We start from the raw sequence: 70,196 nt of genomic DNA, 5'->3' as shown, positions 1-70,196 counted from the left end.
CATGAGAAGAGAGACTTTCCAGAGCGTGGGCTGGGCTTGGCCCAGTGGCAGACGAGCCTGCTCGGGAGGGCCGAGAACACCCCGAGTGATCCCCCGTGACTCCACATGCATAACATGAAATTTAGCTGGGAAATCGGGGTGCAGGCTCGGGGGAGCACAACCTAGAGTATGCTCGTTGGAAGTGACGTATGCCATGGCCAGCGGGCACCGACCCCGGCTGGCCCAGGAGGGAAGGAAAAGGAATGAGTCTAAACAGCCCTACCAGAGAGACTCCATTTTCACACGGAGAGAATCACGGATTGTATCATCTTTACACTAGAAAGTAAAGAACGGCACGTGGGAAGGAGCAATAGCACAGTGCTGGGGAGCGGGGGGGAGGGTGTGATTTGCCTTGCATGCTGCCGACCCAGGTTCAATCCCCAGCATCCCGTAGGGTCTCCCGAACACCACCAGGAGTAATTCCTGAGTGCATGAGCCAGGAGTAACCCCTGAGCATCACTGGTTATGACTCAAAAAGCAAAGAAAGATCTGCCCAGGATGGGAGAAGCATGCTCAAAGTAGACTATAGACCGAACATGATTGCCACTCAATGCCGCTTTTGCAAACCACGGCACCCAAAAGGAGAGAGAGAACAAAAGGGAGTGCCCTGCTACAGAGGCAGGGTGGGATGAGGGAGTTGAGGGGTGGGAGGGATATTGGGATCAGTGGTGGTGGAAAATGGGCACTGGTGGAGGGATGGGTACTCGAACATTGTATAATTGAAACCGAAGCACAAAAATTTGTAAGTCTACAACTGTACCTATTGGTGTTTCACTAATAAAAATTAAATAAATAAACAAAATTTAAAAATAAAAGCAAAGAGAGAAAGAAAGAAAAAAAAAGAAAGAAAGAAAGAAAGAAAGAAAGAAAGAGGAATAGTGTGTTCCTTGGCTGCGGTGGGGGGAGGGTCATGTAAGCATCACATCCCATAGTGCTTGGCTTGCTTCTGTCCAAACTTCTGACTTTCGCCAACCCCAGGGTGATTGGGGAAATTCTGCCCACGGAGGGTTGAGATTGAGGTTTGCTGAGCCAATGGAGGAGCCAGTCACGGGGACTGCAGAGGCAGACTGAGCTTGCAGGCTGAACAGATCTTCGGGTGGGAAGGAGCTCCACAGGTGCCCCCCAACCCGGCCCTCCAGTGAACCTGGGAGGCAGTCGTGGTCTGACAGATGCCCAGAGACATGCACACACCTGCACCCTCAGGATTCTGGCTCTAAGTCTCAGCGTGGTCATTTCAGAATTCATTCTTCTGAGCTCTGGGGACGAGGCACTAAGGAAAGACGTGATACGGCCCTGGGCATATGTTTGAAAAATAAAATCACTGGAGAGAGAGCTGGGGGTGGGGGGAGTGAAGGGGGCCCAGAGTATGGAACTGCAGAGACCAGTGAGGGGGGAAAGTACTTGCCTGCAGAGCTGAGCCGAGCTGAACCACAGCGGGGCCATCACAGAGCTGCCCACGTGTTGGAGACAGAGACGGGTGGGCACAGCTGATGGTGCGGGGATGCAGGGAAGTTGTGGCACAGACCCCTTCCAAAACTGGGGGGGGTGGGGGGGCAATAGGAACTAAGGTGATTACACCCCTGAGTTTGACCCTGCTGGGTGGAGGTGCAGTGGAGAATGCAGGAGATAGGGTTTATGAATTCACTAATACCTGGCTGCATCTCACCTAAGAGTAAGACTAGGGGCTGGAGCGATAGCACAGCAGGGAGGGCGTTTGCCTTGCACGCGGCCGACCCTCATTCGATTCCCAGCATCCCATATTGTCCCACAAGCACTGCCAGGAGTAATTCCTGAGTGAAGAGCCAGGAGTAATCCCTGTGCATCGCCGGGTGTGACCCAAAAAGCAAAAAAAAAAAAAAAGTAAGATTAGAAACGTGCTTAAGAGCACACCATAGGAAAGTCACCAAGAAGATGCTCACAGTTCACCGGTAAGCCCAAATTGAAACTCAAAGCAATGTTCAAAGCCCTCACCTTTTATTGTTTTCTTTGGGGGCCACACCTGGTGATGCCCGGCAGTTACTGCTGGCTCTGCACTCAGGAATCACTCCTGGCAGTGCCCAGGAAAACCAAATGGACTGTCAAGGATTGAACCCAGGTCTGCTGCACGCCCAGGCAAGCGCCCTACCCACTGGAGTATCTCTCCAACCCCACAGCCATCACCTTTTGACATTCTAAATCTCCAAACTTGTGTGACAGGACCCCTTCCTTTGGGATAGGTCTTGATTTCATAAAGGAGTTCAACCACATCCTTATGTCAGTCAGTTAAAGGAATTGCTATGTGGTGGTACCAGGGCCTCGTTCACAATAAGGAGCACATGCTCTTACCCCCAGCCGAAACCAATCCTTTCACAGAGGCAAGGAAACTAGGGCTTTCGTTTAAGTACCCTGCCTGCTCATCCGGCCTGGGAAAAACTACTAGGATGCTGAGGAGACCAGCCAGCTCCATCCAGGGCAGAAGGGGAAGCACATGTGATCTGTTCAACAACCAGCTCCGGCAGAGCCTGCTGGCACAGAGAGGATGTGCAGAGGGTGAAGCGTGTGGCCAGTCCTAATTTCATCCCCGGCACATATGAGCCCCCAGCATCACCGGTGTGGCCCAGTCCCCACCCCCCAAAATACATGCTGCATCGAATCTGCATAGGAAGTTCGAAATCAGGAAAGGGTGGAATAGTGCCGTATGGCCGAAGGAGGTGCTTCCCACACACACACTTTTTTTTTTTTGGCTTTTTGGGTCACACCCGGCAATACTCAGGGACTACTCCTGGCCATGTATGGGGGCTTGAACACGGGTCGGCTGCGTGCAAGGCCAACGCCTTCCCCGCTGCACTATTGGTCCGGCCCCGGGTGCCCCAGACCCTGCTGAAACAGTGAGGGTTGACAGGTATGCAGGACCAATGACTGAGATCTCTAAGCTTGCTCAGAATGAGACGAGACAGGGCCTCCTCCCCCCAGCTCCCCAGTTTTCCAAAGGCTTGGCAGTCACACCCACAAACTGCCCCCAACGCCATATAATCTCATTAATGGCCAATATCCAGAGACTATAAACTAAAGCTCCCGGAAGAGAATGACCCAAAATGCGGCCGCACGACCTCTTAAACTGTAGCCCACTGATGTAGCAAAAGTAGCACACATTTGTTTGGGTTTAGCATACATGTTTGTAATCTCTCAGGCTGGAGCCATAGCACAGTGGGTAAGACGTTTGCCTTGCATGCAGCCGACCCAGGTTCGATTCCTCCGCCCCTCTCGGAGAGTCCGGCAAGCTACTGAGAGTATCTTGCTCGCACGGCAAAGCCTGGCAAGCTACCCGTGATGTTTTGATATGCCAAAAACAGTAACAACAAGTCTAACAATTTGTTGTGAGACATTACTGCTGCCTGCTTGAGCAAATCGATGAACAACGGGAGGATAGTGCTACAGTTTGTAATCTCTTATACAAATGGCTCCAACAATCTTCACACACTTTCCTCTTATGGTGATAGGAAACAGCACGGTGTTGGGATTGGTGTTTGAATATCGTCTGCAATGAACTATTGTGAACAACCTTATAAAAATAAAATATTATTAAAAAAATAGGGTTAGGTTTGGTTTTGGGGTCACATTCAACTTGACTGTGACCCCATAGCATCCCGGGGATCCTGCAGTGCTGGGGGTAGAACCAGGCCTCCTGCCTGCACTCACCCCACCCCAGCTCTCCTGCCCCCCAGAATGGTGGCAGGGAGGCCAGGAGGCCGGGGTCAGTGGGCTCCACAGCGGGTGTGCCTTGATGGGTGCGGTTCGTCCATACACAGAGGGGCTGTGCCAATGCCCCCTCACCACAGCCATGGACTCCTGGGTCTGGAAGCCCCGGCCGGGCTCATTCTCAGTGCTCCCCACACACACCAAGAGCCTGCACCCAGGGTTATAAAGCTCCGCCCTCCTGGCCAAGCCCAGGCCCTGACCCCCTGGGGCGAGCCCTTTCCCTGAGTCACTGCTGGCGTCAGGGTCCTGGGGTCACACCTGCCCCCACCTTGGTTGCCCTTCAGCACACAGCTGGGTCACATGTTCCACTCACACCACCAGCTCTAGATGTGGTGTTAGAGGTCGTACACAGCAGCTCTGCCAGGACTCCCCCTGGCACATGAGGAGATGCCAGGGATCGAATTCGAGGTCTCCTGCCGCCTAGGCAGGTGCTCTTTTCCTCCTTCTTCTTTATTTTTTTTATTTTTGGTTTTGGGTAGGGCATTTGCCTTGCACGCAGCCAACTTGGCCAACCTGAGTTCGATTCCTCCATCCCTCTCGGAGAGCCTGGCAAGCTACCGAGAGTATCTCACCTGCACAGCAAAGCCTGGCAAGCTCCCCGTGATGTATTCGATATGCCAAACACAGTAACAAGAAGTCTCACAACGGAGATGTTACTGGGCCCGCTCGAGCAAATCAGTGAACAACGGGAGGGCAGTGCTACAGTGCTTGGGGATCATACCCAATTGCTCTGCACTCAGGAATTACTCCTGGTGGTGCTCGGGGGACCATATGGGATGGTGGGAATTGAACCTGGGTCGGCCGCATGCAAGACAAACACCCTCCCCGCTGTGCTATCACTCCAGCCCCTAGACAGGTGCTGTTCACTGAGCTCACCAGCCCCAAGCTGTGAGAAAGGTTCTGGTCCCCATGTCATCCATCCTCTCCTCCCTGGGCCAGCCCTGCAGCCCTGGGTGCGGCTGAGGAGGAGACTTTGCAATGGGGGCACACAGGGCTTTAATCCCCTGAGGTGCACACTACACTTCTGGTTCATTTGCAGGGTGGGTGTGGTGGGGGGAACTCACCGAGCTGGGCTGACTCCTAGCTCTGGGCTTAGGAGGTCACTCTTGGCATTTTCGGGGATCTGCCTGGGGCCGGCGCCAGGCAAAGCAAGTCCCTCAACCCGGGACTTCTCCCTGCCCCACCTCCACCATGCTGGCATCTCCAGACGACACATCCTGCTGCTACCCACGTCGTCCTCTTCCCTCCATGCTGCAGCTGCATCTTCAGGGGATCCCATCCCGTCTGTGCGGTGACGCACAGTGGGGAGAGGTCAGGGTCACCCCTTCGGTGCTCAAGGCCTGCTCTTGGCTCTCTGCTCCGTCTTTGCTCCCAGCAGTGTCTGGGGGACCAAGGAGTGCTGGAAATAAGAGCCCCCCCCCCCACACACACACACACAGTAGGTACTGCACCCATGAGGCTGTGTCTCTGGCCCTGATTCTCTTTCATTTTGGTGGTTGGGCACCTGGAATATTCAGGAGCTACTCCTGGATCTATGCTCAGGGGTCACTCCTGGCAGCGTTAGGGGTTCCATATGGGGTGCCGGGGATCAAGTCGAGGCAGGCTGCGTGCAAGGCCAGACCCTAACTCCTGGGCTATGTCTCTGGCCCTCTTCCTTTCTGAAAAAGAGTTGGGATCTCTGTGTAGAGTGGGAATCCCAAAGAACTCTTTGGTCTGTGTGGATTCTATTTAGAAATTAAGACAGAAAAAAATGTAGTCTTTTTTTTTTTTTGGTAAATAATGCATTTACCGATACATTCTAATACATTTAACAGTTTTTAAACACTAGTTCTCTGTCTAATTTTTTTCCAAAGGGACACAGCGCAGAGAGCCCAGTGGAATTGTTCCACATTCCTGCCCATCTCTTTCATGTCTGGCTTAATGGGAGACAGCTGCTTCTCAGATCGGCAAGCCACTGTCTGCTCCCATACCAGACGCAGGCTCTGGAATATTCCACCGCACAGCCCAGAGAAAATGAGAGTGAGCGGAGACCAGGAGCCTCTAGGTGTTACCATGGAGATGGAGTCGCCCTCACAGCCCCCGCTGCTTTGAAACAGGGTCTGCAGGCCACGCGGTGAAAACCACTGGCTTGGTGCACCTCCCCCAGCATCTGCATGCATGTGTGTGCGGGCCGTGTCTGCATGCATGTGTGTGCGTGCTGTGTGTGCACATGTGCCTCTTGCAGTGTTGAGGGTGCTTGCATCCCCCAACTCCCAGTCGCTGGGTTCTTATTCCACCCCCGAGGTCACCGTGACCAGGTGGGGCTGTGCGGGCTGAGGTGTACCTGGAAGGCGGGGGGCTGCAGGCCCCCGCGTGAGTCACCCTGGAGCCCAGGCGCCCACACACGTCAATGTCCCTGAGCTGGTTCTGAGCTCCTTGAAAGGGGGAGTGGGGGGACCAGCAAAACGGGAGCTGTGGTCGTCATAGCAACGGTGCGGGCCTGATGGGCCTGACGCACGGCCTGGCCCTCTGCAAAGAGCGTCCTCCACCACCTCCTCCTCCTCCTCCTCCTCCTCCTCCTCCTCCTCCTCCTCCTCCTCCTCCTCCTCCTCCTCTGCCTGCCCCTGGCCTCCCGCTCCGCTCCTGGCCTTTCTAAACCAGCCGCCCACACAGGAGCCTTTGTCAGGGGCTCGGGCTGTGTACAAAAAAAAAAAGTTGCTTCGATTATGGGGCCCAGCTAGTCTACCGCGTTTCCTGTGGCTCAGCGTCACTGAACAGTTTGTGCAGGAAGTCCAGAAAATGGTTTAAAAGGCTCCAGTGGAAAATGCCAGTAAAATGTAAATGGTCCCAGTTTGGAGGGTTGGTTTGGGTTGGGGTTTTGTGTAGGGTTTTTCTGTTTTTGTTGTTTTTTTTTCCTTTTTGGGTCACACCCGGCGATCCACAGGGGTTACTCCTGGCTCTGCACTCAAGAGTTAACTCGTGGCGGTGCTCAGGGGACCATATGGGATGCTGGGAATCGAACCCGGGTTGGCCGCGTGCAAGGCAAACACCCTACCTGCTGTGCTATCTCTCCACCCACTTTGTGTAGGTTTTTAAGGGTATTTTTTTGAGGGGCAGCACCCCTGGCAGTGCTCAGGGGTGACTTCTGCAGGGCTCAGGGGACCATTAGGGGTGCTGAGGATGGCACCCAGGGCAGTGGTCTGCCAGGACAGGACCCTGTGGCCAGTTTCTCATTGTCTTTGTTTGTTTGACAGCACCCACCCAGCACCCCTCATCTTCCAGGAACCCATTTTCAGCGAGCGTTAAATAGAAAATCCAAATATGAAATCATCTAAGTGAAAAGTCAGTCGAAGTGAGGCAGTCTGTCCGCTGTGGCTCACTGTGTCCAGGGAGGGGCAGGGCCAAGCCTGTGACTGGGGCCTGTGGGGTGGGGGTGGGGGGGCTTCCCACACAGAAGACACTCTCCAGGGCTCTTGGTTCCTCCCAGCCTCTGCTCTGGATTTTCAGAACCAAGCACCTGCCCTGCGTCAGTGCACAGGTTCTGAAGCCAGTACCAGGCGGAGCTGCTGGCTCGCCTAGGTTCCAAAATCAGTGGTACCCAAGGTCCTGGCAGAACCTGGAACCCCAGATCCAGACACTGCTTCAGCACCCCATTCAACACTGTTCAGAATAGGGATCCCTGGGCGAACCCCCTCCCAACCCCCATTCCCAGCCAGCATTACACAGCAGCTTGGACGGAGGCAGGGAAAAAAGTAGCCAAGTCCCTGAGTTGGGACTGGAGCGATAGTACAGCAGGGAGGGCACTTGCTTTACACACCGCTGACCTCGATTCGATCCCCTATGGTCCCCACAACACCGACAGGAGTCATTCCCGAGCACAGAGCCAGGAGGAACCTCTGAGCATGGTCGGGTGGGGCCCACAGATGAAAGACAGAAGGGAAAGGAAGAGAAGGGAGGAGAGAGAGAGGAGGGCGTCCCTGAGTTAACTGTCTTCCTGGGACCCTGCGGGGTCCTTATCAAGCTTCCCCACCGCTGTGAAGCTCAGTTGGCTTTGCCACATCAGGGAGAGCTTGGGGGTAAAAGCGCCATGGCCTCTCACCTCAGAGCCAACAGGCACCCATCAAGGCCCAGGCAGCTCTGTGGCCCGGGGACACCTCCCCCCGCACCTCCCCCCCCCCCCGCAGTATTGCAATGGGGTGCTGTCTCCAGCACACAGCATTGTATGTGAGCTCTGAGTCTAGTGCAGTGCCCCCAGAAGCGTGGATGAGCCCCACAATGACAGGGGTGCATCCCGGGACCAGGAGTGTAACTTGGGGTGGGGATGAGGCCCTGAGCTCAATCCCCAGCATCACAAAAAACAGGAAGAAAGGAAAGAAGGAAGGAGGAAAGAAGGAGAAGGGAAGGGAGGGAGGGAGGGAGGGAGGGAGGAAGGAAGGAAGGGAGGGAGGGAGGGAGGGAGGGAGGGAAGGAGGGAGGGAAGGAAGGAAGGAAGGAAGGAAGGAAGGAAGGAGAGAGGGAAGGAGGGAGGGAGGGAGAGAAGGAGGGAAGGAAGAAAGGAAGGAAGGGAGAGAAGGAAGGAAGGAAGGAAGGAAGGAGAGAGGGAAGGAGGGAGGGAGGGAAGGAAGGAAGGGAGGGAGGGAGGGAGGGAGGGAGGGAAGGAGGGAGGGAGGGAGGGAGGGAGGGAAGGAGGGAGGGTCAGTCCTAAATGTGGCTGGCGCAGGTACCATAAGTGGCTCTGCACATATCCCCCAGCCCTGTTAGGAGAGGTCCCTGAGCACAGAGCCACAAGGGACCCCTGAGCACCATTGGGTGTAGCTACACACGACCCTCCAAAAAAGAGAGGTGTAAATATTTTCTTGGTTTGGGTTTCGGGGGCACAGCCAGCAGTGCTGAGGGCTTCCTCCTGGCTCTGTGCTCAGGGCTCATTCCCAGTGGGCTCCAAGGACTCTGTGAGGTGTAGGACGACCATATGCAAGGCGAGTGTCTTCTCCATGGCACCATTGCCCCAGCCATCTTTTTCTTGTTTTGAGCAGCAAAATCATTCAAAGACCTTCCAAGTATCAGAAGTGGGGCACTTCCTTACTGCCAAGGACCGCGCATGGCTATTTATAATCCCCCTCAAGGCCGTACAGTACAGAGAGACAGACAAACTGCGGGTAGCCAACAAGAAGTCTGAGTGTCTGTCCCATCACGTACTAAGACCAGACCCCATGATTTCACTTAGATGCCCCTGGTGGATGGTTGATTGATGTGAAGTTTTTTGTCGTTGTTGTTGTTGTTGTTTTGCTTTTTGGGTCACACCCGGCATTGCACAGGGGTTAGTCCTGGCTCATGCACTCAGGAATTCCTCCTGACAGTGCTCAGGGAACCATATGGGATGCTGGGAATCGAACCCGGGTCACTGCATGCAAGGCAAATGCCCTACCCACTGTGCTATCACTCCAGCCCCCTGTGAAGGTTTTTTTATTGGCTTTTTGGGTCACACCCAGTGATGCTTTGGTGTACCTCCTGGCTCTGCACTCAGGAATCACTCCTGGTGGTGCTCAGGGGACCCTATGGGGGCCGGGGATTGAAGCCAGGTCAGCCTTATGTAAGGCAAGTGCCCTCCCCAGGACTGAGGCTGGGCTGGGGTTGGGACTGCAGCGGCTGCTGGTTCTGGAAAAACCCACAGAGAGGATCTAAGTGGACCGGACAGGCCGGAGCCGTTTGTTTCCTCAGCGAAATGCCCAGACCCCCCACTTCAACCTTTGCTTTGCCATCAGAAGTCCATACTGAGATGACCTTTACTTAACCTTGAGAAGCCCGGCCTCCTGCCAGCCCAGCACAAGGAATGTGGGTCAGAGGCCTGTGGCCGATCATTTGCAGCCGTTACCAAGGGCCTTGTCTAAGCCCACGTTCACGCTGCCTTTTTGAACCTTATTTCACAAAATACATCTCGCTCCTAGGCCATCTTGGAAGGCCACACACCTTAGACGGAAGTGAGCTTTTTTCAGAGGTAACTATGATCCGTGTAGCTTCAGGTTTTTGTTCTGTTTTTGTTTTCACTGGGCGTTCATGTGAAAGAATAGAGAGGAATCACCCAGGTTCATCTTAGCCCTGTTCTCCCCAGGAGACAATCTACTTTCCTTCCTTGAGGTATTTGGGAAATGTTTATTGCTGTCAGCAACCCCATAGATAAGTGACTCCAAAACAAATCCTAAATCAAGGGCTGCTTTGAGACTTAACTCCTTCCCCACTAAGCAAGCCCGGGAAAGATTTGTTCAAAGATCTGAAGGAAACAGCTTGGATCCGATATCCAATCCCTCAAGGAAAATGGCTCCAGTAAGTGAAATCCCCAAACTTACCCTCGAGGTCACCTCTTCACCCCGTCCTTATCTGCAGCTTCTTGTCACCTGGGAGATTAGTGGCCTTTAGAGCTCTGGCTAACTGGGATTTCTCCTGATAGATTAATCATTTAGCCCAGAGCTGAATGGCTGAAGCTAAGGAAGAGCTTGTAGGCGCTGGTGTCCTGGACCATGACCAGAAATACCTGAGAACAGAGGCCAGGATTTTGACAAATGTCATCCCAGGCTCGTGGGAATTTTAAATCTATGAATATGTATCTAATGATCATATTTAAAATGTTTTCCTGGTTGTTTTTGAATAAGTATCCCTTATTTCCAAAGTACAACGGGTGCATTGGAGAGATTATAAAGACTATAAGAAACAACCCATAATCACCCAGAGATAATGATGTTTAGTAATCTTGTATTAACCCTTCCTAGAATATGTGTGTGCACAGTGTAAATGCAATAATTTTGTGTCTTTTTAAAAATAACATCCTATTGTGAGCATTTGGCAATTGAAGAATAGTGTGTTATGTATTTGCACCATGATTTAATTTATAAGTTCCCTCTTATCTGAACTCTTTTTTAATTTTACTTTTATAAGTCCAGCAAGCTACCAAGAATATCCCGCCTGCACGGCAAAGCCTGGCAAGCTCCCCGTGACATATTTGATATGCCAAACACAGTAACAAGTGTCACAATAGAGACGTTACTGGGCCCGCTCGAGCAAATCGATGAACAACGGGAGGACAGTGCTACTTTTATAAAGTTGTTCACAGTAGTTCATTACCGATAATATTCAAATACCAATCTCATCACCGTGCACCTTCCCACCACCATAAGAGGAAAGTGTGTGAAGATTGTTGTATTTCATCCTGGAGTCATTTAAGCCCTTGTATAAGAGATTACAAACATATATGTTAAACCTAAACAAGTGTGTGCTACTTTTGGTACATCAGTGGGCTAGAGTATAAGAGATATGCTCTGTGTTGCTCTTTTCCGGGAGCTTTATTTCATAATCTCTGGATCTTGGCTGTTGATAAGATTATATGGTGCTGGAGGCAGTTTCTGGGTGTGGGAAAACTAGGGAGCTGGGGGAGGAGGCCCAGTCCAAGTCCAAGTGAGCTTGGAGATCTCAGTCACGGGTCCCGCATTAACTGGGTTTTCTGCAGGTTCACTCATAGGTGAGGCTCGTCTGAGCCTGGGGAGAGTGACTTTGAGTATGGCTGTGCAGTTGCGTTCTGGAGATTTTCGGCTGCCAGGGTTCTGCTGGGGCGGAGAGGGAAACTCAACCCATTCCCCTCCAAGTTGCCCTGGTGAAGACAGCCTGGCGCAGGGTCGGGATAAAGTTTTACGATGGTTCTTATTCCTTTCTTTCTTTCTTTCTTTCTTTATTTATTTTTGTCTTCAATTTTTGGCTATTTTTGTTTTGTTTTGGGGCCATACACAGCGGTGCGTGGTCTGTGCTCAGGGGTCACTGACAGGAATTAGGGGACCATCTGAGGTGCCAGGGATGGAACTTGGGTTGGCCACATGCATGGCAAGTGCCCTACCCACTGTACATTCTCTCCAGCCCCTCTGCTTTCATTTATTTTCTTTCCTTCATTTTAATAAATGTTACTACAGCAAATATTCTTATTTTTGCAGAGAGTGGGGCAGACTACACCCAGCTATGCTCCGGGCTTGCTTCTGGCTCTCCTGGTGGGCTCAGGGGGATCATGTGAGATGCCCAAGGATGGAACCCAGGTCCGTGTAAGACAAGTGCTTTGCCTGGCTATTGCTCCAACAATAAAAATCCACTGATTTTTAATCTTTGTATAAAAATTATGGTGCAGGACTGTGATTATATCCTTAGGAAATAATTTTTTGACTTTTTTTTTGGTGGGGGGGTCGCACCCAGTGATGCTCAGGGGTTACTCCTGGCTCTGCACTCAGGACTTACTCCTGGCAGTGCTTGGGGAACCATATGGGATGGTGGGGATCGAACCCAGATCAGCCGAGTGCAAGGCAAACACCCTCCCCACTGTGCTATGGCTATATGTTATGTGCTATGAAATTTCTAATGCTTTGGGGTCAGAGTAATAGTACAGTGGGTAGGACATGAGTCCATCTTGGATTTGATCCTCAACATCCAGCACCCAACCTGGTCTCTTCAGACCCATCAGGAGTGATACCTAAATGAAGAGCCAGGAGTAAGCTCTGAGCTCCTCCAGGTATGGCCCAAAAATAGAACAAGAATTCCTGGAAAAGCGAAATAGAAAAAAAACAAAAGGGAAAAATAAAACAGGGAAAAAAGTAAAAAAGCAAGGGCTGGAGCGATAGCACAGTGGGGAGGGCATTTGCCTTGCACACAGCTGACCTGGGTTCAATACCCGGCATCCCATAGGGTCCCTGAGCACCACCAGGAGTGATTCCTGAGTGCAGAGCCAGGAGGAACCCCTGAGCGTCACCGAGTGTGACCCCAAAAGCCAAAAAAAAAAAAAAAAGAAGAAGAAACAAACAACAGAGGCTTGTTTTTTCTTTCTAGAATCAAAATGACTCTTGTGCATTTGCTGGAGAAGTTTCCAGAAACTTCTCCAGCCTCTACCACCGCTCCTAGCCTGCAGCGGCCTCCCCCACCCCGCTCCCCCAAACACCAGGCCCTGGTCTGCCAAGAGCAGGGCATATTGGCACATTTGCATCAGGTGATGAGGGCCTGCTGCCGCACCCCACACTCCAGAGCCCAGGAGCAGGGGTGTGGAAGGAGGGGGAGGCCCAGGGACTGCAGGCTCACTGCCCAGCACAGGCTGTGCCCACTGAAGCCGCAGAGGGACTCAGGGGTGACTCTCTCCTCTCCAGGCCCAGGGAGGTGGGGGAAGGCCCAGGCAGAACAGCCCCTCAGCCTCTGCTCCACCCCTGCAGGCTACTGGGCTCCAGAGTCTTCTGGGGAAGCCCCCTGCGTGGAACCCTCACTTGAAAGCCTTCGGCCTGCAGCCTGCCAGGGGTATGTGGGGGCGGGGTGCAGTCCCTGAAGAGTTGAGGGTGTCAGGCTTCTAAGACTGACCCAGCCCTAGGGACTCTGGCTTTTTTTTGGGGGGGGGTCACACCCTGCGATGCACAGGGGTTACTCCTGGTCCTGCACTCAGGAATTACCCCTGGCAGTGCTCAGGGAACCATATGGGATGCTGGGAATCGAACCCGAGTCAAAACGCCCTACCCGCTGTACTATTGCTCCAGCCCCCAGGACTCTGGCTTTGAGACAAAGTGCATGCCCCACTGCAGACACCCTCAGGCCCCCCCTTCACCTCCATTCCGCCCCCCCCCCCCCCCAGGATCTCCAAGACTTGGCAGTGCAGGAGGCCAGGTTCCCTCTGTCCCCAGCACCGCGTGGTCCCCTGAACACTGACGGCAGGCGTATTCCAGGAATGAAACCCTCCCCAAAATCCCCCCATCCTCCCCCTCACACATTTCCCTCCACACACACACACCGAGCAGGTGTGACCCAAAGTTAACATACGGGAAGAGAGGGAGCCAGAGTAGGAGATAAGGAAGCCCCGGTTTTCAGAGAAATGTTGTGGGCAAAACACAAGTAGAGAGAGACCGGCAGCTTGGGGGGTGGGGGAGCAGGGGGCTGGCACCCCCCACCCCCACCCCGCAGCCTGGGGAAGGGAGGAGTGGGTGAGGCTGAGGTCAGACCTGAGCGGGGGAGATTCCAGCTTCCCGCAGCTGGAGGGTGGGGGCGGGGAGGAGGCCGAGCAGAGGCAGCAGCTGCGCCCGGGACGTCCAGCAGGGAGGAGAGGGGCGCGGCGAGGGGCCGATGGGGGATCTCTGAGGAGGGCCTGGCCGCTCCCCTCCGAGCCTCAGTGTCTGGGCCCGCGTCCAAGGGAGAGCAGGCCGCGGCCTTGGGGGAGAGCCGAGTGGGGGTGGGCTCTGGATTCCGAGGGAGTTTGCCGAGGCTGCTCCACGCCCTTGGATCCTGCTGGGGACCCTGAGGGTCTAAGCTTGCGCCCCTGCTCCGGCCCCTGGCTTAGTCTGGGCACGTTTTTTCTTTTCAGAAGCGCTAGGGATGGAACCCAAGGCTGCACATAGGCAAGACAAGAGTTTATGGCAAAGCTGCCACCCCAGCCTTGTATTTTCTTCGAAATATTTGCAGGGGGAAGGTGGGGGACATCAGTGCTCAGGACTTACTCCTGACTCTGTTCCCAGGGGTCACATCTGGTGCTGCTTGGGGATGTCTCTGCAAGGAGACAGGAATGGGACTGAGGGCCCAGCCAGTGCAAGGCAAACACTACAATCTTTGCACTGTGTCTGTCTCCCCGTCCCTGTTGTTGTGGGTTTGTTTTTTGGAGACCCACCTGGTGGTGTTCAGAACTCAGGGATCACGCCTGGCAGGGCTCAGGGCACCAGATAAGGTGCCAGGGATCAAATCCGGGTTGGCCGCATGCAAGGCAAGCGCCCACTCTTCCTTCAGGCCTCTCTCATCCTTCTTTTGCACCTTTTTGGGTCTCTCTGGAGCCACCAGGGGAAGGGGCGGGGGGGGGGGGGGGGGGGGGGGGGGGGGGGGGGGGGCTATTCCCAGGAGAAAGGCCTCCAGGTCTGAGGGGCAAGGTGATCCCATCTGGCAGTTTCAGGAGGGGTCACTCTCCGAGTCCAGGACAGAGAGCAGGGAAGGGCCAGGAAATAGAGATCCTCCGGCCAGTTCTGGGGGTGGAGAAAAGCAGCCCTGGGAAGGCAGGAAGGAGGAGGGGAGGAGGGGAGGAGATGGGAGGGAGCGAGAGAGAGGAAGAGGAAGAGTGGAAGATGGAGAAGGTAGAGGAGGGGGTGGCAGAGAAAGAAGGAAAAACAATCTCGGGAAACCATTTGCCTGTCTGTCATCCCAAATGCCAAGATCTGCAGCTGGGAGCATCGGTCTCTTTAGAAAATATTGGCCTCCGGTATTGCCAAAGGAGTCCCCCAAATGTGCTTGAAAATAATTTCTTTCCATTTCATAAACCTGAGCAAGTAGGCGGTAATTGCCTTGCATCCTTTTTTGTTGGGAACATCAGGCTTTTGACAAAATAACAAGTTTTTCAGAAAACGTGTCCTGGAGTCTCAGAACCTGCAGTGGTGTGTTCAAACAGGAAAAGCGAGACGCAGGCTGAGCCCCGCAGCCAGGCTGAGGAAATGGAGGATGTTATACAGCATGACCCTTTTTTACTTATTTATTATTATTTTGAAGGGGGCCAGACTCAGCAATGCTCATGACTTGCTCCTGGCTCTGTGCTCAGTTTGGACAAACTGGCAGGCTACCGAATGTAACCTGCCCACACGGCAGAGTCTGGCAAACTCCCCGTGGCGTACCCAATATGCCAAATACCAGTAACAATGATGGGTCTCATTCTCCTAAAGAGCCTTGAATATGGCACTTTTTAAAAAAATCTCAGGGCTAGGACGAAGAAGACCTTACTGGGGCCTGCTCAAGGCAATCGACGAACAACAGGATGGTCGTGATCGTGATCGTTATTATTATTTTGAAGGGGGGCCAGACTTGCTCCTGGCTCTGTGCTCAGGAATCACTCCTGGTGGGAGTCAGGGGACCATATAGGGAGTCAGGGATCAAACCCGAGTCGGCCAAGAGCATGACAAGTGCCCTACCTGCTATACTGCCTCTCTGGCTTCTAACCCTTTTCATTTATTTTCATTTTCTCCCTTATTTTTTTTAACACCATCGTTTACAAAGCTGTTCATCATGCATTTGTTACAGGCATTCAATATTCCAACACCAATCCCACCATCTCAACACCACTGTCACTTTTTCTCAACCGTTGTCCCCATTTTTTTCAAGCACCCCTCAAGCCTGTCCCCTTAGCGGGCACAAAATAATGTGTGTGTTTTTTTTAATATAGTGCTTGTTACAACTAAATGGCTAGTGCAATTATCAAAAAATACTTCAGTAGAGGCTGGAGAGATAGCACAGTGGGTAGGGCGTTTGCCTTGCACGCGGTCGACCCAGGTTCGATTCCCAGCATCCCATATGATCCCCTGAGCACCGCCAGGAGTAACTCCTGAGTGCAGAGCCAGGAGTAACCCTTGTGCATTGCCAGGTGTGACCCAAAAAGCAAAAAAAAAAAAAAAAAAAAAAAAACCTTCCACAAAAGAAAATTTATGAAAATGATTATTTCTCATCATGGGGTCATTAAGTCCTTCTCTGAGGGTTTTACTAAGCTGTGTTGCTCATTTGATCCCTCTGAGTTAATGGTTCTGTTTGTTGTGCTTCATTACTTTCTGTGTTACTTTCCCATCTAATTTGGTGTCTCCTGCTGGCTGCAAGTTTTGTAGAGTTTGGAGGTGTCAAAAAAGTGGTGTTGCAGAAACTCCGAATGTTCAATTGGGCAGTGGACTTACATGGCAGCAGTTGGGGGGGGGGGAGTGGCTGCCAGGGCTTCTGGATGTGTGTGAGTTGCGGGGAGGCTGCTCACCCCCGCTCTGAGAAGACCCTAGAGTTCTCAGCTGGAACACTTGGGTACCTGAAATTTTCAGCATCTGGCGTATCTGCAGAGCTCAGCCGTGAGTCAGTGCAGTTGGGCGGAGGGCGTCATGGCAGCCGTAGGGTACGGGGTACTGGGCAGCAGGGACCCAGCCAACCCCCTCCCAAAGGAGCCATAGAGTTTGTTTGTTTGTTTGTTTGTTTGCACAGGGGTTACTCCTGGCTCTGCACTCAGGAATTACTCCTGGCGGTGCTCAGGGGACCATATGGGATGCTGGGGATCGAACCCGGGTCGGCCGCGTGCAAGGCAAACACCCTACCCGCAGTACTATCGCTCCAGCCCCAGGAGCCGTAGAGTTTGTAGCCAGCACACCGGGATAACCGTGAATGTTTGCAGTTGGTTGATCTCGTTCAAGATTTAATTATGAGTCTGTAAATCTAGATCTATAAAAAAAAAAGCTATTTTCATTTTCTAATTTGTTTTGTTTTGGGGGTCACTCCCAGTGGTGTCAGGGATCTCTTCTGGCAGAGCTCCAGGTCCAAGTACCATGTTGCAGAGATTGAATAACCCAGGTCGAGGACTTCAAGGCCAGTACCCACCCAGTTGGACTCTCCTGCCCCGTGACCAGGTTTAACCAAACAAAAGAAGAGTTAGAGCAGTTTCCTCTCCAGTGTTCTTCTCCTTGAGAATAGATGCGTCATCGCTTATCTTCCAGATCCAGAGGTCTTCTGGACACTGAGGGTAGCCCAGTGGCCCAAGACCAAGATCAAGCGCAGAGAAAGATTCCAGATTGGGGGGGTGGGGGGGGGAGCGGGGGCATGTGTGAGAATCTGACCCCTCCTGCATGGGAGTTTATGGCAATTAGACAAGGTGGGGGGTCGATTCCATACACAGGTCATTGGTCCAGTAGGAATGTTCAGATGGAGCCCTGAGATGGATAAAATGTTACAGATGAAAGAAGCAAAGTTATTTCACTCAAACTTTAAATAGAGGGAGTTGTGAGACGATGAAACAGGGGGGCCTGGAGTGATAGTACAACAGGCATTTGCTTCACTTGGGGCTGGTCAGGGCTTGATCCCCAGCATCCCATATGGTCCCACACACCCTCCAGGAGGTACCCCTAAAGGCAGAGCCAGGAGTAACGCCTGAGCACTGCACTGGTGTGGCCCCAAAGCTAAAAAAAAAAAAGAAAGAAAGAAAGAGGGGCTAGAGCGATAGCACAGCGGGTAGGGCGTTTGCCTTGCACGCGGCTGACCCAGGTTTGATTCCCAGCATCCCATATGGTCCACCGAGCACCACCAGGAATAATTCCTGAGTGCAGGGCCAGGAGTAACCCCTGTGCATCGTGGGGTGTGACGCAAAAAAGCAAAAAAATAAAAAGAAAGAAAGAAAGAAAGAAAGAAAGAAAGAAAGAAAGAAAAAGAAATCAGGGCTGGAGAGGGAGCTCAGTGGATGGAGAACATGCCATGCACTTGGTATGGGGGAGTCCACTCCAGTGCCGTGGTTTGAGTCAGCCCTCAGCCCCCCACCCCCTTCTCATTGAACCGCTGTGAGATACACTGTTACAGAGCTGTTGACCATTGGGTTTCAGTCATACAATGTTCCAACACCCAATCCTTCACCAGCGCACAACTCCTTCCACCAATGACCCCAATTTCCCTCCCGCCCCACAACAGCCTGCCTCTATGGGCCACTGCAAAAAATACTCTCTCTCTCTTCTTCTCTCACGCTCCCCCTCTCTCTCCCTCACTCCCTCCTTCTCCCTCCCTCCCTCTCCCTCCCTCTCTCTCTCTCCCTCTCAAAACCCCTCCTTCCCTCCCTCCCTCCCTCTCTCTCCCTGTCCCTCCCTCCCTCCCTCCCTCCCTCTCTCTTTCTTCCTCTCTCTCTTCCCCTCTATACCTCTCCCTCCCTCCCTCCCTTCCTCCCCCTCTCTCTCTCCCTCTCTATACCTCTCCCTCCCTCCCTCTCCACCCCCCCCCCAGCACTGTGATTTGCAAGACAGTTACTAAAAGGGTATCTGCCTTTACCTCCTTTCAGCACTCAGTTCTTGTCCAGAGTGATCATTTCCAATTGTCACTGTCATCCTCCTTTCCCTTTGTGGCAAGCTTCCTCCTTTGGATCAGTTCTCCGTGCCCTTGTTTCTACTGTCTTTGTGTATTAGTCTTACACACACACACACACACACACACACACACACACACACACGCTACAAATGAGTGCAGTTATTCTATGTCTGTCCCTCTCCTTCTGACTCATTCCATTCAGCACGATATTTTCATGTCCATTCATATCTAAGTAAATTTCATGGCTTTATTTTTCCTGGCAGCTGCAGAGTATTCCACTGTGTAGATGTGTCATAGTTTCTTTATCCAGTCGTCTGTTCTCGGGCACTCGGGTTGTTTCCAGATTTTGCCTACTTTGAACAGTGCTGCACTGAACATAAGTGCTTTTCTGCATTGTGCTTTGGGACTCCCAGGTATATTCACAAAAGCAGTGTTGTCGAGTCATATGGAAGCACAAGTTCTAGTTTTTTGAGAAATGTTCATATTGTTTTCCAATAATGCTGGGTTGGTCAACATTCCCTCAAGCAGTTAATGAGAATCCCTTTGTCCCTGCATCCATGCCAGCACTAGATGTTTTGTGTGTGTGTGTGTGTGTGTGTGTGTGTGTGTGTTTTTAATGTGTGTGCCAGTCTCTGTGGTGTGAGATGATATCTCATTGTTTCTTTGATTTGCATATACCTGATGATTAGGGATATAGAGCCTATTTTCATTATGCCTTTTGCCCAGGCCCTTATTTTATATTTTTATTTCTCTTCTTCCCTTTTGTGTGGTTATTGTCCCACAGACTGGGGGCCGCACCTTTTTGTGGCAGTGCACACACAAACACACACACACAGTGGTGGCAGTGAGGGGTGGGGAGAAGCATGTAGGGTATTGTTGGGGTGCTGGGGATCAAACTTGCTGCCTTATACCTGTTCACACATTCTCTGTCTCTGAGCTACTCCCTGGCCTTCCTCCCTTGAATCCCTCCCCCTCCCAGTTTGGACCACAACCAGTGATGCTCAAGGCTTACTTCTGGCTCAGTATCCAGGGCCCACTCCTGGAAGTGGTTTGGTGACCATATGCAGCACTAAGGATCAAACTGGAGGTAGCCACATGCGAGGCAAATGATTTACTCCCCCTGTAATATGTACCCCCCCCTCAGAAATCCTAAGAATAAGCCATAAAGATAGCATAAAGATAGTTCAAAAAGTTGAGTGCAGCTCAATCCCTGGCACCACATGCTACCCCAAACACCATCAGGAATTTCCTGAGCACAGAGCTGGAGTGCCCGCCCCCAAGCAATGCTGAATATGGGCCCCACAAAAGAACCCAACAATCTAAGTTGATTTTCAGCCACTGCTGGGGTAGAGGTACAGAGAAAATCTAGTTCTTCTTGCTTTCTTTGGAACCAAAGCCAAGAGTCTGGAGAGACAGTGCAGCAGGTAGGGTGCTTTCCTGGCACATGGTCAACCTGGTTGGATCCCCAGTACCCCAAAAGATCTCCCAATCCCAATCCCTGCTCCAGAGTGACCCCCCGAACTCAGAGTCAGGAGTCAGCCTTGAGCATTTTCAGGTAGGGCAAACAAAACAAAAAAATAAACCAAACCAGGGGGCCAGAATGAGAGTACAGTGGGTAGGGCATTTGCCTTGCACACAGCCGACCCAGGTCTGATCCCCAGCATCCCATAGAGTCCCCCAAGCACTGTCAGGAGTAATTCCTGAGTGCAGAGCCAGGAGGAATCCCTGAGCATTGCTGGGTGTGACCAAAAAAGCAAAATAAATAAATAAACCAAGCCAGGGTCCAAGCTACGGCATCCAGGCTTCACACTCTTCATCCCACCCCAGGCCCGAACCCACAGGAGTTGATCGTAAGACATGGACTCCAGGGACCCCAAGACGGTTCCTCAGTGGTCTCTGCAGGGACCGTTTGCTCAGGTCAAACCTGAAGAGGAACATGCATGCCTTTCTGTTTAGGACCTCCCTGCTTGTAGGAAGTTCCTCGTGACTCACTTTGTATAACTTTCTAGATTTCAGCAAAATGAAATGATTTCTACCAAAGCTCGTGGCTCACGTGTCCCCAGACCCAGAAGCCACGTCCACTCCCTCCTGGCAGAAGGTGGTACAGATGTGCATGGATGGATGCAAAAAACTTGCAGTCAGTTACTGTCCACCACCAGGACAGCTGGAAGCATCCAGGTGTCCAGCAGCAAATGGAGAATCTGACTCTGGAAGCAAAGAAGGTAGACAGCAGGGCCAGAACAAAGTACCACGGGGAGAGCACTAGCCTTACACATGATGGACCTGAGTTCAATCCTCAGCATCACATATGATTCCCCGAGCACCGCCAGGAGTGATCCCTGAGCACAGAGCCAGAAATAAACCCTGAGCACTGCCAGTGTGGCCCACAAACAAACAGAAAAGTAGACACCAGTGAGTACCAAAGTATGATTCTGTTTCAATAAAGTTCAGAATTGAGCCAAGTGAGCCTGCAGTGTTCAGAGTCACAGTCAATATTGCTTATGCTGGAGAAGGAACTGAGAACAGAATCAGGGAGAGGTGCAAGGGGTTCAGGGTCAGGGGGGAGGGTTGTGACCACCCCTGGAGGTGCTCAGGGGCCTATTCCTTTGTCTATGCTCAGGTGGTTCTGGGGACTGGAACCAGGGCTGGCTAGAAGCAAGTGCCTTACCTCCTTCACCGTCTCTCCGAACCCATTTTTTTTTTTTTTTTTTTTTATTGAATCACTGTGAGATACAGTTACAAAGCTTTCATGTTTAAGTCTCAGTCATACAATGATCAAACACCCATTTCTCCAACTGTGTGCATTTTCTAACATCAATGTCCCCAGTATCCCTCCCCCACCCCCACCCCATCCCACTCCTTGCCTCTGTGGCAGGAACTTTCCTTCTTACTCTCTCTCTTCTTACTTTTGGGCATTATGGTTTGCAATACAGATACTAAGATATCATCGTGTTTGGTCCTTTATCTACTTTCAGCACACATCTCCCATCCCAAGTGACCCTTCTAACCATCATTGACTTAGTGATCCCTTCTCTATCCCAGTTGCCTTCTCCCTGAGCTCATAAGGCAGGCTTCCAAATCATGGAGCAATCCTTCTGACCCTTGTCTCTACTGTCCTTGGATGTTAGTCTCATATTGTGTTATTTTAGATTTCACAAATGAGTGCAGTCATTCTATGCCTGTCCCTCTCTTTCTGATTCATTTCACTTAGCATGATATTCTTCATGTGCAAGCTCATTTTTGATCATGTTAATGGGATTGGTAAATATTGCTCTGAGCCCAACTATTGTTGAAGTAAACGAAGGAAAACTTGTGGGACTGTCATTGCTGATTGCTGGTGGTGATAAATGCGACCCCAACACTTACAGCAAACACATCTGGGGATTGGTATGTGTGGCTTAACACATCCTCTGAATTTCATGTATTTTCTTTATTTACTTTCTGAGCAGAGTCAGAAATTTAACTCGGGGCCTCTTCATGCCTGGCAAATGCTTCAGCCCTTGAAACTCTGTTCCTACCTGTTCCCAGGACATCTTTGCCTTTAGGTGAGGGATGGCTCAGAGGTCACTGCATGTGTCCAGAAGCCAGTGTCTGGTGAACCCAGGACAACCAAGCCCTCAGGAGAGTCAGGAAGAATCCAAGGATTTCTTTAGAACTATTTCTTTGAGCACGGCAGAGCCTGGCAAGCTCCCCGTGACGTATTCGATATGCCAGACACAGTAACAACAAAGGCTCCAGTGGAGACGTTACTGGTCCCACTCAAGCAATCGATTTCTTTGAGGGTTTTTTTTTTTTTTGGCTTTTTAGGTCACACTCAGCAATGCTCATGCTCAGGGGTTACTCCTGGCTCTGCACTCAGGAATGATTTCTGGTGGTGCTCAGAGGACCTTATGGGATGCCAGGGATCAAACCCGAGTCAGCCGCATGTAAGGTCAAGGTCAATGTCTACCTGCTGTACTACTGCTCCGACCCCTTTTGGGTTACTTTTGAAAATTTAAAGGTTGTCATGCCCCAGAGAAAAACTGTTGTCTTCCAGACTCACAAATAAATGACAAAAGAGAGCGGCATGCCACCGAGATGTCTTCCTGACTCCTTGCCAGGCTGATTTCACCAGGGCACCTAGGTGGGGAGCAGGTGTGTCCCCCCACCTGCCCCAAGTGAACCCCGGCAGCTGTAAACCTACAGAACCCAATCACCGTCACACTCAAGGCTGACTTCACAGACTCATCACGAGGTCCCCCTCACATGAGAATGAATCTTCTGAAAAACTCAGGAATACAGGACTTGTGACTGAAACCTCCAGGCTTCAAGGAGTTGGGAATGGTCTCCTACTCCCATCTCCCCACCCTTCTGTTCCTTGGCAGTCATACCCAAGAACTGCCTCTGGGCACCATTTAAGTGCATTACCGGCCATGATCCGAGACTCACAAATGAATCTCAGAAGAGAGCAGCATGCCACCAAGATGCCTCCGGACCCCAATATTTAAAATTTTAGAACTCCAGGAGTGTTTTGCTACAAAAGTGCTGCATGATATCTCATACTATTCATAATCAGCAATACAGAGTAAATGATTTAGCACCTGCCTATGGGGCAGGCTTGGGTGGTGGTGGGAAAATTCAAAATAATGGTGGTGGGAAGGTGTAATGGTGGTGGGATTGATGTTGAAATATTTAATTTAAGCAATTATTGTGAACTTTTTGAAAATAAAATTTTAAAATATTAAAATATTAAAAATAAACTGTTGTCCTCCTTTACTGGCTCTACAACTAAAGAAAAAAGCACAAAAGAGTTTTATTTTCAGATTTGGTTGCTTTGTCGGTGTTTGTATTTGTAATGCTGGAAATCCAACCCAGAGCCTTATGTATACAAGACAAAAGTTCCATTATTTGGGGAGGGGACAGGGGCCCTTGCACCACATTCAGCAGTGGTCAGGGGCCACTCCTATTTACTCCCTTTGAGGCATCTTTCTGACCCTATGATTAACTTTTCTGTTGTTGTTTTATTTGTTTTTTGGGCCACACCAGGGCACCTCAGAGCTTACTTCTGTCTCTGTGCTGAGGGATCACTCCTGGTAGGGCTTAGGGAGCAACATGGGGTGCCAGAGATTGAATCTGGGTTAGCTGAATGCGAGGCAAGTGCCCTACCCACTGTACTATCTCTCTGGCCCCCTATATTTAACCTTTTCATGAAACTGCTAAACTGTTTTTCAAATAGTCGCATCCCCACAAATACTATTTGAGGGTTCCTCTTCCGCCACATCTCTGCCACACAGATCTGTGAGAATGATCTCTGTTACCTGCCTTTGCAAGGCAGTGGTGCACTCTAATTGGAGATTGGAGAGGGAGTTCCCTGGGCTGGAGCACATGCTTTGCACGCAAGAGCCCTGGTTCGATCCTGGGCACTGCCAGTCTCCCGAGCACTGCCAGGAACAACTCCTGACCACTGAGAAATCTTTGGTCAGCCTCTAAAGTATGGTCAAGATCTTCAACTTCGAATGGGTGAAAAGGAAATGGAAGGGAAAAGCTGTAAGGGAAAGCTGTCCTTTTTCCCGAAAACACCAAAGTGCATGTATTTTACTTTGCACCCCCAAGTACTGCTGAGTATGGCCCCCCAAAGAAAATACAGACAGATGAAAGATGGTAGTGTACTAACCTATGCATGATGTGGTTGTCTATAGTGCATGTATAAATGCACTATAAATGTGCATGTCTATAGTGATAGTGAGCATATTTCTGAAATATTTAAAACCATAAAATAAAATCTGCTTAGAAGCCATACGATGTATGTTTTATTGAATAATCAAATAATACAGTAGTTTAGATTTGCCCAGTCCCCTCTATAGCAACTGAGATTATTTTTACGAACATCCATCATCATTTTCATGATGAATAAAAAGTACCTTTATATTCATTGGTCCTTTAATAGCCACTCCACTGAAATGAGTCAAACCAAAGATTTCTTTTAAATAAAAAAGATGAGTCATACTCAATGATTCATTGCCCTGCAGGAAAGTAAAATACATGCACTTTGGTGTTTCCGGGAAAAAAGACAGATTTCTCTTACAGCTTTTTCCTTCCGTTTTTTTCTCACCCATTCAAAGTTGAAGATTTTGACCATACTTTAGAGGCTGGAGAATCAAAAAATCTGGGAGGACAACCAATAACTTTGGAACATCCCAAGATGAGAAGGAGCCACACAAGGCTTTGTACTCAGAGGTCACTTGTGGTACGTGTTTGGGGACCACATGCAGTGCCAGGATTCAAAGGTCTCTGTATTTCTCTCTTTTTCTGTTTTGGATTTTGGGTCACATCCAACAGGGCTCAGGATTTACTCCTGGCTCTGCTCTCAGGAATCGCTCTTGGTGGGTTAGGGGAAGCATATGGTGGGTTAGGGATTGAACTTGGGTGTGCTACATGCAAGGAAAGAGCTTGCCATGCTGTACTGGCAGGCCCTCTCCAGAATCTCAAGGAACTGAATGTCCCCAGTTGTCTCCTATGCCCCAACACTCATGAGGCCAACTCCAAAGTCCTGTGACAAAATCCCAACACAGAGAGGACCAACACACCAGCGCCAGGTGCCCAATAGCGCCCTGAGTTCTAAGGAGAGAAGCTCAGTATAAAGGAAGAGGCTGCGAGTGGCCGGGAAACCTCACTCTCCTGGCCGGCTTCTCTCCATCCATGTCCCCCTCGCTCCGGTGGTTTTTGTTTGTTTGTTTGTTTTGTTTTTTTTCTTTTTGGGGTCACACCCAGCGATGCACAGGGGTTCCTCCTGGCTCTGCACTCAGGAATTGCTCCTGGCGGTGCTCAGGGGACCATACGGGATGCTGGGAATCGAACTTGGGTAGATGGCATTCAAGGCAAACGCCCTACCCGCTGTGCTATCGCTCCAGCCCCTGTCTCCGGTTCTTAAATGATCATCTGGCTGGAGACACCCAGGTGAGTGGGGAGCTCATGCAGCTGAAGACGCAGCGCAGTGGTTAAGATGCTTGTTCTGCACACCCCTAGCACCGCATATGGTCCCCTGAACACTGCCGGGAGTGCAGAGGTCTGAGCCCTGCTGGGTGTGGCCTAAAAACTGAAGAGAGGGCGGGAAAGGAGGAGGGCAGGGAGACTAGGAGGGTGAGGGGCCTTACCTCGCACACAGCCAAGCTGGGCTCAGTCCCTGACACCCCAACCCCCCCCTTATCACTGGACCAGCAGTAAGCCATGATCACCTCCAGATGTGGCTCAAAAATATTTTTTTTTTAATGGAAAGCTCATACTTTCTCCTAGATGTACACACAATGGAATCCGTCCAGGTTCCTCAGTGGCGCCCCAGGAATGGCCACAGCCCCTAACCAAACACTGACCAACTGTCCAGTGGCAGAAGGGAAGGGGAGAGGAGGTAGGTTTGGACAAAGGGCCCCATTCAGCCTTGAGGATGAGCCAGCGAGCTGCACACACGTGACGAATGAGCCTCTCCAGGGAGAGGCCCGGCTCCAGCCGCGCATGCGCTGGGATTCCTCTGACGTCAGGCAGACGGATGCAGGGGCCGGGATTGGGGGCGCTGGGCAGGAGGCCCCAGGCTGGACTGGGGACTGAGCGTCCTGTGTGTGAGCTGGCGCTCCGGACACAAGCACATGAGCTCTGTGCAAATTCCTCAAGCTTACTATAGTTCATGCTGTTTTTCCATAGGCACATTATTCTTTTTTGGAAATTTTTATTTTATTTTAGCTTTGAGGCGAGGCGGTACCCGGTATGGGTGAAACTAAAAAAAAAAAATGCTGTGATTTAGTTATTACCAGATGTACAGAGAGATTTTTTTCACTTCAATCTATGCTTCTCTGTGAAATGGCTTAAGTATGAATAAATCTAGATCATATTACATGCACATATTTTTATTTAATAAGCAAAAAATACAATTTAAAACTGGGGCCAGGCCCAGAGTGATAGTACAGCAAGTAGAGCACTTGCCTTGCATGTGAAAGACCTGGGTTCGATCACCAGCATCCCATATGGTCCCTTGACCACCTCCAGGAGTTATTCCCAAGGGCAGAGCCGGGAGTAACCCCTGAGCATTGCTGGGTGTGGCCCCAAAACCAAAAATAAATTAAATCAAAACTGGAGCCAGAAAAATAGTATGAGGATTATGGCACTTGCCTTGTACAAAACCAACCCAGTTCTATCCCAGAACCCCCAGGGGGGACCCCTGACTACAGATCCAGGAGTAAACTCTCAGATGTGACCCAAAAACCAAAACTAGAAACATATTTTTGTTGGTTTGGGGGCCACCCCAGCAGCGCTCAGGGGGTACTCCTGGCCCTGTACCCAAAAATTGTTCCTGGTGCTGCTCAAGGGACCATATGGGAAGCCGGGGATCAAACATGGGTCGGCCACGGGCAAGGCAAGTGCCCTCCCTGCTGTACTATCACTCCGGGCCCCCAAAACAGATCTTGGCGCCATCTTCCAGCCTTGGAATTTACTACTATTATTGGCTTGTTTTGCCATGCTGGGGGGTTGGCCCAGGGCCTCATATGTGCTATTTGAGGACTATCTGGACTAACCCCCGACCCCAGACTCAAATTTCTTAGATGGATGTTTAAAGGTGGTGCCTAGGGGCTGGAGTGATAGTACAGCGGGTACAGCATTTGCTTTGCACCCAGCCGACCCGGGTTCGATTCCCAGCATCCCATGTGGTCCCCCGAGCACCGCCAGGAGTAATTCCTGAATGCAAACCCAGGAGTAACCCCTGTGCATCGCCAGGTGTGACCCAAAAAGCAAAAAAATAAGTAAATAAATAAATGAAAATAAAGGTGGCGCCTGGCTCGGCCTTGATTTAGCCAAGCTGAGCAGTCCCACCCCCCTGCAAGAACCACAACCACCAGCTCTGACTCCCCCTCAGGGACAAGGGCCCCACAGCACCCGGCCCCGAGCCACAGCACGTCCTTTGCTTCATCTGCACTTAACAGGCCAGTTCCCAGAAGCTGAAGCAAATCAGTAAGAGCATACTCAAAATGCTGATGACTCCGGTCCAAGGGGTATATGTGTGTGTGTGTGTGTATGCATAATGTGTGAACGCACATGTGTAGTATGTGAGGGCATGTATGTATGGCTCTATGCGTGTATATGTGAGTGGTTGTATGTGCACGCATGTGACTACATATGTGTGTGCATGTATGTCTGTGCCTGGATGTGCATATGTGTACGCATGTAGTTTTTGAGGGGACACTGTACCCGGTATGAGTGAAACTGCTGGGTGTGGCCTAAAAACTGAATGGGTGTGCATGTGTGTGATTGTGCATGTATGTGAATGCACATGTATGTGTCTGCACGTGTGTGTGCATGTGTGTGTGAATTCGTGTGTACGTAACTATGCGTGTGCATGTACGTGTGTGTATGTATGAGTGTATGAGTGTGACAGTATGTGCGTGTGTGTGCCTGTGTGCAAGGGTGGGTAGAGACAGTTGCTTCTCACAGTACTCAGGGATCAAGCCCTGACTTCTCGCATGCATCGAGTCCTCCACTTGGTTGAGCCCCCTCCCCAACCTGGGGCCCCTATTTTTGAACCAGGAATGGATTATTTGGACATGGAAGAAATAATCCCAGGTGGGGGCTGGAGAGATAGCATAGTGGGTAAGGTGCTTGCCTTGCACGCGGCCAACCCAGGTTCGATTCCCAGCATCCCATATGGTCCCCTGAGCACCGCCAGGAGTAACTCCTGAGTCCAGAGCCAGGAGTAACCCCTGCCGGATGTGACCCCCCTCAAAAGAAAAGAAAAAGAAAGAATCCCAGTGTTTTCCTTTTTCCTGCATCCTCAACAATAAGATACTGGGGTGAAAGCACATCTGGGGTTGCTCAGGGCTTAGTCCTGGCTCTGCATTCAGGCATCAGTCCTGCCGGGCTCGGGACTGGACCCAGGAGGGCTATGTGCAAGGAAGGGCCTCCCGCCCAACTGCTGCCCCGTCCCGCAATGAGCAACTGAAAAGAGGGAAGGGTAAAAACATCCTGATAAACATCTTCAAAGCAGGAAAAAAGGACATTGAAGAATTTTTTAAAGGTGATTATAAAACACTTTTTCTTTCAAAATATTTATTTCAAGTAGAAACTGACATAATATACTATATACAGGAAGACAACATATAGGATCCTTAAGTAAAAATACAGTATTTGATCATAACAACAAAAAAAATTCTAAATAATTTGACATTAGACCCTGTGAAAACTTTTATTCTATTCAAGTAACAAGCACAAAACAGGCCCAATTCTGAGTTAAATCTCTTCTTCCTATAAATTTACACAAACACGTACGAGATAATCATATGTACTTTAATCCAGGTAAAGGTAAAGGCCCTCCCGTTGATCGTCGATTTGCTCGAGCGGGCCCAGTAACGTCTCCATTGGAGACTTTGTTGTTACTGTGTCTGGCATATTACCTTTACCTTTTACTTTAATCCAGAATTGTCCTAAAAGCGGGCTCCTTCACATAGCCCTTTAGCCATTTCCTGTTCCTGTTAATTCTGACAGAAATTATTCAGTATCTTGTTTATTTGGGGTGCAGGCGGGTTGCACCTCAGGATTGGAACCAGGGTCAGCCACAAGCAAGGCAACTGCCTTCCTTTCTGTACTATCTTGAGGGTTCTTGTTTGTTCTTTTTTTTTTGGGGGGAGGGGGGAATAAGGAGGGTCAGTACTCAGGGGACCTTATGCATTGCCAGGGATCAATCCAGGGTCAGTCACATGCAGGGAAAGAGCCTTAACCCCTGTCATATCACTCTGGCCCCATTATTAGTTCAATTTTGGGGGAGGGAGGGTCAGGCCATACCCAACAATGCTCAGGGAACCATATGAGGTGCCAGGGATCGAACCTAGATCAACCACATGCAAAGCAAGCACCCTACCCATTGTACTATAGCTCCGACTCTTATTTCATTTTTATTTATTTTTTGCTTTTTTTTTGGGGACGGGGAGGTCACACCCAGTGATGCTCAGGGGTTCCTTCTGGCTCTGCACTCAGGAGTTACTCCTGGCAGTACTGGGGGGGGGGGGGTGTTATGTATGAGATGTCAGGAATTGAATCTGGGTCAGCCACGTGCAAGGCAAATCCCCTACCTGCTCTACTACTGCTCCAGCCCCCTTATTTTATTTTCAGAACTAAAATTTCTTTCCAGGTTGCCCCTCAGGTCATTTTTTGGTGGTTGGTCTACACCTGGCAGTGCTCAGGGTTCACTCCTGGCTCTGTGCTCAGTGATGACCCTGTCAGCTCAGCAGCCCTCCGCTTGAAGCTGTTTCTCTGGCCCCATCCCGGAGTCATGGATAAGACTTTTAAATCACTTCTTCACCAAAGCAGAGAGAGAAAGGACTGCAGGTGGAGCAGGACCCAGCGCTTCCCGATTACAGTCCCCAGAACGTGAATCTTCTCTGGGCTCTGGAATCCTTCTCAATGTATTTGCCCCGAATCGGAACCAGGATGAAGGAGAAGGAAAAGCTTCTTTCTCTCTTTTTTTCCCTGCCCAGGATCAGGCCTCAGGCTGCTGCTGCCCCACTCAGCCAGGGCCGGGCCTCAAGGCTGACTGTCTGCCCAGAGCAGAGAGGCGGCCCCCAGAACAGCCAGCACTGCCTGAAGAAGGCCACGTGTCCGCCCCCGCTGTCCCCAGGGTGCCTGTGATGTAGGTCTGGCAGGGAGAGGGACCACATCATCCTGATGAGGAACCCTCGGGGGCTCCCTGGAGAAGGGGCCCGATCCCCTCAAGCCTTGGGGGCCCCTGACACAGGAGCTCGGCCCTCCTGGTTCCTTTCTCCTCCTGCTCCTGGTCCTCCTCTTCCTCTTCCTCCTCTTCCTCCTCGTCGGACTCATCATTGTAGAAGTGAATGGTGGCTTGCACCGGGAAGCTGGCCAGCACTTTTTCCCCCGAACTCTGCAGATACTCTTGACGCTTCGAGATGGGCAAATAGAGTCTAACATGTAGGAAACAAGTCAGTCACGAAGCCTCTGGGAAATGGGCCGAAGCGCCTTTTCCCTAGAGGAAGCTGCTCCTGTGCCTCCCTCTGGCCTGGGCACCCAGGGTGCTCATTTGTCATAAGCCAGGAACCACCCATGGAGACCCCTGGTTCTTTGTGTGTGTGTGGGGGGGGGGTGTTCTCCCAGGCTCGTGGGGAGATGTTTGGAACCACACACAGCAGTGCTCGAGGCTTTCTCCTGGCTCAGTGCTCAGGGCTCGCTCCTGGTGCCCAGGGGGCCATGCTCAATGAACTCTGGGAGGTGCTCTGGCTTGAATTGGGGTTGGTGGAGTGCAAGGAAAAATCCTAAACCCCGTCCTGGCTCTCCAGCCCTGAGACCTTGTTCTGAACGCTGATCTGGGTGGGGCAAAGGGCTCCAATCTGAGGGAGCCATTTGAAAGCACTCGGCAAGGAGAGTGGCTACGTGGAAGCGAAAAGCAATTTAAACACGGGGGATCCCAAGATGAAAGCCTTCCTCTCTGATCAAGGGGGAATGTAACTGATGCGTGAATAAACGCAGGGTGGTCAGCTCCCCCTAAGCCCCCAATCAAACGCTCCTCCGCCTCCCAGAACCCCCCAGGTATGAGGGTGGTGGGATCTTTTGCAAACCTGACCCTGAAACTCAGGTTTAAAGAAGCACTGAGCTTTTCTGGATGTTTCCACATAAAAAATCTGGAGAAAAGGAGAACTGTGGGGGGGAGGGTCCCTTGTTTTCACCAAAAAGAAAATGGAGTCTCTGGATTTTGGCCTAGTCATGCTTGGAAAAAAGCAGAAAATGTCTATAAAAATTGGGACCTCTGGTGGCGATGCTCAGTGAAGCCAGCCAGGAAGTGGAAAATAATTTCTCCCATCAGTGGGCCAGGAATCGGGAAAGCAAATAAGGGCTAAGCCCTTGCCTGGAACCCAAGAGGAGTCCCCGAACACCGTTTTGGTTGCTCCTGAGCACAGAGTCAGGAGTAAAGCTCTGACCAGAGCCAGGTATGGCCCCCAAACCAGTAAATAAGTGAAAAACAAAAGACAACCAAAAAGGAGCAAAACAAAGCACCAGCAGAATGACAGGCCATACAGACAGCTCTCCCCTGGGCCTCAGTTGCTCAATGCCTTTTTTTTTTTTTTTGAGGGGGAGTTGGTGTGTGGATGGAACTTGGGACCTCACACAGGGGCCGGAGCTCCTCCTCTGAGCCAGCCCAGTCCCAATGTTCCCATCTTTTCTGTTTTGTTTTGGGGCCACATCCACCCAGCAGTGCTCAGGGTTGACTCCCACTCTGATTTCAGGGGTCACTCCTGGCGGTGCTCTGGGGACCATATGGGGTGCTGGGGATAGAACCCAGGTCAGCCATGCACAAGGCCAGTGCCCTCTGCACCCATCACCCCATTTTCATCTTTCACAGGTCCGTTTTGTACCAAACTTTATATTAACTTACGACCCAGGAGAAGAGTAGAAATGTACCTAATTAAAACCAAATCGTTAAATGCACCAAAAAAACTACGTGGCTGACAACAGTCACCAATCAGATAGGATCTACAACCTATATGCAGCTGAACATCAGCATAAGGTATGCCGTGTAATGTGAGATGTAAATGAAAGGTCTGGTGAGGGGCCAGGGAAATAGTTCAGGGGTTAGAGCGCCTGATTCTGGTTCAATCCCTGGCATCATGTGGTCTCTGGGTATCGCTGGGGGACCCTTCAGGGTTCCCAGCACTGTAGGGTCTGAGCGGCACCAAATCCTCAGGTCCTTGCATTGAACTAAAGATCTAGTTAGCTGAAAATCACAGGAAGTGATTTCTGGGCCCCCTGAGCACAATGTCGAAGTGCCCCCACCACACCCAAAAGAGGTATAAAGAAAAGAAAGAGGGGCCAGAGCAACAGCACAGCAGGTAAGACGCTTGCCTTGCACACAACCGACCTGGGTTTGAGTTCCGGAATCCCATATCGTCCCCTGAGCACCACCAGGAGTGATTCCTGAGCACAGAGTCAGGAGTAACCCCTGAGCATCACCTTGGGTGTGTCCCCTCCCTCAAAAAGAGATAGAGGCCAATTCTGAATGTTTAGCTGAAACAATGAATGAATGAATTCCAGAAACCCAACTAAATCTCCTTGCAGTTCCTCAGGAAAGGAAATAGAATCAAAGACTGTTCGGGAAAGCTGTCTAACACAGGAGAAGCCCGTGACTGCACAGTGTTTATTCCAAGGGTGAGTGACTTACCCTGAAGCTGCCTCTTACCTTACAGGATGCTGAAACCCAAAGGCCCCCGGAGATCCCCAAGTCCGTTGGTCACCCCCAGGTTCGAGCTGTAAAGACAAACAGACATGGGTCCAAGCGCCTCGAAAGGCAGTTTCTTGGAGTTTCAAAAAAATAAGCTCTCCATCATCTGTGGAGGGCAGCATCAGCACTGGTTTCATTTTCATTTTCATTTTTCATTTCATCCTGTTATTCATCGATTGCCTCGAGCAGGCCCCAGTAACGTCTCTTTCATCCTAACCCTGAGATTATATTCAAGGCTCTTTAGGAGAATGAGACCCATCATTGTTACTGGTATTTGGCATATTTGGTACGCCACGGGGAGTTTGCCAGACTCTGCCCTGTGGGCAGGCTACATTCGATAGCCTGCAAGTTTGTCCAAAGTAGGAATGAGATGATATGTCATAAAAGATGTCCTGATAAGATGTCCGGTTCCGGGAGCTGGATTTTATAGTCTCTGAGTCTTGGCTGTTGATGGGATTACACGGCGCCAGGGGGTCAGGTGGTGGGTGTGACCCCCACCTACTGGAATTTGGAGGATCTGGGTGGAGGATGCTCGACTCCAATCCGAATAGGCTGGGAGATCTCAACCCCAGGACCCACGTGGATTTGCCCCTCTGCCAGTACCTTCAGGTGTGCGGAGAGTGGTCTCAGCATGGTGGTGGCTGGTCCTGGAGGTCTTCGGCTGCCGGAGCCCTAGTCGGGGCGGGGAGGAAAGCTCAACCCGCTCCCCTCCAACGGGCCCGGAGAGGAACAGCCAGGCGCGAGAGGAACAGCCAGGTGCGGGGGCAGACTGCACTGTTCTCGTCCGGGAGCTGGATTTTACAGTCTCTGAGTCTTGGCCGTTGGCACTGGTTTATTTTACTTTATTTTTGGCAGAGCGAGATAGTTTTTGTTTTGTTTTGTTTGCTTTTTTGGGGTCACACCTGGTGATGCACAGGGGTTACTCCTGGCTCATGCACTCAGGAATTACTCCTGGCGGTGCTCGGGGAACCCTATGGGATGCTGGGAATCTATCGAACCTGGGGCGTTAGCAGAGCGAGTAGGGTGTTTGCTTGCACGTGGCCAACCCAGGTTCAATGTCTGACTTCCCATATGGTCCCCCAACACCGTCAGGGGTAATTCCTACGTGCAGAGTTCAAGAGTAACTCCAGGTGTAGCCCAAAACCCAGGGGAAGTAAAAACATAAAATGAGGATTTTTTTTTCTTTTTGGATTACACCCAACAATGCCCAGGGGTTGCTCCTGGCTCTGCACTCAGGAATGACTCCTGGTAGTGCTTGGGGGACCATATGGGATGCCGGGATCAAACCTGGATTGGCCACGCGCAAGCAAATGCCCTCCCTGCTGTACCATCGCTTGAGCCCCAACACGAGGACTTACTGTAGAGATTTTGGAAGCCAACAGTCCAACCTGTTGTTTTATTGTTGGTGGTGGCTTTTTGAGGGGGAGGAAGACAATTCCTGGCTGTGCTCAGGGCTTACTCCTGGCTCTGTGCTCAGCAAACACTCCTGAAGGAGTCTGAGAGATCATGTGGGGTGCCGGAGATTGAACCCAAGTTGGATGTAAGCTAGGCAGCACCCTACCCGCTGTGCTGTCTCCCTGCCCCATTTTTCAGTACATTGCCTAGAAAGAGGTGAATGAGGGGCTGGAGCAATAGCACAGCAAGTAGGGTGTTTGCCTTGCACATGGCCGACCCAGGTTCGATTCCCAGCATCCCATATGGTCCCCCGAGCACCGCCAGGAGTGATTCCTGAGTGTGTGAACCAGGAGTAACTCCTGTGCATAGCCAGATGTGACCCAAAAAAGCAAAAAAAAAAAAAGAAAAAAAGAGGTGAATGAACTCTGGGTCTAGAGAGATAATAGCGGTCTGAGCCCCAAAATGGAAGGCATCAGGCAAGGCAAGACAGATGTGGGACCCAGTCAGGCCTGTGTGTGCTTGTATAGCCAGCACGAGTGTTGGACGGGGACAGGACTCAGGGGCAAACACTGCCTGTCTGGGGAGGACCCCACCTGCCCCAGATTCTGGAGCCTGAACCTCAATAGGGAAGCGCCCATGTGAGGCCAGGGCCAAGAACCAGGAAGCTGGAGCTTCAGTGGGGAGTGGGGGGGTCTTGGGATGGACATCCAGGAAGACTCACGAGGGAGCTGAAATAGGTCGGGGTGATTTATCTGAGCCCTTGAGCCCCGGGGTTCAGGTCAGGAATGAGACCAACGTGGCAGTGCAGGAGGAGGGTGGAGGGTTCCAAGAACTTTACTACAGGGGGGTTTGGGGTGTGTGGGATCCCAGACAGCCAACAGCTGATATTTCACTTCTGCCTTTTTCAGGGAGCTCCCAAACAGTGCTCAGGGGCATATGTGTGTGTGGGGGGGGAGGGGGACTCCCAATGATAAAGGAACTGCCAGGCCAGACAGCTCAGTCCCCCAGGGCCATTTCCAGGGTGCTGGGGGTGGCAGGAGACGTGAAGTACTGGGCCTCAAACTGCTCCTGACTGCTAAGCAATGCCCCAGGCTGCTCCAGCCCTATTTTTACAAATCACTTTGGGGTACTAAGACAGGAGAATGAGGATCTCTGGAACAATTTTTCTTTGTTCGTTTGGGAGCAATACCCCACAGTGCTAGGCCTATGCCTCTCTCTGTGCTCAGGAATCACTATTGGCCAGAACAAAATCTTTTCCCTGATGAATTTTGCTCATTGGGAGTTCCCGGAAGTCCCCTCTGCTTAAGTACATTTGTCATTTGATCACGGATCACTGGTTAAGGGCTCACTTGGCCACACTAAGCAAACTTGATGCTAGCAGCCACGAAAGGAGAAGCTGCCTAGAAAAACCAGCTTCCTCAAAGCCTTCAGTCTTCAGCACTTCAGAAGTTTTGACAATGTTCCTTTGACAAGATTAAATGGTTTTAAAGCATACCTTAGCTTTAAAACCATTTAAATGGGGGCTGGAGCGATAGCACAGCAGGGAGGGCGTTTACCTAGCACACGCGAACCCAGATTCAATTCCAAGCATCCCATAGGATTCCCTGAGCACCGCCAGGAGTAATTCCTGAGTGCAGAGCCAGGAGTAATCCCTGAGCATCGCTGGGTGTGACCCAAAGAGAAAAAAAAAAATCAAAACACCATTTAAGTGAAGTGGGACAAAAGACAGGAGCAGTGTGGAAAGAAGCCCAAGGGGCACAGGATGGTGTTTCCTGCCCCAGCACAGCTCCAGAAGTGCATCCCCCCAAAAGGGGGGCTTTGTTACAAAACATCTTAATACGTATCTTTTTCAGGAGCCCAGGAGATAGTACACAGGTTAGTGTGTTTGCCTTGCATGTGGTCAAGCCTTGTTCAGTCCCCTAAGCATCATTAGGAGTGATCCCTGAGCACTCAGGAATCACTAAAGGATCTCAGTTAGGGGCCCTTCCCCTCACCCCCAAATTCTTCTCTGATAAGGGAAATGACTCACAACTCAAGCTTTGATAATCCAAGGGGGGAAAGAAATGTAGATTTCAGCACTCTGTGTGTATTTCACCTGTGGACTATTCCTTGAAAGAAGGAGCAGATACAAGCAGAGTTATCCTGAGCTGGAGAGATAATACAGCACATAAGGGGTTTGCCTTGCATGTGGCTGACCCAGGTTTGATTCCTAGCATCCCATATGGTCCCCTGGGCCCCTGCCGGGAGTGATCCCTGAGCACAGAGCCAAAGTAAGTCCTAAGCACCACTGGGTATCCTAAAAACCCAAAGCAAACCAACCAGCAGAGATTTCCACACAGGCTTTACTTCCTGCACATGGCAGCCTCTGACCCTGAGGTATGCGGAGTCTGCAAGCAGGGAGGTCTGACCAAAGAACATAATTCTGACATCGTTCAGGGGAACTCAGGCGTCAGTGCAAAGTAGAGAGGGAAATGCAGCCGCAGTAAGCAAGAGCTTATCTCGGGCTTCTTAACTGCCGCCAAAGAAGACAGTTCCCAAAGGCTGTGGAAGACACCAAGACAGGGACCAGAGAGATAGTGCAGTGTTTTGCACATGCCTGACCTGGGTCCGCCGTCAGTACCTCATATGAAATATCACATGAAAAATTTAAAAAAAGACTCCAAGACAGTGAAGGTGATGCTCAGGACACAGGGCTTGAGTTCGTCCCTCCATTTAAATTTTATTCTAATTTTGACCCCGTTGGTTGCAGTCCCAGCATAGTTAACCTTCCTAAGCTGCATGCAGTTGAAATTGCCACAGAAATTCACACGGGGGCTCAATTCCTCCGCAGTTCAGGAATTGCCTCACTCTGTCGGCAGAGGGCGCCGGAGAGCAAGAAACGCTCCCAGTCCGGAGGGGCTGCGCGCCACCTTTGGAGGGTCCCGCTCCAGGGTCCCACGCAAGGACCGCGGTCACCCGGGAGTTCTGGCTCTGCAAAGCGCCGGTCCCGGGGCAACGGGCCATAGAGCTTCCTTCCTCCCAAGGACCATAGCGCCCCAACTCAAAGAAAAGCCAGAGATGAAACTACCTCCTGGCGTGGTGTGTGCTAAGTGACAGTAAACCGGACAGATGCTACGGCCCAGCGTGTTTCTGCAAGGGTCCCTTTCTTTGCAAACAGCAGATCAGGAAAACTAATACCAAACCAAAGCAAAACACACTTCCCTCCCATTAGGAAGGACAGTTTCAATTATAGTTCAAACACTACTGGTTTCAATTCTGCAACTAAGAGGCATGATTCATCTGTTTCATTAAGAAAAAATAGGGGTGGGGGCTGGAGCAATAGCACAGCAGGAAGGGCGTTTGTTTTCCTTCCACGCAGCTGACCCGGGGTTCAGTTCCCAGCATCCCATATGGTCCCCTGAGCACCGCCAGGAGTAATTCCTGAGTGCAGAGCCAGGAGTAACCCCTGTGCATTGCCGGGTGTGACCCAAAAAACCAAAAAAAAAAAAAAAAAAAAAAGAAAAGAAAGAAAAAATAGGGAAGCAGATAGCACAGAGGGTAGGGTGTATGCCACGCACGGGTTTGATCTCAGCATCCCATTTGGTTCCTCGAGCCCTCCAGGAATGATTCCTGAGCACAGAGCCTGGAGTAATCCCTGAGCTACACTAGGTGTGGCTACACTTAGGTATTTATAAACTATGTGCACTCTCTCTTCCACTTCGTTTTGGTTTTGGGCCACACCTGCTAGTGACCAGGGCTAACTCCTGGCTCTGTGCTCAGGGATCAAGGATCACTCCTGGCTGGGCTCAGGGACCCAGAGGTGATGCCTGGGATCAAACCTAGATTGGCCATGTGTAAGGCAAGTGCTATAACCACTGTTCTCTTTCCCCAGCCCCTATTGTTTTCAATCTTGTGTTTGAGAACTGAAATCTGGGCAGAGAAGATAGTTCAATGGGAAGTGGTGCCTGCTTTGCATGGGGGGCCCTGGGTTCAATCCCTGGCACTGCATGATTGTCCAGTCCCAAGAAAGACTTATCTTTTGGGGCTGGAGTGGTAGTACAGTGTGGAGGGCTTTTGACTTGCACAGGCCAACCAGGGTTTGATCTCTGGCATCCCATATCCCATATGGTCCTCTATACACTGCCAAGAGAAGAAGAAGAAGAAGAAGAAGAAGAAGAAGAAGAAGAAGAAGAAGAAGAAGAAGAAGAAGAAGAAGAAGAAGAAGAGAAAGAAAGAAAAAGACTTATCTTTTATTATGTAGACATTAACATAAGAGTAATTTGAGAGAACTGCCGGGACCATCCCGGCTCCCAGGTAACCTCTGATTCCGGAAGTCATGCCCACAGCCCGCCCCCCAGCGCCATCTTTACAGCACACAGCCGCAGAGAAGGGCCACATGGAGGGCTGGCTCCACAGCTCCCGGAGAAGAAACCAGGTTCCAGAAAGAGCCGAGATCACCGGGAAGTCCCAGATGGGGTAGGTGCCGCATCCCGCCTCCCCCAGATGGAACCCCGGTGACCAGAAGCCTCTACAAGAACAGCTCGAGTATGCGGGAACTAGGACTTTTCCTCCAAACCGACATCTCCGTATATACAAAGTGATCAATGGGAAGTAAATCACCCAACGTTTCTCCCTGAAAATCAGAGTTAAGCTTGGAACAGAAAAGTGAACGGACTATGCGTTAATCCAGGCCATCATGTCTGCCCGGAGGGGAAAGGATGTTGCCCCATTCGCCCTCTCCTCTCTGAAAAGAAAGATGGCGGCTGCATGGGAGCCTTGTGGACAGCAGGTATGAGCCGGGGGCATGGGGGCGACTAAAACCTCATGGGAAGGGGGGCGTTCCGGTCCGTTCTTCACACCCTACCGAGGTCACCAGTTGCCCCCCACGAGCGGCTCTCTGGCATGGCCACAGCCCCAGAAGCACAAGGACTTAATGCAGAACCCAGCAGCTTGGAGCAGAAAAGTAAACGGACTATGCGTTAATCCAGGCCATCATGTCTGCCCGGAGGGGAAAGGGTGTTGCCCCATTCGCTCTCTCCTCTCTGGAAAGAAAGATGGTGGCCGCATGGGAGCCTTGTGGACAGCAGGTATGAGCCGGGGGTGTGGGGGCGACTAAAACCTCATGGGAAGGGGGGCGTTTTGGTCCGCCCTTCACGCCCTACTGAGGTCACCAGTTGCCCCCCACAAGCGGCTCTCTGGCACGGCCACAACTCCAGAGCACAGAAACCAATCTCTTAATTATCTGACTTTCAGTAGAAATACTTCCAGGGTTAATAAGAAAAATAGTGGAAATCTAAAACCAACATTTAATTCTTGAACCCAGCTGTAGAAAGCAAATCATTTCACAATGCTTTTTCAGCATGTCTGATTTGGGGGGGGCGGTAAACTCTAAATAATAGTGGTGCATCTGTTATTGAAACAATGAATCTAATCAAAGCAGATAGAGTGTTAACTAGAATTCATCTGCCTCACAGGGACTGGGAGGGGTGAGGGGTGGGGTTTTATTGGGGTTCTTCGTGGTAAAAAATAAGTATTGGTAAAGGGAAATGTGTTTGATATTTGCATGACTGAGACCTAAATCTGAAAGCTTTGTAACTTTTCCCACAGTGGTTCAATAAATAAATTAATTAATTTAAAAAAAAAGAATAATTTGAGGGGCTGGAGCGATAGTACAGCCCGTAGGGTGTGTTTGCCTTCCATGCGGCCAACCTGGGTTGGCTCAGCATCCTATATAGTTCCCCAAGCACTGCCAGGAGTAGTTCCTGAGTGCAGAGCCAGGAGTAACCACTGAGCATCGCTGGGTGTGACCCCCCCAAAATAATAATAATAATTTGAGCTGGGCCGAGCCATAGTACAACAGATAAGGCCTTGCCTTACATGTGGCCAACCCAGGTTCGATCTCTGACATCCCATATGGTCCCCCAAAACTGGAGAGATCTCTGAGTGCAGAGCACAGGAGTAACCCAAGGGCCCCGAATCAAATGAAGAGAGTAATTTGAGCTAAAGAAATCATACCCTTCATTAGTTTTACGTAGCTTTTATTTGCTTCACTCCTTAAAACAGTACCTGAATGAAATCTCCCATTTTCTAGGCAATTCAATAAAGCAGCCGCACCTGAGCTTCTCAGCTTGCAGATAAGGCACTTCACAGGCCACGTGTGTTATGTAAATTAAATACTTGGTTCTTTCCAGGGGCACCGACTGCACAGCCAGGTAAAAGTCACCCATTTATATTCCCAAATGTAACAAAGCAAGTCATTCCTTCAATCAGTATAAAGCAATTTAGTTACCAAACCAGGAAACAAAAGAACAGAGGGGAGATTAATCTTCCCCTGCAAAGCCCTGGCTGGAGTGTTTGCTCAGACAACAGTCGCCCAGCGTGCCTGCAGGCTGGATGCAAGTGCCTGAGAGCCGCCAGACGGCTGGGCAGCCCAGCCTCTCACCCCTCCTGGGGCACCCAGACGGGGGTCTCGCTTCTTATTTGCTCTGTGGCACCAGCTCCCCGCTAATGCACAGGGGGCTGACGGGTGGGGGAGTTGACCTAGCCTCTGCCTTCTGCCTCCCTGCTGGGTTGCAGAAGGGAAAAATCTCCCGCGCAGGAATCTCTTAGAATGCCCAGGAAACAGCTGGCCAAGACTGGCTTTGTTCCCAAGGAGGACCGAGTCTCCAAGGCGCAGAGCGCTGGCCCTGGCCCCGGCCAGCAGCCCCTGTTCACCACACAGCAAAGCAGAACCAGCGAGGTAGAATGGACGGAAGCTGCTTCCCTTGCGGGCAACGGTGCCGGGTTTGAAACCTGGCGCCCTGCGTAGTATCCCTGAGCCCCGCCAGGAGTGACCCCTAAGCACAGAGCCTGAAGTAAGTCCTGAGCAATTCCCACGGGGTGTGATTCCCGACCCCCCAAAAGGAGCAAAGCCAAGCACGGGTGTTTGCTGGAGTCGTTCCTTTCCCGCTGAAGCCTCACCCAGCTAAGCCGGGTTGACCTTACCTGTCTCCCGGCGCTGCCCCGCTCAGCATCTTGGGGTGTCAGGATCCAAGGTCTCCAGGGCGCGGGGCTGGAAGGCAGGGGACCAGAGAGTGAAGCTCAGCCTTCCGTCCTGCACCCCCCACCCCGTATTCTCCCCTCAGCTGTCATCCCCACGCTAACGTCAGCCTGGAGAAGGCGCGGGAGGGCAGGGTCGGGGGTGCGGGTTCAGAGGCCGAGCGCGCGCGTGGCACTGTGATGCTCTGGATTCGATCCCCGGCACAGACACGGGACCCCTCCCCCTCAAGGCCGAGCCTGCAGTGGAGAAATGTCGGTTCACTGTTTGCTTTTACATGCTTCCCCAATTCTCCGCCTTCTCTGCAGGCGCGACAAGTGCCCTGTCGGGGACCCAACGCTCTCCCGGTGGGACTGAACTCTGGTTCCGATTCTCCAGCTGCGGGCGAGATAGTGGCCAGTTCACTCCAAGAGTACCAGCCCATAACTGCAAGATCTTGACCCAAAGGGATGATTTTACAGAAGTCTAAGATTTAAAAAAAATAAAAAAAGAAAGAGGGGCGGGGAGAGGGGAGTGGGATTCAGCTTCTCCATTCTGGCCGCCCGGCCCGGTCCACCCAACCCCCTGGTTCATTTCAGACGGGCTGGTGCTGGGAAAGAGACGCCAAGCCGCGTCTCGCGGCGGACACCCTGGGAACCAGAGCGGACCCCCGGCAGAAGCTGGTCTGGGGTCCCCGACGTCCACGTCCCCGGTCCGGGCGCGGGGGACCGCTCGGCGTCGCGATCCGGGCCGAGGTGTCCCGCGCGTCTCCCCGCGCGCCCCTCGGGGACTCCCTCACCTCTCGGGCCCGCGCGGCGGCGGCGGCGTTGGGGGGTCCCGGGCCGCGTCCCCCGGGTAGTGGCAGCCGCACGCGCGCGCCCCCGGGGGTCTCATGCTGCCGGCCGCGTCCCCGCGTCTCCTACCGCCCGCGCCGGGTTTAAAAACGGGCGCGGGGACGCGGGAAACCGGGGAGGGGACAAGGAAAGTAGCCGCGGGGCGCGCGGCGGTGGGGGCCGAGCCAGGCGCGGCCCAGGAGGGACTCGGGAAGCCGGGGTCGAGGGCGAGGGGCCGGGGGGACAAAGGAAACCCAGGAGGGGGCGCCGAGGGCGGGGCGGCGGGATGTGTCACGGGAAGTCCGGGGAGGGGGGCTGGTATTGTCCGGGATCGGGGTCAGGGGGTCAGCGGGGCGCACGACGGAGCCCCGGGAGAGAGGTGAGTGGCGCTCCGTGGCTCGGCGGTCTCCTGGCTTCAGATTTTTTCTTTTTCCTTTTTTTTTTTTTTCTGGGTCCTCAGACCTCGCCCTTGTGCCCAGGAGTCAGTCTGGGTCGGAGGGCTCGGGAGACCCTATGGAGTGCGGGTGATCAGCCCCAGTGGGTCCCACCCGCTGTCCTGTCGTTGCTCCGGGGTCTGTGTTCTGGCTATGAAGGTCCCCAGGTGTCCTGGGAATCGCGGGCGCGGGGTTTGGGGGAGCTGGCGCGGAACGCTGGGGACCCGCGGGGTGGGGTCAGAGAGAGGGGCCTCAGGGCGCTCTCCCACGATGGGGTCCTTGCAGGTAAGCGCCTTGCAGGTGAGCGCCCCCCAACCTCCAGACGCCAGCGACGCCTCTGGCCTCGAACGCGACCACTCCGGGTTCGAGTCCCAACACCTTGCGTGGTTTCCCGAGCCCCGCCGGGGGTGCCCTGAGCGCAGAGCAAAGATCCTCTTTTTTTTTTTTTTTTTTTTTTTTTTTTTTTTGCTTTTTGGGTCACACCCGCCCATGCACAGGGGTTACTCCTGGCTCTGCACTCAGGAATTACCCCTGGCAGTGCTCAGGGGCCCTTATGAGATGCTGGGAATCGAACCCGGGTTGGTCGCGTGCAAGGCAAACGCCCTATCCGCTGTGCTATTGCTCCAGCCCCCAAAGACCCTCTTTGACGAAACCGCACTCAGCCTCTTTGAAGTGGGGTTGCGGGCTGGAGAGATAGAACAGCTGTTAAGGCACTTACCTAGCATGTAGTAAACCGTGAGCACCGCCGGGTGTAACCCTGCAAATTAAGAACTTGGGATTGTGGGGGCCAAAAGAAAAAAGGAAAAGAAAAAGAAAAAAAAGAAATCGGAAAACTTCATGGGTGCGTGCCTTGATCCGCAGCTCCGCCAGGGGTCACCCCTGAGCACAGAGCAGGATGGACCAGAACCCGCCCTCCAGAAAATAAAGGGCCGGAGAGATGCTGGATGGGACCTCCTGGATGAATGACTCCCTGAGAAGCCCAGCCCCACGAAGACGGAGTCGCTGCCCTCCGCCTTAGTGGCTTTCCCTTTTTTTTTTTTTTTTTTGCTTTTTGGGTCACACCCTGCAATGCACAGGGGTTACTCCTGGCTCATGCACTCAGGAATTACTCCTGGCAATGCTTGGGGGACCATATGGGATGCTGGGAATGGACCCTTGGTCGGCCGCGTGCAAGGCAAACGCCCTACCCGCTGTGCTATCGCTCCAGCCCCAGTCGCTTTCCCTTCTTGCGGATGCTGAGACCCGGCAACGCCGCCCGGAACGCAGGCAGCGTCCTGCGCAGCAGTGGACATGCGCTCCCTATGACTGTCGCAGAGCCACGTTGCAACCTGGACAGGACAGCCCGCAGCACCGCCAGGAGAGACACAGCGCCCAATGGGACCCCTCTCCGGTCCTGGTACCCAGACTGCAATTAGGAAGGTTCCAAGTGGGGTTGGGGGCTGGAGAGAGAGTACAGCTGTGAAGGCACTTACTTTTCACGTAGCCAGCCCTGGTTCAATCTTGGTACCACATCTGGTCCCCTGAGCACCACCCTTTCATAAAAACAATGAAACTGAGCTGCACTAAATTCACAGAGACAGAAAACAGACGAACCTGTTTCTAAGGGTAGGGTGAAGGATTAGGGTTGGGGTTCTAACATATGAAGGGAATGAGAGAGGTACAAACTTCCAATTCAGAATAAATAAGTAAAAAACTTTGCACCCGGGAGTTCTAATCAGGAATAAGGCATCACATGATTGAACGCTGCCGCGATGGTGACAGACCCGCTGTGATGAACATTTTGGAATGTATCCAAACTTGGACTACTATTCTCTACACCTGTAATTAAAAGTGTGGTCAGCCACATGGGAGCCTTGTGGACAGCAGGTATGAGCTGGGGGTGGGGGCGCGACCACGTTCCAGCCCATCCTTCACGCCCTACCGAGGTCACCAGTTGCACCCCACGAGCGGCTCTCCGGCACAGCCACGGCCCCAGAAGCACAAGGACTTAATGCAAAAGTCAGCAGCTTGCAGCAGAAAAGTGAACAGACTATGCGTTAATCCAGGCCATCCGAGGTCACCAGTTGCCCCCACGAGCAGCTCTCCAGCACGGCCATGACTCCAGAGCACAGAAACCAATCTCTTAATTATCTGACTCTCAGTAGAAATACTTCCAGGGTTAATTAGCAAAATAGCAGAAATCCAAAACCACACGGCTGCGACATCATTTAATTCTTGAACCCAGCTGTAGAAAGCAAATCATTTCACAATGATTTGGGGGTGGGGGGTAAACTCGAGATAATAACGGTGCAACTTTTATCGAAACAATGAAGCTAGTCAAAGTAGATAGAGTGTTAACTAGAATTCATCTGCCTCACAGGCATTGGGCGGGGTGAGGGGTGGGGGTTTATTGGGGTTCTTCGTGGTGAAAAATAAGTATTGGTAAAGGGAAATGTGATTGATATTTGCATGACCGAGACCTAAACCTGAAAGCTTTGTAACTTTTCCCACAGCGATTCAATAAAAAAAAATGTGTGATCAATTACACTCAATCAATCAACAGATGGCGAATACACAAGAGCAGTCTAGTGTCTGTAGTAAGAGGATTATAACCCCCTGAGCCCTGCTTAGAACCAACAGCGCTGCACATTGGAGACCCAAACATCTTTATTTATTTTTTTTTTTGAGTCACACCCGGCAATGCACAGGGGTTACTCCTGTCCCTACACTCAGGAGTTACCCCTGGCGGTGCTCAGGGGACCATATGGGATGCTGGGTATCGAACCCGGGTCAGCTGCTTGCAAGGCAAATGCCCTATCCGCTGTGCTATTGCTCCAGCCCCGACCCAAACATCTTTAATAAAAGAAATTCACGTTAATTGAGAATAAAATGTTTTATTTATGTTCATCCTTTAGCTGGTAGAGGAAATAAAACAGTAATAGAAATATGCTGCTAAGGTTTTCCAAAGGCTTTTGCGTTAATCAATAAAAGTATTTTGAAGTAAAAACAAATTTCTGTGTAGAATTTTTAAGAAGGGGATGGAGGAAGAGAAAGAGAGCAACGAGCTCAAGAGAGAACTCAGGCTTCTGCAAAGGCGGAGCGAACCCCAGCACACAGCCCGGGGTTCAAGTACAAAGGTATGTGTCCATCTCGAGGGGCGATGCGGGCGACACATGTACTCAGGCACCACATGCGTTCGGCAGCAACATGTGTACTCGGGCAGCACACGCACCCCTGTATACAGTTTTGTTTGTTTTGGCGTCACATCTGATGATGCCCAGGGGTTACTCCTGGCTCTGCACTCAGGAATCCCTGCTGGCAGTGCTCTGGCATATGGGATGCCAGAAATCAGAACCTGGGTCGGCCGTGTTCAAGGCAGATGCCCTACCCACTGGACTATCTCTCTGGCCCCCCAGTATAAATATCTTCTCAGTAGACCTCATTCCCAGCAGTGGGGGAGGGGGGCAGATGAGGCATGTGGTTCTGGGGGTCAGATTCAGGGTCTTGGACATGCCCTAACGTGCTTGAGGGCTACTCCTTCCTAGGTGTGTGATCAGGGCTCACTTGCAGGGGGTTCCAGGGGGGGCCCTGTTTTGTCCGGGATCAAATTCGGTTCTCTCTGCAGATTATGTGCGCCATTTCTGTGAGCCATAGCCCTGGCCCTGCATATCAACTTCCCTGGACTCAAGGAAGGTTTTATGAGAGGAAGAAATCTGGGAAGGGGGTGTAGAAACCTTAGGAGATCGAGCCCCGTAACTGCGGAGGAGGAAACTGTCTCCCTCTTCGGCTGGTGACTCAGGACTTGCCCTGGGCAGGAGAGGAAGGTGCGAGGACATAGAAGTGAGATTCTGTTTCTCGCCTCCCTTTAATGAAAAATTCCCTTTATTCTGCTTAGAGACAGGGTAAGGATGTGACCCTGGAGGCTTCCGGCTTGCCTGGGAGGAGGGTTGTGGAGTCCAACATCTAAAAGGAGAGAATATTTTTGCATAAACAGGGCAGGGCAGCTGGAAGCGGCGTTTCCTTCCCTTCTGTTTGGGTTTCCTCTTATCAGTGCCGTGAAGAGCTCAGCCGCCCAGAAATCTGCTGGAGAAGCTGCGGATGTTGTGATTTGGTGTGACATTCTCTTGGGCTGCTAATGTTCTTTTCTAGATGACTTAACTGGGAGATTCCTCCCCGTCCCCCCCCTCCCCAGCCCCCAAAGTGTCTGTTCCTTGGAAACAAGATCTATATTCTACAATTTACAATTAATTCCTTTTTTGAGGCAACCCCTGGCAGTGCTCAGGGCTTACTCCCAGATCAACGTTCTGGGGTCACTCCCGGGGGGGTTCAGGGGACCATGAGCTAAAGATTAAATTGTGGCCTTTCAGAGCCAAAAAATTATGATACTTCCCAGTTCAATATCTGGCAGTACATAAACTCCCTCTGCACCCCAGCCCTGCTAGGAGATCCCTGAGTATAGTCAGGAGTAAGGAAGCCATGAGAGCTGCCAGATTTACCACAAAACCTCACCAAGAAAAAAAAGAAAGAGAGAGAAAAAGAAAGAAAGAAGCAGAGAGAAAGGGGAAAGAGAGAGAGGGGAAGAAGAGGAGAAAGAAAAAAGAAGGAAGGAAGGAAGGAAGGAAGGAAGGAAGGAAGGAGGAGAAAGAAGAGAAAGGAAGAAAGGAAGGAGAGAGAAAGAAAAAGAAGGAAAGAAAGAGGAAAGGAAAGAGAGAAAGAAGGGAAGAAAGAGGGAAAGAAAGAAAAAAAGAAAGAGAAAGAAAGAAAGAAAGAAAGAAAGAAAGAAAGAAAGAAAGAAAGAGAAAAGGAACAAAATTATAGCAAGGTGATTCAGTCCTGGCTGGAGCAGGTAGGGTGTCTGCCTTGCACACGAACGACCCAGGTTCAATTCCTCCGCCCCTCTCAGAGAGCCTGGCAAGCTATTGAGAGTATTCAGCCCACACGGCAGCAAAGCCTGGCAAGCTCCCTGTGACGTACGCGTTTTGCCAAAAACAATAACAAGTCTTACAATGGAGATGTTACTGGTGCCCGCTCAAGCAAATTGATGAACAACGGGAGGACAGTGCTACAGTGCTACAGGGCTTCAGTCCTAGTGCAGGGGTGAGGCTCACCTTGCCTGCAGCCTCCCTAGATTTGATCCCCATCTCTGACTCCACACAGTCTCCTGAGCAGCTCCAGGAGAGACCCAAGCCCAGAGCAGGAAGGAGGCCCTGAGAACCTCTGAACATGGTCCTAAAACCTAACAGAGGGGGCTGGAGCGATAGCACAGCGGGTAGGGCGTTTGCTTTGCACACAGTCGACCCAGGTTCAATTCCCAGCATCCTATATCGTCCCCTGAGCACCGCCAGAAGTAATTTCTGAGTGCAGGCCAGGAGTAACCCCTGAGCATCTCTGGGTGAAACCCAAAGACGAAAACAAGCAAACAAACAAACAAAAAAAACAACAGAATAAATGAATCATCCTGGTAAGATGCAAGACCAGAAGAAGCACCGTGTTAAACACTTTATTCTTTACTTGTTTAGGTTTTGAGGCCACACCCAGCCAGCAGTGTCCAGAGATCACTCACAGTGGGGCTCAGGGAACCATATGGGATACCAGGGCTAGAACCTGGATCAGCCACGTGCAAAACAAATGCCCAACCGCTGTCCTCCCTTTCCAAGGAGCCAGCTCCACGGCTTCATGCACAGCAACAGTGCTGCGTGCCTTCTCATCCCCTGACCCTTCTGGTCTTCTCAACATCCCCAACTGAACCTCGGTCCTGAGCAAATCCCAAGAAATGTGGACCTGGAGCAATAGGACAGTGGGCAAGGTGTCTGACTTGCATGTGGCCAACCCGGGTTCCATCCCCGGCATCCCATATGGTTCCCTGAGCCCTGCCAGGAGTGATTCCTGACTGCATCGCCCAAATTAGCCCCTGAGCACTACTGGGTGGTGCCCCCCCCCAAAAAAAAATAGAAATGTGGAGCAGAAGAGATAGTACAGCAGGCAAGGCGCTTGCTTTGAACTCAGCTCACCCAGGTTCAGTCCCTGGCACCACATATGGTCTCCCGAACCGCACCAGAGATGACCCCTGAGCATAGAGCCAGGAGTAAACCCTAGACACAGCTGGGTGAGATCTAATCCTACCCCTTCAAAAGAAACAAACAAGCAGGGCTGGAGCAATAGCACAGCGGGTAGGGCGTTTCCCTTGCATGCGGCCGACCCAGGTTCGATTTCCAGCATCCCATAGGGTCCCCTGAGCACCGCCAGGGGTAATTCCTGAGTGCAGAGCCAGGAGTAAGCCCTGTGCATCACCAGCTGTGACCCAAAAAGCAAAATAAATAAATAAAAAACAAACAAGCAAACACCAAATATATATAATGGGGTGGAGAGAATTCAGGGGTAAGGTGCTTGTCTTGCACACAACTGCCCCGAGTTTGATCTGTGTCACCCCATGTGGTTCCCTGAGCGCAGAGCCAGGATAAGTCCTGAGCATACCTGGGTATGGGTCAAAAATCATATAGATAAAAACAGAGATTATAGCCTGACCAGATGCCCAGGACTCTATCCCTGGCACCACATGGTCCCCTAAGCACGACCATGACTGGTTTCCCACTGAGTTTGCCACAGAACTGATGATCGAGACAGGGAAGTGAAACTCAACATGCAGGGTGCCCTGAATCAGACCACTGGCACCACATAGCCCCCCATCACCCCAGCACTGTCAGGGGGGGTCCCTGTTCAAATAATAATAGGACCAGAGAGATGGCACAGGGAGGTAAGGGCCCTTGATTGGTGCCAGAAATGATCCCTGAGCACAGAGTCAGGAGAAAGCCCTGAGCATTGCCATGTGTGCCCCCAAAACAAAAAAAAAAACACCCATGAAACAGTTTCCTAGAAGCTTGCAGTGCCTGATTGTGTTCACAATCAAGATGAAAAAGATTCTCCATGTCTATTCTTTTATAAGCAAATGCCCAAAAGTGGAGAGAGTGTATGGGGAATATTGTCTGCCATGGAGGCAGGGGGAGGGTGAGAAAGGGGGCGGTATTCCGGGGATATTGTTGGTGGGGAATGTGCACTGGTGGAGGGATGGGTGTTTGATCATTGTGTGATTGTAACCCAAACATGAAAGCTTGTAACTATCTCATGGGAATTCAATAAAATTTAAAAAAAAAAAGATGAAAAAGATTCTCCGGACTCCCTGGGAAGTCTACCTGAGCCTTTGCGGCAGCCTGTCTTTCACCATCTCAGACACTTAGAATAAGGCTAAAATGATCCACATTCTGGGGCCGGAGCGATAGTACAGCTGGTAGGGCGTTTGCCTTGCACGCGGCTGACTGGGTTCGATCCCTGGCATCCCATATGGTTCCCCAAGCACCTCCAGGAGTAATTCCTGAACCCAGAGCCAGGAGTAAGCCCAGAGCAAAGCTAGGTGTGACCCGAAAAGCAAAATATAAATAAAATGATCCATATTCTGCAGCTGAACAAACCTCGTGAGGCAAAAGTGACATCATCAAGCTTGCCCATCAGGGGTGGGGTCAGTGCTGAGCCAGGACTCTGGGAGCAGGACTGACACCCGGGTCCAGTTTCTTCCTCTGCTGCCTGCTCTGCTTGGAGGAGGCTCCAGGCTCAATCCGTGTATATTACAGAAATCTTGGCCCAGAGAGCAGGAGCAAAGGAGGACTAGGAGAGGCCCCGTTCCCTGGCGCATGAAGCTCAACCTGGCTCCTGCTGAAAAGGATAGAGTCCTGGTGCAGGTCAGACAGGTTTTAAAAATGTTTCTTTGTTTGTTTTTGGGTTTGGGACCAGACCTGGTGAAGCTCAAGGGTTACTCCTGGCGGTGCTCTGCACTCAGGAATTACTCCTGGTGGTGCTCAGGGGACCATATGGGATGCTGGGAATCGAACCCGGGTTGACCGGGTGCAAGGCAAACGCCCTACCCGCTGTGCTAATCACTCCAGCCCCTCACACGGGGTTTTTACACATGCTCCACTGCTCTGTGGGCAGAACAGGTTTCACTTAACATATACACTGTTTGCTGACACATACAATACTGTTACAATCAATTATTTGTGTCAAGTTCCACCAACATTTATTCATTGTTTCTGTGACCCAGTTCCCTGGCAAGGGATCAGACTTGTTCATTTATTCTTGTAACTTTGTGATTTCTGCCCCATTCATCTCTGCTCAGCTCCTAGAAGGGGTCACTCAGAGGTCCTGCTTCTAATTTCAGTTTCATATGTTCCCCTGAGCACCATCAGAAGTGAGCCCTGAGCACTGAGTTTAGGATGACCCTGGTACTGTCAGGTGTGACCCCAAATAAAAAAAGGGAGGATGGGGCATGAGCCATAGTACAGCAGCTAGGGCGTCTACCTTGCACACTACTCACCCGGGTTTGAGCCCCAGCATCCCATATGACCACCCGTCCCCCCCCCCCCCCCCCCCCCCCCCCCCGCCAGCACCACCAGGAGTGATTCCTGAGTGCAGAGCCAGGAGTAACCCTTGAGCCAGGTGTGGCCCCCAAACATAATGAAAAATATAGGTAGGCTTGTACATGATCTCCTGAGACTCCGAGAGTGATCCCTAAGCTAAGAGTAGCCCCTGAGCACTGATATGGCCTCCCGTCAAAGAAAAACAAAAACGAGGGGCTGTAGTGATAGCACAGTGGATGGGGCGTTTGCCTTGCACGTGGTCAACCAGGTTCGATTCTCAGCATCCCATATGATCCCCTGAGCACTGCCAGGAGTGATTCCTGAGTGCAAAGCCAGGAGTAACCCTTGAGCATCGCCAGGTGTGCCCCAAAAAGAAAAAAAAAAAAGAAAGTATATTTGGAGATAGGGTATGGGGGGGGGTGTCAGGCTACAGCTCTTTGTGCTTAAGGCTTCCTCCTTGCTCTCTGCTGACAGATAACTCCTGACAGAGCTTGGCACCAGGCATGAAACTGGGTCAGCTGCATGCAAAGCCAGGGCCTTATCACTGTACTATGTCTTTGACCCCGGAAACACAGATTGAGGTGCCAGAGAGATAGGACAGGGGCGAAGGGACCTGCCTCGCACACAAGTGATCCTGGTTTGATCCCCAGAACTGCATCTGGTACCCTGACCACTGCCAGTAATGAGTCCCTGAGCACAGAGCCAGGAGGAAGCCTTGAGCACCACTGAAGCAGGAAAATTAGGAGCCGAAGTGGGAATTGAGAGGCAGAACCTCTGAGGGGTCCATTCCAGGAGCTCAGCAAAGATGAGTAGGTCCAAACCATAAAGTGATGACCAGAGCAGAGGATACGATCCAGAACAATCACACTGCTTGAGCAGGATGGAACAGGGCACAGAAGCAATTAAGAAACATCTATACGAAACAGAACGCATTCATTCCTGATTGGACCAAGCACCACACGTTAGCAACCATTGTGTGTATGTGCGAGATGAGAAAATTACTCACCTAGGATCAGCGTATCCTGGGTCTCACCTATCTAAGCGCTGTGTGAACTGCATTCTGGGCAGGTCCTGTTTTAGCGATAGTGAGGTCGAGTCCACATGTGCCATTAAAGCTGGCTCCCTCTCTCGTCTTTCAAGGTTTGGTGCCTGCCTTTTGGCCAGGCTTCTGTAGCACCACTGACTTCTGTAGGACCACAGGGTGCCCACCCCCCCCAAATACATTAATTAATTAATTAATTTATTTATTCTTTTTGGGTCACACCCGATGATGCACAGAGGTTAATCCTGGCTCTGCATTCAGGAATTACTGCTGGCAGTCTGGGGACCCTATGGGATGCTGGAAATCGAACCTGGGTCCGCTGCATGCAAGGCAAATGCCCTACCCACTGTGCTATTGCTCCAGCCCCCCAATACATTAATTTAAAAATTAATAAAAGAAACTTTATGTTGAGCAGAGGCTGTGGCACAGGCATTGCATGCAGGAAGCCTTAGCTTCTGTATCAAAGTCTGCAGAAAACAAATTTTAGTTTCAGAAGAATTTTCCATTTATTTGCAAACTAGTTCCCCTAAGCCTGTTCCTTAGCATTAATATCATAGTGTGTGTGGGGGGGGTGGGTTTGGGGGCAATGCTCAGGACTTACTCCTGGCTCTGTGCCTCAGGGGTCAGTCCTGGCCATCTTGGGGGTCTGTATAGGGTGCTGGGTTCGAATCTGGACAGCCACATGCAAGGCAAGAGTCTTCCTCGCTGTCCTATCTCTCTGCGCCCAGAATCCTCTGTTCCTACTGACCTTGACAGGTCCGAGATCAGGTCAGTTGTGTGATAGAACTTTCTACTGTTGGAATTTGATGATTTATTTTCTCAGGTTAAGTCCAGTGTGGAGGGGACAGTGGTTGAGACTAAAATGGCAGTGGCTGTGGGTTCAGAGAGACAGGATGTGAGCTTTGCAGGTCGGAGACTTGGGTTCAGGCCCTGTAAGGTGTGTTGCCCTGAGCACTGCCCGCGCCACCTCAAAACACAGCTAGGTGTGCCCCCTTCCCCCCCAAAAAGGGAGCAGCAGTAATAATATATTGGTCCTGGGCAGAAGCAATAGCACAGCGGTAGGGCGTTTGCCTTGCATGCAGTCAACCCAGGTTCAATTCCCAGCATTCTGTATGGCCCACTGAGGACCACCAGGAGTGATTCCTGACTGTACAGCCAGGAGTAACCCCTGTGCAGTGCTGGGTGTGAAATATATATATTTCATATGAATGGAGACGTTACTGGCACCAGCTCGAGTAAATCGATGAATAAAGGGGATTAAGTGATTAAGTGATATGTATATATATATATATGTCCTGAGACCAGATAGCACAGCAGGGAGGGGGCTTGCCTTGAGCGTGGCTGAGTGGGCTCGATCCCCAGCATCCCCCATGTTCACCTGAACCCCGCCAGGAGTGTTTCCCCAGGGCATAGCCTGGAGTAACCTCTGAGCACTGCTGGGTGTGGCAAAACCTATATATATATAGCCATTAATTGTTTTACCGCTGAGCCCCTCTCTCCCTCCAAAAATATATTATTCTTTGTCCCCAGTTCCTAATAAGTGTCAGCTAATTCCCAAGGAGCCCCTTTCATCAAATCCGACTTCACGCAAAAGGGGCGATCCCCGGTGGGTGTCTAGCTGGTGTTCCCATGGGGGGCTGCGGGAACCAAGCCCAGCTCGGGAGAAAGCTTGGCCCCGTCCTCCACCGGGTGGGGGGGGGGGGGCAGAGCCCAAGGGCTGGGGGCTGGTTCTCTCCTCAAGGATTTCCCTAATCAGTCTGGGGCAAGGTACCTACCTCCCTAAACCCCACCCCAGCGAAAGGCTTCAGCGCTTGGGGCTGTTCCCTTGCCCCTCCCTGGAGGGCGCAGAACTTTCGAGGCTCGGGATTCCCCTTTCTAGGCTCTTCTCTTGGGCTCTGTTTGCTTTCCAACCGCGGGTCAGGACAGCGCTGTCAGGGTGTGCAACCCGGGGACCCCAGAGAGCTGCACCAGCGGGGCATGCCTCTGGGTATCGTAGGCGCCCCCTCTCGTGGCTGGCCTCTCCCGGGGGGCGGGAGTCGGAGCTGGTGTTGCAAAGGACACCTTGGATTTGGGAGCGGGGAGGGGGCAGAGCAACCCCCTCTCGGTTGCTCCCCGATTCTGCTGCAGAGCCGCCCACCAGGAGGAAGGGGTGAGGGCTGGGGAGCAGCAGGCGGGGGGGGAGCGGCTGCAGAAGGAGACGCCTGCATTGGCTTGGTCTCCCGGAAGCGGGTGGAGGGGCCCGGGTGGGCTCCCAGCGGAGGACGGGGGACTGCCGGGTCCCGGAGAGGTGATCGCAGCTCGCACCTGGGCCGGCCGGCCGCGAGGGGGCGCAGTGCGCGCGTCACGCACGCGCAGGCGCGGAGCCCGCCGAGCCGCAGGCCGGGACAGGGCTTCCGGGAGGGAAAATGCGGGCGCCGCGGCCCTCGCGCTCCCCCCAGCGGCCCCCCCGGAGCCCGCGCCCCGCCTCCCCGCAGTGCGCACGCGCGGCCCCCGCCCCGCCCCCTCCCCCCGGACGCTGGGACCCCGACCCGGCAACTTGGGGCCCTCTGGGGCGGAAGACGTGGCTGTCCCCTTTCCAATTCAGCTGCTGGAGGTGGTGGACATCGGTTGTTAGCGCTTGAGAATATTGAGAACCAAAACCCGCGGAACCGGTGCTCAGCGGGGAAGCGCTTGCCTTGGCAGTCGTGCGACCCGGGTTCGATCCCCGGCAACGCAGATGGTCCCCCAAGCGCAACCCGGGTTCAGGACCCGGCATCATAGATCGTCCCCCTCCAAGTGCCACCGTGGACGATCCCTGAGCTCAGAACCAGGAATGAGCTCTGAGCACCACCAGATGTGGTTCCCCCCCCAAAATCAACCTACAGTATCCGTCCCCCCCTCCCCCACTAACCAACCTACTATACATCCAGTAAAAGATGGGACAATTTTTTTGTTGTTGTTTTTGTTTGCTTTTTGGGTCACACCCAGTGATGCTCAGCGGTTACTCCTGGTTTATGCACTCAGGAATTACTCCTGGCCGTGTTCGGGGTACCATGTGGGATGCTGGGAATCGAACCCCGGTGGGCGGTGGGCAAGGCAAACGCCCTACCCGCTGTGCTATCACTCCAGTCCCAATACTGGGCAATTAGCAGAGAGGATGAACGGCCCACATGTGTAAATCATTCTGAGAGACTGACCAGTTCAACCCCCCTAAAAGTCTTAATTTACAAAAGGCAGCACATGGGCAAGACTCCTGGATTCCATTCTTTTCACGCATATTCCCTAGTGACCCTGATGACCCCCCCCCCCAAGCACTCCAAGTCTCATGCTCGGAGCCCTCCAAAAAAGACTATAACAAAGGAGCACCCAGAAGAGAAGGTTCTAACCCCTCCAGTTGGCCAAGAGGAACCGGTCATTAGTGGAGGCTGGTGGGAAGGCAAGACCTGACAATTCCCAGAGATGGGAATTTGGCAAGTTGCAACTTTAATATGTGTTTAGCCTTTGCCCAGTCATTTCACAGGGAAGAACTCACCTTTAAGAACCTCCTACACCCTTGTGAACATCTTTATAGGTAGAAAGTTACTTGTGCAACACTATTTGCACAACATTTGGGAGGCAGCGTCCTGGCCAGTACCTGAGGGTGGTTGGTTGGGTAAACTCAGGGACTCTTGGAGTACAACTGTAGGCAGGCAGTGGGAATTCAGAGAGCTTTACCCTCTCCATTTGGAAGTACCATGTTTAGCGAAAGAGGAAGGGATAGAAGAAAAACTCCATGACCCGAAACAGGGATCTTCAGGACATACTGGTCAGTGAAATAGGCACAAAGCGCCTGAGGGATGGATGGGCTTGGGGGCAAACACACCAGTCTTCTAAGTGTCAGGTCATGAGTGTCATCACTCTGGCACCAGGACCCTACTGTGTGATCTGCAATTAAAGTGCATGACTCCAGGGGCTGGAGAGATAGCACAGTGGGAAGGGCATTTGCCTGGCACGCGGCCAACCCGGGTTTGATTCCCAGCATCCCATATGGTCCCCTAAACACTGCCAGGAGTAATTCCTGAGTGCAGAGACAGGAGTAACCCCTGTGCATCACTGGGTGTGACCCAAAAAGCAAAAAAAATAAAAAAGAAAAGAAATAAGATGAAGGGGGCTGGAGTGATAGCACAGTGGGTAGGGCATTTGGCTTGCATGCGGCTGACCTGGGTTCGATTCCCAGCATCCCATATGGTCCCCTGAGCTACCACCAGGAGTAATTCCTGAGTGCAAAGCTGGGAGTAACCCTTGTGCATCGCCAGGTGTGGCCCAAAAAAGTCAAAAAAAAAAAAAGAGAAAGAAAGAAGATGGAGAACCAAGATGAGAAAACTAAAATTGAATCCAAACAGAAGTAAAAATTGAATTAAACTGGGGTCTGGAGTGATAGCACAGTGGGTATTGCACGAGGTCGGCCGACCCGGGTTCGATTCCCAGCAACCCATATGGTCCCCTGAGCACCTCCAGGACTAATTCCTGAGTGCAGAGCCAGGAATTAACCCCTGTGCAACACCAGGTGTGACCCAAAAAGGAAAACAAATAAAAATTGAATTAAACTGTATAGAAGAGAAATCAACCACAGGAAGAAATGTGAATCTAGTTTTCTTTTCTTTCTTTCTTTTCTCTTTTTTTTTTCTTTTTGGGACACACCTGGTGATGCACAGGGGTTAGTCTGTGCCAACCTGGGAATTGAACCCTGGTTGGCCATGTGCAAAGCAAATGCCCTACCTTCTGTTCTATTGCTCCAGCCCCTGAATCCAAATTTAGATGCTTTGCCTCACAGGTGGATGAACTGGGCACCACAAGCCCCCACCCACCATCCCTCGCCCCAGCACTGCCAGGATTGAGCCCTGAGCATCTCCAAAGTGACTTAACAACAAAAATCTCTCAATCGCTATTAAACATAACTCTTTGCCTGGTACCTGGGTATACTTAAGCAAGCAAACCGGACAGAAAATGGTCACTTCCCTTAGCTGCTGGTGTCAGCAATAATCATATTCAGGGCCTGGAGCGGTGCCTTAGAAGGCTGGTGCTTTCTTGTGCTGGAATCTCAGGTCCCATTTGCTTTCTTGAGCATCTCGCCAAGAGTGACTTCTAACCATTCAGCTGGTGTGGCCCCAAAACAAAAGAAACTCGGAACCCCAGGGTGGGAGAGGCACTTGCCTGCACACAGTTGACCCTAGATCAGTTCTCAGCACCCCGTATGGTCCCTGATCCCCACCAGGAGTGATCCCTGAGCACCTCTGGGTGTGGTCCCCAAACTAAAACCCAAACAGGGTGGAACTGGGGCAGCCACCACCTAGGGATGTGGATGGGATGGGGGGAGGTAGAAAAGAGGACAGCACCTGAAATTGGAGTTTTTGAAGTTGGGTAGTTGGATAGTGGCACTGTGGTTTGGGGAGACTATAAACTTGTTCTTGGGAAATGCACTCGAAGTCCTTAGGCGTGCTGAGTTCTCATTTTTACCGCCCAGTCTCAGATGCTCCTCTGAAGCCCAGGGGTCCCCGTTGACACCTGATATTACTGTGTGTTGGCTCAAATCAGTGTGCCACGTTCCCTATTGTTGAACATGAAAACATCAACAGCAAAAAAAAAAAAAGAAAAAGAAAGTTCTCGTTACTATTAACTTCTTTTTTTTGTTGTTTGTTTGTTTGGGTCACACCCGGTGATGCACAGGGGCTACTCCTGGCTCATGCACTCAGGAACTATTCCTGGCGGTGCTCAGGGGACCATATGGGATGCTGGGAATCGAACCCGGGTTGGCCGCGTGCCAGGCAAACGCCCTACCCGCTGTGCTATTGCTCCAGCCCCTACTATTAACTTCTTTTAAAACATTCAATCCTGTTCTCTGGTTGCCATGGTTAAAGGGTAAATGTCCCAAAGGATGAGTGACAAGCCAAGGAAGGTCTTCCTGGCATTGAAGAAGAGGGTGCCCAGTGTCTGACTTAAATAGAAGGTTGCGAGCTGCAGGGTGAGCGCACTCACCACAAATAGCCCAAATAGCCCGTGTCCCGGAAGCGGATGCCCAGGTCATGGGGCAGAGGACTCTCGGGTTACTGGGAAAGCTCCCCAAGCCAGGCTCCCAGCCCACCTTCCAGGTCAGTCATGCCTCTGCTATTGTTTTCCTTCCCGTGGCTCTAACCCCAGCCACACTGTGGCCTAAATTTAGACATTGCACAATAAGGGATTTGTGATTCTAGAGTACTTTGCTCTAGATACTCCTCCTGGATAATGCGGGGCTGGACAGACGGCACAGGGCGAAGGCACTCACCCTGAACCTGGTGCACCCAGGTTCCATCCCAGCATCCCATAGGTTCCTCCAGGTACCTCTGGGGTGTGTTGGCTCCAAATAAACAAAACCATAATGCGATGTTTTATCTTTCAGCATCCTGTCATTCTCCAAGGCAGTGGGGAAAGATCTGTGTAAATTCAAAACTAAAAAGAAAATATCTTTGGCCTGAAAAACATTGAGTTGAAAAGAAACAGGAGTTACTGCTCTATGAGACGGGGAGTAACTACTTTGGAAAAGTGTGGGGTGTCGTGCAGGCCAGAGGCCAGAGAGATAGCTCAGTGGGTAGGGTGCTCGCCTTGCATGCGGCCGACCCAGATTTAATTCCTGGCATCCCTTATGGTCCCCCACGGCCAGGAGTAGTTTCTGAGTGCAGAGCCAGGAGTAACCCCTGAGCTCTGCTGGGCGTGGCCCCCCCAAACAAACTCGATAATAAAAATATTTAGAAAAAGAAAAGAGTGTAGTGTGACCTTATCTCACTGAACATTAGCTGGGTGTGGAATTCCTCCTGGCTCTCATGTAGAGAAACCCCAGACTGGGGACCCAGCTCAGGGTTTCAGGTGGGGACAGTCTGAGCTGAGAATCAGCACAAGCAAGCTGGGAAGAGCCTGTGTCCCTCGGCAGAGATGCCCACGCCAGTTATGCTGCAGGTCAGAGGGGAGGGCAGTGCAGAGCAGGAAAATGAACAGGGAGCTTGGGAATCCCTCCCTGCACTGCAAGGGGGGTGGGGAAGGCAAGCCTTCCCACAAGCAGATCATATATATATATGTGATATGTGTATCATATATATACATATATATGCGTACACATGTACACACACATCATTCCTGGTATGTTCAGAGGTTTCAGGTACTGAACCCTGACTTGCCTTGAGCAAGGATAGTGCCCTACCCACTATGTTCTGTACTAGCTCTTTGGTCCCACAGGCAAAGCATATTTTTCATACGCTTGCCCTTTTTTTTTTTTGCTTTTTGGGTCACACCCAGCGATGCTCAGGGGTTACTCCTGGCTTTGCACTCAGGAATCACTCCTGGTGGTGCTCAGGGAACCATATGGGATGCTGGGAATCGAACCCGGGTTGACCGCGAGCAAGGCAAACGCCCTACCCTCTGTGCTATTGCTCCAGCCCCCGATATACTTGCCCATTGAGTTATCCATCTCTCTGACTTAATCACTTAATCACTTAACTTCCCGTTAGTCGTCAATTTGCTCGAGCGGGCACCAGTAACGTCTCCATTTGTCCCTGTCGCGTGCTAGTGTAGCCCAATGGCATCTGTTCGCTCTGGGAACATGAAGAGCCTCAAACTGATCTTCATGGTCTATCTCTCTGACACCATTATTTAAATTAGAACAATTTTGTTCAAGTTGAATCACTGTAACAAAGTTATTCGTTATTGCATTTCCAGGATACAATGTTTCAACATCCATCCCTTCACCAATGTCCCCAGTTTCCCTCCTGCCCCCAGCCTGCCTCTATGGCAGGCGCCTTTTTTTTTTTTTTCCCCTTTTGGGAAAAACTGTACTGTGGTTTACAGTTGGGCTGGAGCGATAGCACAGCGGTAGGGTGTTTGCCTTGCACGAAGCCAACATGGCCGACCCGAGTTCGATTCCTCCGCCCCTCTCGGAGAGCCTGGCAAGCTACCGAGAATATTTCGCCTAGAGTATCTCGCCCGCACGGCAGAGCCTGGCAAGCTCCCCGTGACGTACTCGATATGCCAAACACAGTAACAACAAGTCTCAGGATGGAGACGTTACTGGGCCTATTCGAGCAAATCGATGAACAACAGGAGGACCATGATACCATGATACCGTGGTTTACAGTTCTGTTACTGATAGGGTATCATACATATCACTTTCCCTCCTGGCCCTGTTATTTTTATTTATTTATTGTTGGACTGGGTACCTGGCCCCTGGAAGCTATTATTTTTGTATAGTGCCTTTGAAAAGAGCAACTTTTCTGAAAAAAAAAAAAATAAAACTTTTTCGTAAAAATTGAAAAAAATCTTCCAATTGTTTTAATTAAATGTGACCATTTAGGAACTAGAGAGGTAACTCCCACCCGCATTTTTTGGGTCTCACTCAATGTTGCTCAAGGTTTACTTTTAGTTCTGGGCTCAGGAATCACTCCTGGTGGTGCTTGGGGGACAAAATGGGGTCCTAGGGATCAAACCTGGATCAGCTGCTTGCAAGACAATGGCCCTACCTGCTGTACTATCTCAGCGGCCCTGGGATGAAAGAGATGGTACAGGCATTAAGGTGCTTGTCTTGTGAGCACCTGACCATGGTTCCATCCTCAACACTAGTTATGGTCCCCCCAGCAATTCCAGGTGTGGTTCCTGAGCACAGAGCTGGAAGCAAGCCCCCAGAAGCAACGGTGTGGCCCCCAAACCAAAAAAGAAAGAAAGGAATGGAAGTCAGACACACTTAGACACTCTTGCCCCACAATCTCATGGGCAGGAATAAGGGTCGCTCTTAACTGACAGCTGGTTGAAGTATGGGCCAGCCCTCTCCAGCATGCAGGAAATGGCAGGCAAACCAGCCCGAGGTGTCCAAACAGCAGCTGTTTTCTTGGCGCCAGAAAGTTTCCCGGATTCTTTGAGTCATAATTGCCACTGTTTAGGGCAGAAAGTGGGATGGTCTGTGTTATATTCTTTTTACCCTCTTTCTTTCTTTCTTTCTTTCTTTCTTTCTTTCTTTCTCTTTCTTTTCTTTTCTTTCTTTCTTTCTCTTTCTTTTCTTTTTCTTTTTCTTTTGGGTGGGGGGAGTCACACCCGGGAATGCTCAGGGGTTACTCCTGGCTCTGCACTCAGGAATCACTCTCGGCAGTGCTCGGGGGACCATGTGGGATGCCAAGGATAGAACTCTGGTCAGCCTCGAGCAAGGCAAACACCCTCCCCGCAGCACTATCGCTCTGGCCCTTTATTCTTTTTTTTCCTTTTCCTGGGCCACATCTGGCTCTGCACTCAGGAATCACTCCTGGTGGGCTTAGAGGAGCATGTGGGCTGTCAAGGACCAAACCTGGGGTGGTCTTGTGAATGGCAAATGCCCTTCTACTTCTTACGCCCCCCCTTTTTTTGTAAGTGAAGCAAGATAGTTGTTTTTTTTTTTTTTGGGGGGGGGGAGGTGTTACGGGAGGCCGCAGCAGAGCTCACTCCTGGTTCTGTGCTCTTGGTGGGACAGGGTGGGGGGGGGTCACATGAGGCCAGGGGGATGAAACCCAGGTCCTCCTTGTGCCAGGCGAGTCCCCCACCTTCTTCTATTGCTCAGGCCCTGAAGCAAGATAGTTTCTATTGAAGGAAACCTAGAGAAGATGCAGGGGACCGGCATGATGCAGGGGGAGGAAAGGAATAGTGTTCAAGAGGGAACACACCTTGAAAGAACAGTAGTTAAGCCCAGAGACACAGGGACACACCCAGCAGGATGGTGCTGGAGGGAGAACGCGGCCTACTGTTTTATAGAGGTGGCGTCACCGTCCCAGGCCAGCCAGAAGGCTCACCTTCACCTAGATAGTCAACGAGGGAAAAAGAGCACTGGGTGAAGGGCAGCTGCCCGAGGGTGGAGCCGATCGCCCCAATATCAGCTCTGGGTTTGTCAAAGACCTCAGCGGTTCCGGGGGTATCTTGAGTTGGAATCCCGAGTTCTGTAGCCCGCTCCCTTAAACACATCCGCAGAGGGCAGGCGTGATGCTCGCCCCTCCGGGTATTGGAGTCCCTGGCCCCCCAAACAGACTGCGCAGGGGGCCGAGACAGCTTGGCGGAGTGGAGAGCCGTGGCAGCGGCGAAGGGTCCCTGGGATCGTTCCACGGACTGAGCTCCGCTCCCCGGCAAGCCAGAGCACCCCCGTTTGCTGGCTTTGCCCCCTCTCTCTCTCTCCTTCCGCAAAATCTAGCACCTTCCCTAGGCGCGGGGATCGCCCAGCCCCGCCCCGCCCCTCCCCGGCTTTGCCCAGTCTGGGGCAGCGGGCACCGCGGGCGCCGGCGCGCAATTGCAAGGGCGGTGAGTGCTCACGGCGCGGCGTTGGGGGGGAGGGTGCTCCCATCCCAGGGGGTTGGGAGGGGACATTGCACCCTTCATGTAAAACTCAGGGACAGGTGGGCAGGGTCCCGGGCCGCCGAGTGGAAGAGGGTCCTGAGCAAGGAGCCGGCAGCCCGAAACCCGCGCCCCTACCGGTGCGTCTTAGAGGAGAGCTGGGTCGGGAACTGAGCTGGTGCCCAGCAGCGGGGCCCCGCTGGGGGGTATCCCGAGCGTGCCCCCCGAGGCTCCCTGAGGCTCCCTGAGGCCCCTTACTGGGCTCTGGGAGGAGGGGGAGTCGCGCCCACCTCCACCCCCACTCCCTTAGGGACCCGGGGTGCACCGTCCGCGCGCAAGTGCATGGGCGCGCCCCATCCCCCCAGCCTCCCGGGCGAGAACAGGTAGGTGCCAGCCGACTCTTACGAATCGCCTCGCCAGGTCAAGGTCGCCAGCGCCCGGGGGCGTGAGGGGTGCGCGCGTCGGGGGGCCGAGGGCACAGGGCGCAGGTGGTTGCGCTCCGGAGCGGCCAGGTCCTCGTTCGGGCTGGTTTCCCTGCGGCGACCTGTTGTTTCCCCCCCAGGGGCCGTTATTTATAGCCGGGATCGTCCAGCGCGCAGGTAGGGCGCTGCGGGCGCGGCCGCTTCCCGCGACCCCAGAAGCCGGGATGCGATGGGCTTCGCTGCGGGCAGGAGCGAGCGGTCCGCGCCTGGGGGCTTCCCAGCCCTGTGCGGTTCCCGCCGCCTCTTCCCGTCTCGGCTCTCTGAGGCTGAGCACCCTCCCCGCAGAGCTTTGGGGATTTGGGAGTGAGCTGTGCGCCAACGCGCGTTTTAGGTGCACAGTTTTAATTTGGGGAGTGGTCCCCCACCCCCGGGGTGCTAACGCATTGCAAAGGCACTCCTCGCCCGGCCAAGTCGGGAGGCGTGGACGAGGGTGCCTGCGGGCCCGATCGCTTCCTGAGCCTGGGCACGTCCTTAAGCGCCTCTACTGGTCGTTCAGTGACCACCTGGACGCTGGGCTGGAGAGACGGTGACCGGGTTAAGTCACATGCTTTTGTATGCAACCCCATCAGGTTCAATCCGTGACAGCTCACGGGTCCCCGGAACATCCCTCACGGTGGCCCAGGTAATCCCTTTGGTACTGTTTGGGCCCAAGTAAGCCCCAGGGCCTGAGCAGTACCAAATCCTCTTGCATTTGATGGCAGCTGGAGGCCCCTGGTGTCCAAACACTTGTGAGACGACCCCCCACAGCAACAAACAAAAACCAACCCAATAAAACAAAACAAAACTCCAGAAAAGCCAGGAATCAAAGTGCCAGGCTAGGGAGTGTGTAATGCAGTGATGCATCTGTTCCCCAACGTGTGTGTGTGTTTGGGTCACACAGCAGTGCTCAGGGCAGGGTTCAGAGGACCCTATGTGGTGAACACCTTCTCTGCTATACTATGGCTGCAGCTCAGCCTAGTCTTGTCCCCAAGTCCCCTTTCCAGGCCCATGACACTTTAGCAGTAAACGTTTACAATATTTGCCATTATTGTAATACTTACAATCACAAAACGGTTTGAAGTAGGTGGCCTCCATGGATGGCTTATCTGAGGCGGGGAGGAGAGGACAGTCACTTTCTCCTGATCCACCTCTGCTACCCTGAGGTATCTGGAAAGCCTAGGACTGATAAAGTCTGATTGCCTCCCAGAACCCCTCCCCCCACCTCCCATTCACACCCAGCCAGCCCTTTCAGATGTCCTTCAGGCTTGGTCTTCTCAGCACACGAGTTGATCCTTGCCACCCAGTTTCTCTGGAGCCATGGACCCAGGTTGGAGTGAGGAAAGGAAAGGATTAGGGTTTGTGGGAAAGGAAAGTCAGTTCGAGGCCTTACCCAGGGTTACTGGGTTCTTGTTCTGCTGTGCAGAAAGGAATTTTAGGAGTAGACAAGCAGTGAAGTAAAACAGCTTTTATTTGGAGGGTTTTAGGAAGGGGAAGGAGGGAGAGAAAGAGAGAGAAAAATACACTCAAGAGAGAACAAGGGAGCTGGAGTGATATCGCACAGCTGGTAGGGCACACACTTGGCCAACCTGGGTTTGATTCCCAGCATCCCATAGGGTTTCCCGAGCACAGCTAGGAGTAATTCCTGAGTGCATTAGCCAGGAGTAACCCCTTTGCATTGCTGGGTGTGACCCAAAAATCACTATCACTATCACCCCGTTGTTCATCGATTCGCTCTAGCAGGCCCAGTAACATCTCCATTTGTCCCTGTCACGTGCTAGTGTAGCCCGATGACATATTGGGGACTCCTTCAGGATCAGGGGAATGAGGACCATTCATTGTTACTGTTTTTGACATATCGCGTACACCACGGTTAGCTTGTCAGGCTCTGCTGTGTGGGTGGGATACTCTTGGTAGCTTGCCAGGCTCTCCGAGAGGGTTGAAAGCTTTTGGGGCCGCCTCTAATCACCTTTACAGGTGTTCCCAGTCAGGCATATATGATACTTTCAGTAGCCTGCCAGATTTTCTGAGAGTGAGAACTAGAGAATAAGAGGTTGTGCGGCTGCGTGCTTCTGGGAGCTTGGTTTTAGAGTCTCTGGATCCTGGACATTGATGGGGTTACATGGCAGTAGGTGGGTGTAACTGTCTAGCTACTGGAAGGTGAGGGAGCTGGGTGGAGGAAGCCCAGTCCCGAACGGAGCAGGCTTGGAGATCTCAGCCCCAGGTCCCGCACACCTGGGTTCCTCTGCTGGTTCCTCATCCAAGCATGTGGAGTGATCTCAGCATGGCTTTGGCTGGGTCCCGGAGGTCTTAAGCTGTCGGGGCTCTGCTCAGGGCGGAGAAGGAACCGCAACCTGCCCTCCTCCAAGGGACCCTGGTGAGGACAGCCAGGCGGGGGGGGGGGGGGGGGGGCAGGAGACTCTGCCTTATTCTCTTCAGGGAGCTTGGTTTTAGAGTCTCTGTATCCTGGCCGTTGATTGGGTTACACGGCATTTGGTGGGTGTAACTGTCTAGCTACTGGACAGTGGGGGAACTGGGTGGAGGAGGCCCAGTCCCAAACCGACCAGGCTTGACCAAAAAAGAAAGGAAAAAAAAGAGAGAGAGAGAGAACAAGGGCTTCTCTGAGGGCAGAAAGAGCCCCTACACACCCCAGCATTAGATAGGAAAGTCCACGTCTCAAGAGGGGAGATGTAGGTACCACATGGGCACAAGCAGCATGTAGGCTCAGGCTGTACATGCGTTCTTCCTTTGCTCAAGGTGGCTTTAATAGGGTTTCTCCAATCTGCTCCCACATGGGGCTTTCTAGGTAGATAAGGGTCTGTGGCTAAGGTTGTTGCCAAGGGGGTAAAGTTGGGAGTGGTCTTCTTTGAAACTCCTTTGTTTGACCTTTGTTCCTGCTGGATCTTCTCTGGGAGGGTGGGTCCAGCCTTCTCTGGTCTGAGCTAGCTGAGGGTTAATCAGACTAAAGGAAGGAACTGAGGGTTCCCAAGGATCTTCTTTCAAGCCCGTTCTGGAGGGAGAGGGGTCCAGTCTCCTCAGCATGGAGAAGGTCTTATCAGGTCTCGTTTTCTGCATCCACAAGCCTTAGGACTAGTGGCTTTATTACTTCCCAGAAATTTCATTGCCATGATGTGTGTGTGGGGGGAGGGGGCTTCCCTAACCTACCTGTCTACACCAGACTTAATTTCCTTTTCAGCAGTGAGTGTCGGGCCTGGGAGAAAGTGCGGTGCCGGGTACCGAGAAGGGGGCACATATCAGGAGTCAAGCTCTTCCTGCAGCTCCAGGCTGCAAGAGAAGGACCGAGCTGTGTTCACACTCTCTCAGCCCCAGGGCCCTTTCACTTACTTTGTTTGGTTTTGGGGCCACGCCCACTGGACACTGGGCTGAGGTTACTTCCTGCCTAGTGGGGGTTCACCCTGGGACTCCTGCATGCAGAGCCTTCTGGCTCCTTGCTTTCCCAGTCACCATGTGATGACCCTCTCTGCCTGTCCCTTTGGTCTTTTTGAGGCTCAGATGTGCTGGCAGATCACCTGGCTCCACTTATATGGGGGCGCTTCCCTCCTCCTCTAAATGCCCTGAATTGCGGTGGTAGGGCAACCGAGCCAGGCAGTGGGATTCACTCCACATCCCTAATTGTGCTGGGCACTGCAGCAGTGCCCTAGTGCGTGTAAGTAGTGCTGGGGACCCAACATGAGGCCTCAAACTGCCAGGGAAGCCTCAGGGACTCTGCCAGTCACATCTCTTACACGGTCACCAGCCTTGCTGGATGAGGGCCTGTCCAGGGACCCCCCTTTCACCTTCATTATCACCTTAACATAGTCACTTTCGGCTAAGAATCAGAGGACAGTGGGGGAGGGCACTTGCCTTGCATGTGGCCAACCCGGATTCCATCCCCAGCACCCCAGAGGGTTGCCTGAGCATGGCCAGGCGTGATGCCTGAGCACAGAGCCAGGAACCTGCCCTGATGGGTGTGGTCTCACAAAAGGAAAGAAAAGAGTTCATTATCATTATTCTAATATATCTTTTTACTGAGAGGGGCAATCCCAGCTTAGCCCGCAACCTAAGGAGGAACGGAGTGAGATGCTGAATTTGGAAAGGCCTCTGGGAAGTTTCGCCGCAGGCCTATGTTTCTTCCAGATCTGAACCCACTCCCTCCTTCCCGCTTTGCTCCACCCACCCTAGGGGGAGGGCAGCTCTGTGACTTATCTGCGACTTCTCGGGTTCAACCCAGGAGGTATCAGGGCAGAAGGATAGAGAAGCAGGGGCCTGCTGTCCGCTTCTGCCCTGGCACGACTCTCCTGTGGGCTCCTCTCTCATAAACAGATCTAGAAGCTCCCGACTCCCCTACTCCCCGAAGCTATCCTGCCAAGGGACGCCCTTTCTGGCTGGGGGTTGGGTGATGGGCGGGGAGCGGCCTTCTGCCTTTTCTCCTCTAGGGGGCGCGACGGTGCTTGGTAAGGTGGCCAGTGAGGCAGGGAGCCTTGAGAAAACTGTGTCCACCTCTCTGCTCTGCCCACCTCGGCCACCCAGGGGTGTTACTGTGTTTGGCATATTGTTACTGTGTTTGGCATATTGAATACGTCACAGGTAGCTTGCCAGGCTTTGCCATGAGGACGAGATACTCTCGGTAGCTTGCCAGGCTCTTTGAGAGGGGCGGAGGAATTGAACATGGCTCCGCTGGGCTGGCTGCGCACAAGGCAAACGCCCTACCGCTGTGCTATCGCTCCAGCCCAAGCAAGTTATTTGTTACTGAAAGACATGGACTCAGACATGAGGGGAGAGAAAGAAAAAAATCGGGTTCAGGCGTAAGAGAGGAGACCTGGAGCGCCCTTGGGCAGTTATACACAAGTCCCCCAGACGGTCTTGCCTGGAACTCTCTGTGTACAGAAAACTCAATCTGGGCTCGGTCACAGGGAGCACCTGGCACTATTGAGGGTCCTTTCATGATCCTGTCTTCTAAGTGCTGGAGTGATGCTACAGCAGGTAGGGTGCTTGCCTAGCATGCGGTTGATCCGGGTTCGATCCCCCGCACCTCCTACGGTCCCCTGAGCCTGCTAAGCGTGATCCCTGAGTCAGGGTGAGGAGTAAGCCCTGAGCACTGCCAGATGTGGCCCCCCCACCCCAGCCCCCAAGCCAAAACCGAAAAAAAAAAAACCCATCATCTCACCCTTTATTACCTATGTCCACTTGATGTTGGTGGACCCCACGGATGGTTTATGTGAAGCAGGAGGAAAAAGACGGTCACTTTCTCCCAATCCGCCTCTGCCACCCTGGACCCAGAGTTACTGGGTTCTTGTCTCACCTCGCAGAAAAGAATTTCAGGAATAGATGAGCAGTGAAGTGAAACAAATTTTATTTGGAGGTTTTTGAAGGGGAGGAGGAAGAGAGAGTGGGAGAGATTAGAGAATAAAGTGCTCAAGAGGCAACCCGGGCTTCCCGAAGGGCGGAGAGAGCCCCTATACACACCCCAGCATTAGACAGGAAAGCAGGAAAGTGCACTTCTCAAGAGGGGAGATGCGGGTGACACTTGTGCTTGGGTGCCACACGTGCTCGGCCACATGGGCACAAGCAGCACATGGGCTCGGGCAGCATCTGCGCGCCCTTTGTTCAAGGTGGCTTTTATAGGCATCTTCTTGGGATGTCTTGGTCTGGAATATTCTAAAGTCTTCTGTGGGGGTTATGGGTAGATTTCTAGGAGAGAATTGATTTTTCTGGGTGTTGGGCCACATAACTCTGGGCCCCTCTGAGCCGAGATGTTTATTTTTGTTTATTCAGTTGAAAAACAATTTTTTAAAGTTAACCGGATAAAGGGGGAGGCCCGAGGGTATTCGAGGAATTTCCTTCCTGAGGAGGGGGTTCGATCTCCTCACGGTGGTCGGCTGCTGAAGGTCTTATCTCGGTCTGTTCGACCTTAGGACTTTTGCTTCTCAGGAATTTCGTTGTAGATTCTGGTGGCTTTCTTCCATAGGGCCCTTCCCTGTCTATCGGCCTTGCCTACATCACACATGCCTTTCGAAGCATCCCGACCACATCTGGGTCTGCTTAAAGACAGCAGCACAATTTTTGTTTCAAAATGACCCAAAGCAGACAACCGCCTCCAGAGCCTTCTGAGGGGCCCACCCTACCAAGTGTGGCCTTGGATTTCTGTATCCGGCTGGTGCCTCCGTTTCCCTGTTTGCAGAGCGCTCAGGGTTTGCATCTCACATGGGTGTGGTCTGCAGGCCTTTGCATGGCTATCTTGGAGGCTATGAAGGAACCTGGACTGCTGGGGATGCCTGTGGCCTTCAGGAAGAGTGTCCTTGTAACCAAGTCGGGGCTGCGTCCTCCTCGCCCTTGCCTCTCTCAGGAGGCTCCCAAAGTGGGTGACTCAGCTGCCCAGGGTGGGGTGCTCGAAAAACTGGGCGGGTGGGAGTTATGGGTAGATTTCTAGGAGAGAACTGATTTTTCTGGGTGTTGGGCCACATAACTCTGGGCCCCTCTGAGCTGAGATGTTTATTTTTGTTTATTCAGTTGAAAAACAATTTTTTAAAAAAATTTTTGGGTCACACCTGGTGATGCACAGGGGTTACTCCTGGCTCATGCACTCAGAAATTACTCCTGGCAGTGCTTGGTGGACCATATGGGATGCTGGGAATCGAACCTGGGTCTGCTGCATGCAAAGTGAATGTCCTACCTGCTGCGCTATCACTCCAGCCCCCAATTTTTTTCCATTATTAACCTTTCATCATTTGGGGGCCCATACCTGACAGTGCTCAGGGCTTATTCATAGCTACTCATAGGTCTGTGCTCAGGGATCATCTGGGTGGGGCTTAGGGGGTCATATAGGGTGCTAGGGATCAAACGTGGGTCAGCCTGGTGCAAAACAAACAAACTCCCCATTGTACTACCACTCCAGTACCCACCTTTCCATGCTGACTCCTGGCACACTGCCCTGTGTTAAACTAGAGGGACCCACTATTTTCGGCCAGGGGAGAGTTGGGTCCACACCTGGTGGTTGTTCGGGGGACTGCACATGGTACTGGGGGCTGAACCCGGGGGAAAGCAAGGGAGACACCTTTAGCCCCCATGCAATCTCTTTGCCGGCCCCTAACTCAATTTGCTCGGTGACACACTTTTTGGTTATGTAACACATGGGAAGCCAATTCCTGTGGGTTTCCTGGGTGCTTGCTGGCTTCCACAGAGATGCTTGTTTAGAGCAGTTACTCCTTTGGACTTTTTTTCTCATAAAATCAAGGGTTGCCAGGTGCTGTGGAGAGAATTTGCTGTCAGAAGTTGGGAGGTTCTGAATTTTATTTATTGTTATTATTTTTATTAGTGAAACACCATAAAGTACAGTTGTAGACTTACAAATTTTTGTGCTTGGGTTTCAGCTATACAATGATTGAGTACCCATCCCTCCACCAGTGCCCATTCTCCACCACCACTAATCCCAGTATCCCTCTCACTCCACCCTACCTCTGTGGCAGGGCATTCCCTTTTGCTCTCTCTTTCCTT

The 70,196-nt window shown here is 51.9% G+C and overlaps 2 protein-coding genes across 2 annotated transcripts in view; one reads left to right on the top strand and one right to left on the bottom strand.

Moving 5' to 3' along the window:
- Positions 1–14,270: 14,270 nt before the first annotated feature.
- Positions 14,271–42,116, bottom strand: RIPPLY3 (ripply transcriptional repressor 3). Its single transcript, XM_056119636.1, has 5 exons — positions 42,022–42,116; positions 41,192–41,258; positions 32,792–32,859; positions 30,420–30,524; positions 14,271–14,298 (listed from the first exon to the last, which is right to left on the bottom strand). The coding sequence occupies exons 1-5, from the start codon at positions 42,114–42,116 to the stop codon at positions 14,271–14,273; spliced, it is 363 nt and encodes a 120-aa protein (XP_055975611.1).
- A 19,979-nt stretch (positions 42,117–62,095) lies between these two features.
- The window catches only part of HLCS (holocarboxylase synthetase), a 167,663-nt gene continuing 159,562 nt past the window's right edge, over positions 62,096–70,196 (top strand). Inside the window, exon 1 of the mRNA XM_056119533.1 lies at positions 62,096–62,211. The gene's annotated coding sequence lies outside the window, so the exon portion shown is untranslated. The remainder of the gene's footprint in view (positions 62,212–70,196) is intronic.

This window comes from Sorex fumeus, unplaced genomic scaffold, assembly GCF_029834395.1.
Source record: "Sorex fumeus unplaced genomic scaffold, SorFum_2.1 ptg000041l, whole genome shotgun sequence".
NCBI lineage: Eukaryota > Metazoa > Chordata > Mammalia > Eulipotyphla > Soricidae > Sorex > Sorex fumeus.
This window is presented reverse-complemented; position numbering and strand designations above follow the sequence as displayed.

What these genes read in the sequence shown, in the direction of transcription:
- RIPPLY3 (XM_056119636.1), bottom strand. Translation starts at nt 42,116, where the DNA reads ATGAGACCCCCGGGGGCGCGCGCGTGCGGCTGCCACTACCCGGGGGAC. An exon ending in GGGGCAGCGCCGGGAGACAG is followed by an intron (nt 32,860 to 41,191) that starts GTAAGGTCAACC and finishes TTGTCTTTACAG; the next exon opens with CTCGAACCTGGGGGTGACCA. An exon ending in ATTCACTTCTACAATGATGA is followed by an intron (nt 14,299 to 30,419) that starts GTCCGACGAGGA and finishes GTCTCCTTGCAG; the next exon opens with AGACATCCCCAAGCAGCACC.